Source organism: Wolffia australiana, chromosome 15, assembly GCF_029677425.1.
Source record: "Wolffia australiana isolate 7733 chromosome 15, ASM2967742v1".
Taxonomy (NCBI): domain Eukaryota; kingdom Viridiplantae; phylum Streptophyta; class Magnoliopsida; order Alismatales; family Araceae; genus Wolffia; species Wolffia australiana.
The window spans coordinates 11265113-11337201 of NC_135849.1; the positions used below are offsets into that span (position 1 = coordinate 11265113).

General features: G+C 38.1%; 1 protein-coding gene across 1 annotated transcript; it reads right to left on the minus strand.

Moving 5' to 3' along the window:
• Positions 1-29816: 29816 nt before the first annotated feature.
• LOC144713029 (putative xyloglucan endotransglucosylase/hydrolase protein 25) lies at positions 29817-31078 on the minus strand. The gene is made up of 3 exons (XM_078587511.1): positions 30717-31078; positions 30435-30628; positions 29817-30344 (listed from the first exon to the last, which is right to left on the minus strand). The coding sequence occupies exons 1-3, from the start codon at positions 30993-30995 to the stop codon at positions 29963-29965; spliced, it is 855 nt and encodes a 284-aa protein (XP_078443637.1). The 5' UTR covers positions 30996-31078; the 3' UTR covers positions 29817-29962.
• Between the last annotated feature and the right edge of the window lie 41011 nt (positions 31079-72089).

Consider the following 72089-nt stretch of genomic DNA (forward strand, 5'->3'; position numbering starts at 1 on the left):
TCATCTTGTCAATAAACTCAAATGTCATTAATGGACTAGTCCAAGTTGTATTTCTATCTTCATCCATTGATACTGAAAACATATACAATATTTTTCATTTATTTTATTTGTCGTATTTTATCTTCAGTAATCTACATATTTTATATAACAATAAGAATAATGGATCGGGTGGAGAAAAAAATTTACACACATCTCATTTTGATCACCTAATAGATCACATGATATTAATGGGCACTTAAATAAATAAAACATATGAATGTTTTAATTCAATGAGCATAAGAACGCATTGCATGGACTTAATAAATATATCATCTCTCTGGGTGCATAAGAACACACTTTGAAACATATGCACAGTTTCATTTCTGCGAAGAAATACAACGCTGTCTGAACATTTATTTTCATGGTTGGAGATACATTTTATATTTTAGAGGCTTGGGATATAGAGGTTAAAAGGATGATCTGCCCTTAATGTTACATTCAAATCTCATCCTATATCATCAAATACTAAGCCATGAATTTGAAGAAAGGTGGGCAGTGCATCTTTTCCTCCAAATTTGCATTACTGATGACTGTTACAAACTTGTGTGCATCGTATTTGAAAAGCGTACGTACATTTTTCACACATAAACACTCATCTTGTCTTCTAGTTATGATGCATTTACTCATATCTTGAATTAAATCTGAGCATGATAAAATAAACAACATCTCATACTTTAAAATCATTCTCACTTACATGCCCACATGAATTGTCACACTATTGAGTTTCCTTTATTCTTTCATCCCATTAAATTTATCTAATTTTAATACATGGTCATGAGAATCATATCTCAATTTATGTGATTCTAACTACAACATTTTGTGATGCAGCCATGTGTCCTTGCAGAAAAGGGATAATATTATATTTGGAGGGAATTTATTGCATCTAAAATGCTTAAATTTATGGTGCAACCATATGTTCCCCTGCATTTAAAATTATTTCTAAAAATCTAGAAAATTTTACAATAAGTGAATAAAAATTCAACAAGAAACTGGACTTTATATTAATGGATAATATCATAGAAATTTTACATTAAAATGAAAACAATCAATGTGTTTATGCATGGATAATTTAATTATGTACATAGGAAATGATTATATGGATTACTGAAATACTTGTCACATATAAAATAATCATAAATGACATGTATATATATATATTGCCTTTTAAGAATATCATATATTTTTGATATTTTCTTGAGTAAATTTATGGAAACTTTCCTATTTTCTGTTTAGATTTTGAATGCAGAAAAATTAATTTTTATTTAATTTAAGGTATGTGATGCTGGTTTGACTAAACTGGTTCAGCCCTTTCCACGGTGAACCTGCCTATTCCAAATTTGGCCAAACTTTGGGTGTTAAGAATATTTATTCCCCTCTAATTTCAATCCAATAAATATAAAATTTAATATTAGGAAATATAAAGCTTAAAAACCAGAAATCAAAATTTATTCTCCTTCCCATAAACACACTAGTTGATAAGTCCAAATTTGATGATTTACTATCATCTTGTGAGATGAGACTTGGCCAACAATGTTTATAATATTTTTCTTTCAAATAGTGTACAATAAATATAATTCATGTTGATGATCCACATAGAGGGGGGTATTTAATTTTTATTTCTATGTTAAAAAGTAACAGAAATGAGTTTTCCATTAAGAGGTCTTATATATTGTAGATATTTTCTTCAGTAAGTTTCAATAAGATGAAAAATATTTTATTTTGTGGAATTTTCCTTTTTCTGTTTAGTTTGTGAATGCAGAAAATGTATTGTTTTCTAAGATTAAGCTTTAAGGGCATTTTAGTAAAATGATTTAATGTGTGTTTTGATGAAATTTCAAAGTAATGCATGCTTCAATGAGGGTTGTGATCAAAGAACAATAGGTCCTCAGTCAACTGGTTGACAGATTATAAGTGAAGATAAAATAACAGCCTTAGTTATCTTAAAAGGCTACTTAGTTTGACCATATGGCGAACAAGTCAAATCATGTATTTAGAATTATATTTTCTATGACATTAACATAAACATATTTTCTACTACTGTTCAAATATTTGTCCAAATTTGAATTCATTTTATTTTTATAATAACTTATTTAAATTCCGAATTACTACCTTAGAGTATTTAGGACTGAATTTACTGATGATTTAATTAAAATTAATTACATGAATATATTACTATCCAATGTTGATATCTTGATTAAAATGATGTGGTAAACATACCTAAAAGTTTCAGATTATTTTAAAGCTAAAATCCTTGGCATAACTGCTAGTTTTTGCTCTTCACACTTGAAAGGTATTTTGAGCTTATGGCAAAATAGTGAGTATAAAAATTTAAAATTAAAATAATTATTATTTTATATTGTCTAATCATAATCAATATATGACTGTTGGAATGTTGAAAATTACTATTATGCCCTTTTCAATTTCTAATTCCATGCAAACAGTTTTGAGCTCTAATTCCAAACCCCCTTCTCCTTGCCCTTTGAAATCTCAGTCTAAAAGCCAGATAGATCTTTCAATCCCTGGAGCAATTTTCAAGCAGTCTTTGAAGACAAAATTTGTTTCTAACAACGATCCAAGTCCACAGAACTTAGAATCATGGTTTTTGGTTCTGGGTGTTTCAAGATTCAAAGGTAAGAAGGCTGACCTCTGAAATTCACACATCCTTGACCTTGTGATAAGTTGGACATCTTTTACATAATTTTTATATGTATTTTGTGATTTTATTCAACTTATAAATATTTCTTAACATCCTTAAGAATCCAAAGAACTTAGAATTATATCTTTTGGTTGAGTTTTGAAAGATTCCCAGGGTTTGAAGTTGGACATGTAGGAATCGGGTGGTAAACCAAGAGTGTGGAAAGATTGATCTTTAGAGTTCTATCTGATTCAATTTTGAACATTTTGTGCGACATAACAGTTGTGCAAAATTGTGTTACAAAATTGTTCAAGGTAGAATCACCTCATGTGGTGCAGGAATGAAAAGATATTTGAGTTTTAAGCACCAAAGGTCAAACATAAATGAAGGAATTTCATCCAAAGAGAAACATGGAGGAGAAGAGGATTTGAGGAAAGAACGACAACAAACATAGAGGTATTACTACAGGGAAGTCATAATTACATTTATGAATTTTTATCTCTAAATTAATAAATATCTGATCCTAAAATATTCTTGTTTAAATATGTCTTGAATATCTGATCCTAAAATTAGGCCTTGTCTTGAATACTACTCAAGGAGTTGTCATACTAAGTGTTGTAAAGGGGAAGATATTGTTTAGAAATATATTGCTCTTTCTAGATATTTGTGGTCAGTTAGGTTAAGGTTTTGGTGGCTGTAACATGATAAATACACGTATATTTCCATACATTTTTGATGTTTTTGGTATTATTATTTTTCTATAATTTATCATGTTATTATTTGAATTAACCAAATAATTATGCATTAGCTTTAAATTCCAATTTTTCCACATTATCTTTTCCAAACCCATCAATGGCAACTCCTCTAATTAACTACATATTATAAATGGATGAATTGTTTTCCATAAGTTTTTTTTCTATTTCGTTGTGTCTTTAGGTTACTTTTTTTTTTAAGATAGAAAGACAAAAATTATGGTTATCCTTCCTTCTTCATCTGAATCTTTACTCCGCTCCTAAAGTCACACCTTTTTCACTAACTTCCTTGACTTCTCTAAAGTTAAGTAATTTGATTACTGATGAGTATTTTATATTTCCAAATCTGCAGAAATTTATTGGAATTAGAAGATACAATTTTTAGGGAATTGGATAATTTTTGGGAGCTTAGTGATTATTGAAATGGGCTGAAATGATGAAATGGTGTTGTGGGCTTCTAAAAGAGAAATCAGAGGGGGTTGGGTCACGACCTGACCTACCTATTGAGACTTCAAACACCTTACAAAATAAAGAAGATGTAAATTACAAGGCAAAGCTCTCAACCAAAGGAGAAAAGAGGCAAAATGGCAAGAAAACAGAATAGAAAATCCCCAAAGGGATATTTTAGTAATTCTTCCTATGTATAAATACTCTTTTCTCCCTCAATTCCCCTCATTCTGGATGTAATCTAGCAAGTGGCTGGCCATCAGGACAAGGCATATTTCAGAATCCAGGTTTCTTCAACTTGCTTAATGTAATTTTGTTGACGTTTTCATTCAATTTCGTCTCTTGTTTGCATTAAAAAACACATGATCCTGGTGAAATATAAGTATCCCGACTTGAGAGGAATCATTTAGGGCTCACCAGACTTGCATTGAGGTTTTAGGATCCTATATTTACATTTTCTCCATCATTATCCATACATTTACCCTTAAAATCCATCACTTTCTCACTCTAAACACTCATTTCCCCTACATTATCTCTCTAGAATTGGCTCCTTCTCTCTATATACCTTAATCCATATCCCTAGTTCATCCCCTTAAATTTTCATAAAAAATATCCTTCATTTACATCTTCAAATTCCATCTCAAACTCCCTCTATACCATTTCTTCATTTTATCTCTCTATCTCCTCATTTCAACCTTTTCTCTCTCTAAAACCTTTGATTTATCTCTCTAAAATATCTCCCTATCTCTCTACATTCCCCATCGTTTTATATTTTAAATACCAAAAAAATAGCAGAAAAAAAATCCATTTTTAACTTGCAAAACTTGGTTTTCTCCCTTGTTGTCGCTGCCGTGCGGTGGTGTGCATTGGATGGCAGCGCTAAAGGCGGTGGCAGCGCCCTTTGCCCACTGGTCATGGGCGCCTGAACAGTGGTGTGACTGCTGGGCAGAAGAGGTGCCCCTTCAGGACTTGGCCGATTTTTTGGCTAAGTCACGAACCGCCCTGATCCGATTCGAATCGGGTTGAACTAGGTTGAACCAACATCATTAAAAAAGTTTTTATAACTATTTAAAAAATAGTTAAAAAACCCGCTCCACTGCTCTGCCACCGCCGCCACTGGGAATTGCTGGAGCAGGTATTTTTTGTAATTTTATGCATTTAAAAATCATAAAAATCATAAAAATTCATTAAAATTAGGAAAAATAGGAAAAATCAGGAAAACATATGTTCTGCATTTAAAAATTTGAAAACCCAAAATTCACTGAAATTCATATAATCAATTTCTAGTGATTTTAACATTTAAAAAAATTCTTAAAAAATCTCCAACTGTCGTTTTAATATTTCTGGGGGTTTGGTTAAAATTAAATTCCGAAAAGTCTAAAAATACTTATTTCCGATTTCTGTTGTTAATTTAATTAGGAAAATTAGTGTAAAATATTTTTAGTGTTTTTCCTTGTTTTTCTGCTTCAATGTAAACCATAGAAACTTATAGAAATGAACTACAAATCCATAAAAATCCCAGACATTATATTTCTGACTTTAAAACTCAATTCCTTCATTTTAAGCTCGAGAAAAATTCTGCCTCTTTGTGGATTGACTAGTAACTTGCCCCATATTAATTATAGAGTATTTATGTGGAAAAATTTCATAATTATTTTTGGTTAAGTCTTTATTGAAACAACAACATAAAACCCCAAAATTTGAACTTATTAACTAGAAAATTATCTATACAAGATCTTGTTCTCTAGGGAAAGAGTATGAAATATTCTGATGACCTGTTGATGTTGATGATGTGTTGAGGGCTCCTTAGAGAAAACTTCTTGAGAAAAGAATAACAACAAAAAAGGAGGTATTACTGCCGAGAAGTCATAATTACATTTATGAATTTTTTCTCTGAAGTAATAAATATCGGATCTTAAAATATTATCGTTTAAATATGTGAAATTAAGCCTTGTCTTGAATAATACTTAAGGAGTTGTCATACTAAGTGTTGTAAAGGAGAAGATATTGTTCACAAATATATGTTTCAGTAATATATTGTTCTTTCTAGATATTTGTGGTCAGTTAGGTTGAGGCTTTGGCGACCATAATAAGATGGCATTGGGGGAACATTGAAGTGGATCAAGTGACGGCGCTCCGTGGAAGATTTTGGGGGTTGATGAAAACAAAGCTTCATTGACTTTTTCCTTTTTTTCTATCCTTTTTCAGCCCTATTTCCAAGTGATTTTCTTGGGGGGCATTCATACAAACACGGTTCGGGCACATCATCACTAGGGAGGATACCCCCGAACAACATTAAGGATTAGCATAAGCTGTCTTAGAAAAATAATTGTGTCTCTCATTTTATATACCTCATTTCTTATGTAGAAAAATCATAGGTTAATTAAAAAATAAAAAATAATATAGACAAAGAACCTAATTCACCTCCCTCTTAGATAATTCCTTAGCCACTTAAACTAGCAGTTTTCTGTAATTTAAGTTATGGGTGATCCTAGTTTGACTAACCTGGTTCAGCCCTTTCAGCGATGAACCTGCCTATTCCAAATTTTTCCAAACTTTGGATACCTGGAAAGAGTTTTGTTTATTATTTATGGTGATTCCTCTTTCTATTGTGTGGACTAGTGTGCAAAAAGATAGGGTGCTTCTTGCTGCGCATCCCATACATGTGTAGATGGTTAGTGGAGTTAGGATTTATATGATATTATATGAAAAACTAGATATGTAAAGGAGGTGTAGAGAGTATAGGGATGTGTTATAGAGATAGAACCAAATGAAATAAAGAGATTTAAGAGAAACAAAATAAATAATCAAGGACATCGTGTAGTTAGAAATTGGAGGGCAAATGGTTGTGTATGGGCATCAAAATGAATACTGGAGTGACAAAGATAAAATCATTGAGAGAAAAAGAGGGGAAGCAGATGTTTAGAGAGAAAAATAATGGAATAAAGAGGGAAATGTATAAAAGAGGAGGAAAACATGGATATACTTTCTGAAAACCAATAATCATCTTCTAGGTCCTTAATGTGTCCTCTCGAGTTTGGATTCTTGTATTTTTCCAGGATCTGGATTTTTTCAATGCAAGTGAGATAAGATATGGAAACGAAACATTAGTAAACTCACATAAAGCAGGTTGAAAAACCTAGATCCTAGAGAGACTTGTCTTATTGGCCAGCCTTCACTAGAGCACAACCTTTTTTTTTGTTGATATTTTGCTTCCATTTCTCATTCGTTGATAGCTTCTCCAACCCTGTAATAGTAAGTAATTTTGGGCTGAAATGCTCCTTTAAATGCCGAAATGTTTGACCCCTCGTTATCCATTTTTATAAGAATCTAATTTTAAGACATGATTCAGCTCATTCATACTTGCCCATTTAATCTTTATAAATTTATACACTGATGGAACTGGAAAGTAATCATCCATAATCAAAATGCTTTAATTTAAACAACTCAAGCATATTTAGTTAAAAATGTACATCATGATCATAAACTGAAATTTAAAAGTGATATATAATATTCAGCTTATCCACTTAATGACTTGATAAGGTTAAGTTTAAAGAGTCTAGAAATATAGATAATGTAAGGAAATACTAGTGCATTTATCATGTCATCATGAAAATTCTGGTCTTATGTTTTTTGAAGATATCTGCAAGCTGCTCCAGTTACATGATGTTATAAGTAATGATGTCCCTCGTTAGTTCCTTGTCATAGACAAAGAGACATTCCACCTTGTTGTGCTTCATATGTCCATGAAAGGTAAGATTGTGCACAATGAGGTATGTTTTCTAATTGTTAAAGTAAATTGGCATATGATTGTAGATTTGGATCCCGAGGTTTGAAAAATTGACCTGGTCTACATTATCTCACAAGATGACTGACATAGCCTGATACTTAAGCTTCTGACATTAGTTTATGTACTACATATTATTTCTAACTTCTCGAAGTGACTATGTACCTTCCAACATCTGTTTCGTATCCAGTTTTGTCTTGTGATCTCGCTGTCACCATAGACAAAATCATAGAAGGCTTCAATAGGAAGTTGATCATAGTGATGATAGACAAGAAGTCATCCAAGGGCCTGCTTAACATTAGAAAAAACTCATAGTGACACTTTCCAAAACATTTGTATTACCTCCTCCACAATCTGGATAACAACTCTAACTATATAAAAATATTGATATAAGTGATGGTCTTGTAGATGATATTCAAAAGAACTCAATGACATTGATTGGGTCCTTCAGAAGTATATCAACTTGTCCTCAAATTTGGGATGACCCTTGATTCATCAATAGTCAGACATGGGTTTGGAACATGACTATCTACAAACTAATTGGTAAACTTGATGCCCAAGAAGGAGAGATGTTCCCAGGTACCTGGCGATAAAATCTTGATCCATATTTGCCTATTCAACATTGATCCTAATACTTGCTCAATAAGACCATCCTGTAATTTCTCCATTGGATAACCTTACTCTAGATGATTCGCCATGAATACTTGCTCAATACGACCATCATAGAGAAAGGTCGTAGAAATATCTAGCAAATGAAGTGACTGGAAATGATTTCTAGAAAGATAATCACTTGGATAGACCTTAAATAATTTATCAAGGTGAAGCTGTTTTTGTAATGCACTCTACAAGATTTCATGAAGCCCCATTGCACCATAGAAGTTTTATGATGGTTTATAGTGCCATGAGTGTTGTACTTTAGAGTGAAGACCCATTCACGCGTGAAAACGTTCGCATCCAGAGGCAATGAAATGAGCTCCTAAGAGTTTTCCCCTAGGATGACATGATACTCAGCTTCCATAGTGGTCATTGATCCTGCTATGCCTCTAGAGAGTATTTTGATATAAACTTGGTAATAAGACTAAGACTAAGTCTAAAATTTGGTGTTGATATATTTATGAATTCTATTTTTTTGTAAAGTGAGACAATATCGATAATATATTTTACTCAATCAAATAGTTAGGAGTATAGTGATCTCATGAAACAATGGGCCTTAGGCCTGTATTTAATTAAATGGAAGATGATACTTTGATAGTGATAAGATAACATAATGAAATGATGGGACTAAGATAATTCAATAGCTCTTATGATAATACTATGATTTATGGGATAATATAAAATATAATGGCTGTAAGACAGACGGAAAAAGAAGATAGAGTAAACTTTTATAAGAAGAAGTGTGGAGTATGGAAGTATGCTATGTAAATAATAATATTTTGAAGAAGAATATAGTACCAAGAAAATAATGATACAATGATAAAAGAATCTTAAGAAAGTGAGAGTTATGAGCTCTAAATTTTTTAGTTTTTTTTAGAGTGAGAGTTAAAATTTTATTTATGAGTTTAATTTGTTTTTGATAACTGAATTCATCAATAGAGTTTATCTAAGACATGGAATCTGAAAAAAAATGATTAGATCATAATGTGCAAGGGTTGGCTCCACTGGGAATGGTGGTTAGGGAATTAATAACTTCTTAAATTGTACTTGAAAAATGAGAATGGATATTTTAAAGTATATAAATGGAAAGACATATGATAGTCAGATGTTACGGTAATAATAATATGGATTAGTAGTGAAAAAATGGGGAAATAGAGAAACTAAATGGATGAGCGAGAAAAGTTTCTGAATGTGAAGGGATGAGAAGAATGTTACATAGGGATAAATATGTGAAATAATTGTTGCATAAATTGTTTTTATATAGAATAGGGGGCCAAAGAAAAGGATGGGAAATGGAGATGCTGAAGGTTGAAATAGAAATGGATGAATAATTATGGATGGATTGATATAGATGGATAAATATGGATATGAATGGGTGTTGAGAAGATGACAATGTCAGTGTAAAACTCACCATGGATCCTTAGCTCCTGTCCACTTCTCTCTTGTCTTTCCAAATCCAATGAATAATGTTTTTAAATAATAACTTGCATTTTAGGTAACAAGTTATCTCGTCTAATCTATAGTTCTGGCCAATGATTGTCTGATCATTAGTGATTGCCAATCTATGTTGGCAACGACTGTTTGCCCAACCAAGTCATCATAAAATGTGAAGTTATGGAAGCATATGTGTGACACAAGAGGAAATTGAAATAAACAAAAAAATTCATAAAACTTATTTTAAGTTATTAACTTTACAAATCTATGCATCCAATGTTATAAAATTGGTAAGAGTGCCCAAATCCAAGAAATAGCATATATCATTATAAAAATCAATGAAATAATTATATATATGATAACATTGATTTGTGTTAATTTAAGTGCAAATAAATATTTTAAATAAAATTTAATAATGCATTAATTATTGTATTATCACACCCCCAGCTTAATTCATTTCTCTTAATAGTACAATGATGCCCTTGCATTTCCTGGGATCTTCCATTATCTTTAAGAGTTTGAAGCCTTCAGAATGAAGTATTGTTAGTTTCAATAAAACTTACAAAGTATAGATGTCAGAATGAAATATTAGGATACTCATGAAAATTTCCCTTATGATTTTTGAAAGATCTGGTGGTCATGAGGATTAAATCTTACTTCTTACCTCAAGTGATACAAAGTATGATAAATGTGGCAGCTTCATAAGGCTTAGGGCTCCCCAGTAAGCTTCCTCTTACCTCAAAGTAAATTATGCTCATTCTTATCCTCCAATTTGGAGACCTAACACCTAATATCAAATGCGTCAGTAAAATATATTGGAGAGGATACAATCAGAAAACATATTTATGGATGAAGAGGGAAAATATACTTGGAATGGAAAAAATGTAATAGGTGAATGAAAAGAAACAGACAATGAACAAATGGTGCATGTTAGTTAATCTGATCTACTCCCAAGATAGAGGAACGAGAATAAGTGGTATACAAAGAAGTGAAAATGACTGTGTATTTTCAATGATTTAATTGTATTCACCAAGTGAGAATGAACACATCACATTAGACATGGGAACACAATAAAAATTGGCCTAAGCTTTAATTTTCATGAGTACTAAAATGATCTGAGATATTTTCTGCATGTCTTGAAAATATTTGAAAATTTTGTAATTCATGGAGAAAGATGAATTGGTATTCAACGGTTACACAAAATAAAGTTTTAAATGATATCAAAATGATGGAAAGTCTAGATTTGGCAACATACTTATGCAACATGGAGGTCTAGCTTATTGGAAATTCTCCAAGCAGTCAACCTAGAACTTGAGTATAAGATCTGAGTACATAATTGTTGCTGATGTATTCAAGGAGAAAAGGTGATTGAAATGTTCATAAATAACCTTGAATTAATACTTATGATAATAGATCCCATTCCATTGTTATGTGAAACCAATGGTGTTACTGAAAACACCCTGAATTCTTTGCTTAATTCAATTTATCAGCACAATTCTATCCATTTAAAGAGTTTAAAATAGGGCTGTTACCATATATTTACATGTTAATTAATATTCCAAGTGAATTCTGATTTTAACCCTAATTTTCTGTTAATTTATGAATTTTATAGAATTTATTTAAGCTTGGAATAACTCTATTTAAATGGAAATGGCAGGTTTATAAATTAATTGTAATGCTAATTAATGTGGGGATGAATACTAAATTTTCTATAATTTTCTGAAATTTTATTGAATTTTTTGGGAATTTATTCGAAGAAGAAATGAATTTTTAATTGAAATAATGATATAATTATTAAGAAACTAATAGTTTAAATCAATTTCTAAAGGCGGAGGGACTTCTCTTAAATTTTGTTTGCAAATATGCCGTTAAAGCAGCTCTCGATCGCCCATTCCAGGCATAAAAAGCTAATAAAAATCTAATAAAACATCAAAATGTATCTTGTGTTTTCCTTATTTTTCTCTTATTTTAGCCGGGGGTACGTGACGTCAGGAAAGAACCCGCCAAAATGAGTCTAAAAATTTTCCAGCCAATGAGGGAGCGACATGGCATTGCGTATAGTTCAAAATCTAATTAAAAAATGATATATTGGTCCAACGGCTAAGATTGGTCAATATTCATTTTTTTAAGAACTTTTCATCCCAAGGTCAGATTGAGCTCAAATTTTATGGGTTTGCTCGTCTTGACCTCCTCTTTCTATCTTTATGGTTGGATCACCAGATGAAGCCTAAATTGATGAAAAAAAAATTAATTACTTATTGGGGGTAAAATGGTAATTTTTACCATTTAACCTATGTATTAAATCAGAAATTTAAGTTGTGGAGGTCAGTCTGTAAGAATGAGCAAGACAGAGAGGAGCTACATCCTGGATCAAACCTATTTGGTACTTTTTGCTTCATTGTATTTGAATTTTAGTGTAATCTGGATTATTTGTTAGAGAAATTTGTGATTTTTTCTGTTGATCTTGGTCTGAAATACCAAAAATTCAAAAAATATTTATTTTTTATTTTTGGTGTTAATTAAAATTTCAGAAATTAAAATCCTAAATTGTATGAGCCCTTATTAGGATTGATAGGAGAGGTTATTAAATCAATCTAGCTATTCCACTTACACATTAAGAAAAAAATATAAAAAATTAAATTTGTAGGAAAGATTAGATTGTGTTCATGACATAGTAGCAAGTAAATTTGGATATCCCCCAAAACAAACTAAAACCAAATTTTCTTCTTAATCCCTCTACTTGACTCCCTTGATACTTTTTATTGGATCAAAGAAGTCAATCTAGAACTCCTTAATTCTTCTATTCTTCCCATCTCCTCTACCCTCCTTTTCAAATTCTTAATCTAATTAGGATGATTTGATCTTCATTGAAGATGAAATTTACTCTAATTAGGGCTAAATTATTCAAATGGATCACTAATTGAATTGCCTTGCTTCCCTTGGGGGATACCCATACATATCACTATACATGTTAAGTTAGGGTTTTATAAATTTTATTGTATAATCTAAAATTAACAGCGATAGGGAATTTTAATTAGATCATTCACCCCTATTTTTGGCTTATCAGTTACTCACTAGACGTTAATACAATTTCTAAGACACTTCACTTGAGTAAGGATATTATCTATGAAGGAAGTGCCATAATGATAGAGTTCCATTGATCAAGAATACAGTAGATTCCTTGAAGAATCCACTAGCATTGATTAGCTAAAAGTATTTTGAGCATCTAGATTCCTTGAAGAATCCACTAGCATTGATTAGCTAAAAGTATTTTGAGCATCTAGATTCCTTGAAGAATCCACTAGCATTGATTAGCTAAAAGTATTTTGAGCATCTAGAAAATAAATGTTGAGAGTGATTGGGTTGCGTCCTAGTGGGAGGTTGATGAACATACATGTGGCCGTCAAGCCAATCACATAAATCATATCTCAATGAATGTTCAGCAGTACAATGTATTTATTATAGTGCACATGTTAGACTTATAATGAAGTCAAAGATAAGAAACATCAATAGTATTTAACTGGGTTCTCTTGATATGATCTAGATATAATCTAAATATCCTTATGGAGTAGCACTATTTAGTCCCACTCATGATGAGTATAGTTAATCTTGTAGCCATTAGTGTGGAAACACATGATAGATAGTTGGTGCTCTTAAGAAGCCTTCACTGAATTAATCTGTGCGAACTCAGCATGGTATTACACCAAACTCTTGACAGTTTGAGTTATGTCTCGGTTGCGTATGTGATTCATACACCTGAGACGACAAAGAGATTGTCGATGGACGTTGTCTTTATACTATGACCTAAAAGTTCGTAATTATGGGATTCCAAAATGTCTTAGTTCTAATACAGAAACAATTCCATGATGGTGATTATGTGGTTAAGACATGAGTTTCTTTCCTTGGTGTAAGAGGATACATCAAGATGAGGCATTAAAGTCCTTGGCCAACATAATGTAATGTCAAAGAAGAGTTTGATGATAATGTTTGAACATATCAGTACTTACTCACATGATTGATTAGGGTTTGCTAGTTGACCATACCCTCAGTTCTCCGAGAAACTCAAACAGATCATGGATTATAATCCGATGAAACAAAGGTTCCATTAGTGAGTCAATATACTCCTTTGTATGTAATACAGCAAAAGGTGCAACTTGGCACCCCATGATCTGAAAAGTTGACAGTTAATAGGGTTATCAATCCGTGATCAGGTAACCTATATGATGATATAGCTCATTAATTTGTAAGGCTAGTAACATTACGTAGATAGTGAAAATTATGTCTGATTATGCCTTATTTAGTTAATTATTTTTTTCCTACATACATATTATACCTTATTATAGTTAAAAATGTACAAAAAATAAATTGCCTATTGAGTTTTAATTTATAATAAATTAGATAAATTACTCCACTTGGCTATCTTTAATCAAGTGTATTATTTTTAATTATTTCTTGGAGTTTTATAAAAATGCAGAACTTAAGTAACTAATACATTAACTTTTACATGCAAACGTGAGATATTGAGAAGACTAAACCATGAAATCTATCAGAATGGAGGCTCAATATTCAGGGAGGAGAGGAGGCCCAACTTAATAATCTTTAGAAACCATGTCAAATGACGAATCATCTGTGGAGCTAACTCATTAAATTTGAATTTGGAAACTGATTCATTGTGTGGGGGACTAAAGAAAACAAGGATTAAGTCTGGAATTCAAAATATAACCACCTGAATACGAGGGCTGAGACCATTTGCCTTCAACATTTAATCTATTCTTCCCCATCTTTGTATCCTTTCCATGAATTATCATGAAAATATTCTCTAAAGGCACCCCCAAAATATGGGGCCAGAAATTGCAAATGATCATTTTAGTCAAACCTTTTTAAATACTCTTTATGACATATATGAAATAAAGAGTTCTGTCATAAAGATTTTTGATATTTTTATAAATAATCATTTTCTGCAATTAGTTTCATGAATATGATTTAGAATCATATTTATTGACAAACTATATCGGGATCATTTTTAGACATTGGATTTCCCCACAAAGTCCTGGTCTATTAGTATTTCATAACTTCATTTTATGAAACTTTTTTTGATCAAACAAAAGTTTGAAACATGATAATATGATATCTGTAATCCCAAATAATTTACAGTGTTTTCATTATAAAATATTTTATAGTATTAACCTAAACCAAAATTAGAAATATAATCATTCACATATAAAATCATATTTTTCCATTTTGTATTTTTGGACGGTATTCTTGCCCCTCAGAAGTTTCGTAGATTTTTTCACAAACTGATCCAAGGACAATTCTAGTCTTAGATGGTCAAATTAGTTTTTTTTTCTATTTTTTGTCTTAAAATAAATATTTCATTGAATTAAATCCGTTGTAATTCATCATATTAATTTATGTTGCAAAAAATCAGAGTGTTAATCTGATGATTGTTTCCAGAGTTTTTGTCAATCTATGAAGAGTATTTATTATTTAGACACGAACAAGAAATTACTTATAAAAGAAGAAAAAATAATTTAATCCTTTAATTTTTATCTTAATTGAAATATTTTTTATGAGGTAATACATCCAACATATTTCATGTAGAAGTTAGAATTTGAAGTTATAAATATAATTATGGATCTAGAAAGATTATCATAATGATCTCTTTATGATATATATGCCTTATTATTTCATGCTTATTTGATTTTGAGGTTTCAAACTAATTATCATAAATATAACATACTGGTATTTTTCATACTGTATCAATAAATTTAATTTGGCATCATACTGCCATGTTTGAGAAGATATAGTTTTTTAAGTTTATAAATATTAATTAAATATATTTATATTTAATTCGAAATAGTCCTCATTGAAAAGTGCATTCTTTTCTTTGATTAATACAACGTTAATTAGTTTTGAAAGGCAAATATGCGTTTTCATCTCATCGTGAAAATACTAGTAAAAAAATAAGTTATTTTGTACTCCATTTATTTTTGGGATCTGATACTAAGGAAGATTTGGGAAACAGAATATTGAACCATTGAAATTTTACTGTGATTGAAATTCTCAAATATCTCAGTTATTATTGAATTGAGACAAAACGAGCAAGGTGATTTGATTGCTGAGTTTATTATTCAGAATATTGCATTAGAGAATATGTAGTTTATGGGGAGATTCATTGGATATAGAATTACTATTTCCCATCAAATTTATTTTTCCATTTCTAGAGTATCTTGAAGACCTTACTTTTATAATCATCCGTCATCATTAAGAAGATAGTATGAATCATAAGATGCCATTGTGAGAATTTGTGAAGTGGTTATAGATGTTTTTTTATTGATTGGATTTTATTTTGATACTCAAAATTTTTTTGGCTCACTTTAGAGGAATCTTACATTTTATAGGTGAAGATTGAGGAAGCAGGTCCTTGTTATTGTGGAAGGTACTTAAGTAGAGTGATGTCTTGAGTTCTCCAGAGATTAGGAGTAGAGTTGGTGAAAAGTTATAGACTTTTGTGGGGAATGACACACCAAGGTCAAGAACGTTTAGTCAGAAAAGTTGTGGTGATGATGTAGAGAGATGGATATCATGGATAGATCCCAGCCTGAAAGAAGTAGGGATGGGTAAGGGAATCTCAAGTTCAAGAATTGTGGCTTAGTTCCACAATTTTTGCCTTTAGTTGACCCAGTTCTTAAAGATGTTTGAATGGGTTTCTAGAGTGGTGTTCTTGTGTATTGGGCCTCTTCTTATTATCTAGGAGATGGCTTGGGTTTCTTGTTTCTTCCCATTTGTATCCCCAATTCTCCATTTTATTTACCTAAGTCCTGTTTTTCAAATAAAACTCCAAGAAGATGTGATAAATCCACTTGACTCTAAGGATTCAAGTGGGTTAGTGTAAATAATTAATAAAATATATAAAAAATAGCATAGGAAAATAAACCTTAAATATCTCATTTTATCCTTAAATGGTGAATAATGAAAGTCTAAATCTTAAAAATAAGGGGTAAAAAATAAATATAAAGCATAATTGTACTGATGTAATTTGATGTTATCATCCCCCTACATAGCTAAGTACTAGCGAATGAAACTGTGAACTTCAAATAAAATGTATCCTTTGTACCCATAACGTTCTACTTAAGTGTCTCTATAATAGTCTATTGAAATCATTTTCAGTAAAAAATCCAAAAATACTATAAAATTATATGTTACAAAATCATAACATAATTTTAAGATGTCATAATTCCTCACCTCCTTTTTAAGTATTTGATAAAATCGAATTAACCATGTCTGTTTTTTTCAACTTGCCTTATGATTACAAGTCTATATTAATGTGTGGACCCGCATGTCAATGTCAATTAGCAAACCATAAACTCAATATAATCATTAACACGGTTGATTTACCCTCAATTGTGTAAATGTTAGTGCCTGCAAAACCCTTCACAACATTAAATCGGGGTAAATATTCACAATATGTTGTTCTGTTGTACTGAGTTATGTCATGTTTATGAAACTTAATAGAAGTGGATTGCATATTGATGGATGTACAAACATTCCTATTGATCGATAGTCAAGATAGACATCAAATTATCCCCATGCAATAGCAATAAATGATCCTCAGATACGATAAATTGGGCTGGTCCTATAGCCGTTAGTGTGATGACACTAAGGAAAGATGGTGAGTGGTCTTTAGAGAATGGGTTCAATCAATTGATCTGTATGCATTCACGAGTGGTATTGTGACTAAATGCCATATAGGTTGATTCATGTCACAGTTATATGAGCGATCTGTTGACATGAGAGACCAACAATATCTCTGATATATGACTATACTTTCACAATGGCTTAAAAGTTGCTAATCATGTGATTCAACTAAGTCTTAGCTCTGATATAGTAAGAAGTATAGGTAGGTGATTAATAATTAAGACGGGATCGTCCACCCTTAGCAAAGGAGGAGAATGGCTCCAAGAAGACGATGCAGATAAATGCCTATCTAGTATAGTCAAGATATTGGAGAAGGTGGCCTCCAATAATCATTGTTATACATTAGTAATAACTAAATTATGGATTAGGGTTTTAAGATTAACCACACTTTAAGTCATTCACGATTCTCACGTGGACGAAGGATTATAGATATATGGCAATCCATAAAAGTATAGGTTCCATAAGCCATTTCATGTGATACTCTTTATCTTGAAAACCACCAGGTGTATCTTGGGACCCCATGGGTTGGGTTAAATCAGTCCTTAGTTAATAAATATATAGCCAGAAACTAATATAGTTGGTGGAAGAATTATTTTTAGTGTTCTAATTATAAAAAGATAAATAAACTGAAGAGATAGTTGCTAAGAGACTATTCTTACTAGATAGTGTTTTCTGTCAAATTGTCTATTCTAGGCAGTATTTAGGTTTTATGTAGGGTAATATTGATATAATAGTGGAGGAAGGATGATTACATAGATAGGTATTGAATAAGGAATTTTATTAAGTAATATATGGAATGAAGAAGATAATAGGAAAGGGGATAAGAACTAGGAGACATACGGGGGATATATTGTTTAGTTATGAATATATTAACAAGGTAGTTAATATCATATATTCATATATAATGTTACATGTAATAGAGATAAAGAATGAATATGGACTTTCTGTTTAGTTTTAAAGGGGTTCTGTCAATTAGATAAACAACAAGAGATTAATAGAAGGTAATATGAGGATGCAATATTGATTAAGATATGAATATTTATATTAATTTTTATTTATGGGTGGCTTAGAATAAATATTAATATAAGAAAATATCTTTGATAAGCATTTTTTTTTTTAAAAGTATACAAGAGTGACCCTCTTTTTACCAAAAGTCCCTAAAAGAGGAAGTACTATGAAATCATATAAACTCACTGGTGCCCAATTTGATGTTTCATAGAATGCCTAAAAAGAGGAAATGCTATGAAATCTTGGTGAAATCAAACTCCACTTCAAATTTCATTGAATTCCATTCAATATATTATGGTCACAAATTAAATTTCATCCAAATCAATTCCGGCAAAGTACCAAAGCAGCCCTGATTTGAAGAACAAGGGGTGGGGACGCTGATCGCCAGCCCCTAAACTCAGCATGTGACTTTCCTTTCTCTTCTGCTCTGTGATGGTGCATATCTTTATCTTCTTGAACTTTCTCTGGTGTTGTCCTAAATTTCTCAAGTTCCATGGAGGCTGTGATGAGCTAAGACAAGTTGATAGCCTCAGAAAGGGTCTCCACTATTACTATGATTCTTGCGATGACATATAGTTTAATTAGGCCTACAAAAATTTACTTCAAAATTAAAGATATACCCTCCCTTGATCCTCAATCAAGTGGTCGATTGAATGGCTCTCTTGAGGTGATTGGTTTGGTCTTTGTCTTCCTGTTGCCGACTGTCAACAACAGGCTGATGAGAATGACATGAGGGGAAGGGAATGGACAAGTTTACCTCCTTAGCCATCTGATCCTCCCTTTGATGGATCAAATGGCTTTAATTAAATCGTAGTCTTGGACCTATCTCTTAGGGTGTACCCCCAATTTGCAACATCCTATACCCTGTCAGCGCCTTGTTAGCGGCTGACATTTTGTTAGGTTCATTGGATGGCCTCATCATCCTTATTGGTGATGGGCAATGAATAAAAAACCTACAAACATAAATTAAATTTAAGAATTTTGTTATTTAAATCTCACCATCTCAACCTCTTTAAGAAGATCATACATTTGAGATTAATCTGACAATTTCAAATCCGATCCGTTACAACTTATGCTTCATGCCGGGTTGCATTGAAGCCCATTCAGTGGTTTCTTATTCTTTTATTAAGATTTCAGCCTGCTAGGCTTTAATCTCTCCCTCTTTATGTTGGCCAAGACTAGCGTGGGGCTGAAAATTGGAGATAACTATATAATTCCAAATGAGGATACATAAAGAATAAATTAAACAATTTGCATCTCCACCCGCATGCCCGGGCCATGCTATCTATTGTGGGCTCTACTAGTGGGTTTTGTCGGCTTGTGCCTACACGTTGGAGCTTCCTTAGTGGGAGCGTGTTTGAGCTCTCCTGGACTTGCCCACTTACGGCTGGTTTGAGTGATGCAATCGATGGCGCTTCGCTATTCTAAAAAACATTTATGTTCCTTTTTATATTTAGTGTCAGCCCTATAATGTACACCAACCATTGCAAGAAAATTTAGTCCATTAAAAGTAATAATCTCAAACCATATCTTGAATGAAAATTTATACGCCTCTATGTGACAGTTGAATAAAAAAGGTGGTTTTAACCAAATGGAAAATTAATCCACGAAATGAGAATTCATATCAAAATAAAGGTAATTTCAATAAATCATGCAAACAATGTCTTTAAAATGTGTAAGTTTCTTGCCACATTAGGGTTCATCAATTTATATATATATTGGTATAAATAATTAATATAAATATTGACATAGTTAATTAATATAGATATTGATATAGTTAATTATTAAGGCTGGCTAGTAATTGTTTTTGGGCCATGAAAGTTATTAATTGGAATGAGACATTGGCCTAGAGGGTCACTTGTATAAGATTATGGGGGCATTGGAGGGTATACATTTACTGAAGGGATTCTATTGAAAAACTTAAGTAAAGGATAACTAGAGGAGGGAGCCCAATTTAGAGACTGAGGCCAGCAAGAGCTGGGCGCACCCGAACCCCCCATCTCTTATTTATTATTTCTCCCCCCAACAAAGAAGAGTGTCTTGATGGTTAGAAGATCTATAGGAGCTTCAAGAAGAGTTGGAGAAGAGGAAGTATCTCTAAGAGCTCCTTGACTACAGGGATACTTCTAAAGGCTGGACACGTGAATGGCTTCAGAACAATCTCTATGGGGCCAAGTCAAGGGTGGAACAAGTTCAACACAATGTATACAACTTGTGTTTTGTTTTAGAGATCGATTTGGAATATAATTCAGTTTCCCTTCCATAAAAAAAAGTTTTTTAGCCTTGAATCATAGCACCAGAACCCAACAAAAGATACTTTTGATATGATGAACACTTGATGCTCATGAACTCAAAATGTCATGATGAATTCAAAATTACGATGTTGATAAAGTTTTGCTCATAAAATAATTTGACTAATTAGTGATAAACAGTTTGGCTTTACAGGGATTATAAATTTGGGTTTAAATACTCTTTAAATGATGATGCAAGAGAGATGAGAAGAGATAAGTATAAAATAGGAGATTGTGATTTGATGAATACGAAGTGGTGAGAGAGTGTTAATAATTATTTAATAATGATGATATTAATAATAATAGGAGGAATAGGTAAGAGGACGTCGATAGATAAAATAGAAATGAGAGAGTCAAATAGAAGAAGACGTGAAGTGATTATGGATGTAGAAGATGAATAAGAAGATACGATGATGAGATGGGTGAATGGATGTGAGTGGATGTGGATGGATGATGATGAAACATAATGGAGGAAGAAGAAATGATAATGATCTAACTAATAGATGTGATGGAAGAATTGATGAATGGTTGTGAGATGGGGAAGAAGATGATAGACTACATGATTTAAGGTTTTTATATGAGTTGAAGCTGACAACATCGAGATTGGAGATGGCTGTCGTAGGTAAAAATAATGGAAGGTGGTGATGAGAATGAGATGATGGCAATAAGGATGTGGATCTAACTAAAAAAGATGTGAAGGGGAGAAACCAATAAAAGGCAAGAGACTCACTTAGATCCTATGTTCCATCAGAATCAAGGCATTTTCCTAATGGAGATCAACCTCCCCACTTCCCTATTGATATTTGTCAAGCACGCAAAACACAAAGAACACTCTTGATGGACCTTCAAAACATGGCTTTCTTTCAATCTGCCTCTCTAGGAGGAAGTGAGCTTAAAGGTAGTTTTCAGAAAAATCTACGGCTTTAAAGTTTTATTAGATCTAACTACATGGATGGGAAAAGGGGCAAAAAATAAATCTATGCTCAAACTTTCAGCCCGAAACTCTTTCTAGATCGTGACATATCGTGATTTGAATTTTGATCATTCTGAGCCCTATACCTTTCTCTCTCCTCCAATATAAGAAGATCATAAAAAGTCAAAGAGCCATTACCTAAATACCAAAAAATTTAATTCATAAAATTTTATAAATAAATACTTTAAATTTAAATTTTAAATCTCTTTATATATAACGCCAAAAACTGCAGGAAAATCATATGTTAACTCAAAATATTCTATCAATAACAATATTAAGAACACTTCATAATCATAAAAACTCAAAAAAATCCAAAGACTGAGAAAATTAAAAAAATTAAAAAAATCCAAAAAGTCACCAAATTCAAAATATTCAAAAAATTCAAAGAATTAAAATTCAAAAATAAGAAAAAGCAAAAACTCAGAAAATTCAAAAAATTCAAAAGAATCAAAAAATTCAAAAGATTAAAAAAAGAAAAATTCAAAAATTCATAAAATTTATAACATTAAAAATTTCAAAAATTCAAAAATTCAAAAAATTCAAAAATTCAAAAAATTCAAAAGATTGAAAAAAGAAAAATTTCAAAAATTCATAAAATTTATAACATTAAAAATTTGAAAAATTCAAAAATTCAAAAAATTCAAAAATTAAAAAAATTCAAAAATCCAAAAAAATTAGAAAATCCAAAAAATTCATAAAATTACTAAAATTTATGGAATTCATAAAACTCAAAAATTCAAAAAATTTAAAAAAGTTTGAAAAATTCAAAAAATTGAGAAAAATTCGAAAAATGCATAACATTCAAAAACACAAAAAATTGGAAAATTTGAAAATTCAAATTATTCAAAAGTTCAAAATCAAAAAATTCAAAGTTAAAAAAATTCAAAAAATTTGAAAAATTTATAAATGCATAAAATTCAGAAAATTCATTAAATATAAAAAATTCAAAAAATTCAAAAGAGTTTGAAAATAAAGAAAATTCATAAAATTTTAAAAACTCCACGAAATTCAAAAAATTTAAAAACTTTTTGAAAGTCAAAAATTTACAAAATTGAAAAAATTCATAAAGTGTTAAAACTTCAAAAATTGAAAAAATTCAAAAAACTCTTAAAATTCTAAAGTTGAAAAATTCAGAAAGTTCATCAAATTCAGAAAATTCATAAAATGTATAATATTCATAAAATATAAAAAGTTCAAAAATTGAAAAAATTAAACACATTCAAAACATTCATAAATTTTATAAAGTTCAAAAAATTTGAAAAATTCATTAAACTCTAAAAAGTCATTATTAAATTTATGAATGTGAGATATTTTAATGGTGAAAATATTGAATATGTTGCAAAATGGAAAAAGTGCATAAAATCCAAAAAATTTCGAAAATTCAAAAAATTAACAAAATTCGAAAATTTGAAAATTTCAAAAATTCAATAACTCGAAAATGGAAAAAATTCGAAAAATTTAAAAAAATTGCAAAAAAGTTAAGAAATCAAATATTTTAAAAAGTCAAAGCATTGAAAATTGAAGAAAATTAGATAAATCAGAAAATTGAAAAAATTAAAAAGTTATAAAACTTATAAAATTTTTAAAATTCAGAAAATTTTTAAAATTTACAAATCTCTTAAAATCTAAAAAATGCAAAATATCATTCTTCATAGAAATTCAAAGAAATTCAATAAGACAGATTTAATGAAAATACTTACAAGTGTTGATGGCTAACTGGAATTTAGGTTCCTCACAACTTTCTTCCCACCTGAAAATTAAACATAGTCATTCTTCTCTTCTTAATCATGCACACAAATGTATGTCAATGAAACATGTGTGGTGAGGCTCCTATCTAAATATTTGTATATAAATAAGAGAATGATGGATGGTTAAAAAATACTGGATTAAGGTGTGTAAAAGATAACAGAAGGACACATATCACTGTGATTGCTTACTCCCAATTGTAGATGAATAAGCAGAATATACGAGAAGGATGTAAAGAAGAGAGAGGATAAAACAAATCCCTTTTCCTACCAGTGGTGGACAACATGGCATGCACCGCCTTAGCATGGGATGATAAATGGCTGATAAAAAAATCATAAAAGACATAATGACATACTTCCATGGACATGAAACCCCATAATAATTTTCTTCTTTTCTTTCCAATTGGTCTTGGGTCGTCAGATTTTACTCAATGTTGAGGACTCCCTTTACTTTTATTTTATTCTATTATTTTTTTGTTTTTCCTTTTTCAAAAGAGGTGAAGAAAAATGGAAGCTAATTATGAAAAAAAAGAAGTGTTGATCATATATATACTCGTAATAACATTTATCCCATGGTAGTATGGAAAAGATAAAATGAGATGAGAAGATGTAGATGAAAACAAGAGGGGGATAACAATGAAAAGATGCCATGAAATTATAATATAAAAAATGTGAATAAGAATACAAATTTGGAGTAAGCATATCATAATCATTAAGAACTAACAGGGATAGAGGATGACCTATTGGAATGAACAAAAATAGGTTAAATGGTGAGAGGTAAGCTAAGAAAATGGGTGGAGTGGATACTCACATAGGTTTCAAAAATGGCTCAAGGTGGCTCAAGGAAAGGTTATTATGTTCTTGAGAGTTGAATAAATGACCATTTTTACCTCATGTGAGATTCCACTTAATGGAAATCCAAAACACTATATGAAATAATAAAGTGGAAGGATGGATGATGTGTGCCTCAATTCGTATTCCACCGAAGAATATACTACTTGAACCCTTTATTTTCATGGCTGTTCCTCACCCTACCATATATCCTTGACACTTAGGAGAAAATCACATTAATCTAGACCATGGCTCATACCATGAACAGATATATTTGACCTGCTATACAAGCCTAACTTCAATTGTCATGTTTCTAAAAATGGGGTTAATGGATTATTGAATATGGGCATGAAAAACTTCATGAAAGTTTTTTTTTTAGCAAGGTAAGAACTTCAAAAATAACTTCAATGCTTTGGAATGGCTCATACCCCAAACTTGAAATGATGAAAGGACTAGAAACTTTGAGAACCCTATAATCACACCTCCCAAATTGAAATATGTATGGTGCCTAATAAAATCAAAACAAGCAACAAAAAATATACTCAATTGCAAACCGTGGTTCTTTATGTTCATTTAACTTATGAAATGATAATTCTAACTCCTTGAATACTTGTTCTTTCAGTTTTTTCTTCATTTTTGTAAGCCTGAAATAAAATTCCTAGAGAGATATGAAGAGATCACATTGGCTACAATAGCCATTTGTCAAAACCAAAATAAGGGAGAGCAAAAAAATGGTTGTTAAATAAAGTTTCTAAGCAAGAAAATCATATCTATTCAAAAAGAACAGAAGAACCAGAAGAAACACTGAAAGAAAGCTTAACAAACAACAACCATGGTAATGATGCCTATCATGATGCTTATGATATTATCACTACCCATGTGCACAAATTTATATTTCAAGGTTGACTTTGATACTGATATGGATAACAATTTAATATATGTATGAGGATTAAAAAAAAGATCAAGCATAAATCGAACCTTATGAAATTATTTGTAAAATCCATGAAATTGTAATTCCAATAAGTAAAATATATCTTACCCATTTTCCATTCGACGAGAACTAACTTCAGATTTCATAAATATTTGAATAAAACATTTTTGTATTGAATATTAAACAAATGATCATGCCAATCCATAAAAAAAATCTTCAAGTTTATTCTTTTACTTTTGATTCAAACCCTTGTCCCAAGATGATTTATCTTCACACAATAAATGGTTCAACTCAAGATCCTGTGGTTCATCGAGAAATTCATCAAAAACTTTAAAAACGTTTATGATACTAAGATGCTGACCACATGATTGATCCACTAAAGTATACTTTTGATTATCGATATATTCTCGATGAACATCAAAATTATCATCAGCATGCCATGATTATTTGGTTCCTCATTTTCATTGAATTCTTCTTTTCTTGAGCATCTATCATTTCCATGATGTTCATCCATAGAAATATTATTTTGATCATATAAAAAAAACATCTGAAAATCACAAGCATCAACATTTTCAAAATTATCTTTTTCTTCATGTGAGCTCATATCATTTAGGTTCATCCATTTTAAAAGAAAATTCATCATCAACATGAACATCCAAAATATCATCACAAGGGCATTCACAACATAGGACTTGATTTTCATCCAAATCTTCCTTTTGTGATTCTTCAGTATTTTTTAAAGCTGGTTTATCAGAAAATATTTCTATTTTTGACTTCTTCATTCTCTTCGTAAAATATAACTTTTCAAACATAACTACATTCATACCATATTGGCAATAAGGAATTAAAGTTTACAAAAAGATCTATAATGTTTTTAAATATTATTCCTTTTCACCAATATAAATTATTACAGGAGCTGTGTTTCTAATCATATTTTGAGCAATCCTTATTCTTAAAAAACCTTGATACTTTCAAAAGAAGCATCAACATGTGCAATCCTATTTTGAATGAATTCAAAATTATTTATTTTTATTTTAGGTATTTATGGGTGATCAGATATCAAGATTTAAATTGGATCATTCTCAGCCCTCCAATTCTCTCTCCTCTGATTTAGGAAGGCCAAAAAAGTCAAAGAGCCATTAAGCTATTCCAAAAAAATATGTTAATTAAAAGAAATGTTAGAAATATATATTTTAAATGTAAAACTGATAACTCTTTGAATATAATGCTAAAAAACAGGAAAAATCATAGTCCGACTCAAAAAACTATTTTCATTCAGAACATGATGTCGTAAAAGCCATTAAAAATACCTAAAATTTAAAAAATCATTCTTAAAATAAATTGAATCATTTTAGGCTTCATAACACACATAGAGAATCAGTTAAATGCAAATAAACATGCAAATATTGTCATTTTAGGATACTAAAAATGTGTGTTATCATTCTAAGTAATTTCATGGGCATTGCAAATGAACAAGATGTGAACTAAATTGAGGTAAAATATCATGCTACGATATAACGAAATTAAAGGTTGTATATCATTGTAAATAGCTTTTCTTGCTATTATAGAATATATAAATGTTAAGTTCAAGTCGAGTGAATGGGAAATAGATGTAAAATACATTCACTCGACTTGAACTTAACACTTATATATTCTATAATAGCAAGAAAAGCTATTTAAAATGATGTACAACCTTTAATTTCGTTATATAGTAGCATGATATTATACCTCAATTTAGTTCACATCTAGTTCATTTGCATTGCCCATGAAATTACTTAGATGTAAAATAGATGACCCGCTGCATGATGATGCAAATGGGACGAACTAGATAAATGGTGTTAAAAATGGTATTTTATGTATGAACTAATTACATTTATATCTGATTATATCTTAACTGTCATGTTGGAATTAAATATTGGGAAAAAAGCTTTAGTCCAGTCGAAGTTTCATCAAGTCAGGCTAAAATTCCCTATCTCTGCTTTAGATGAGTCAAACTTTGAAGAGTCTTCAACCAACATACCAAATATCTAATTGAGAATAGGAAAAATGTTAATTCTTCTATAATGTTGTTTCACAAGTTACACTTCTGAGACTCCCGAACTGAAAACACATTGATTCACCAAGTCTATTAAATAATGGGGAAAAACCTGAATGTTGTATAATGCTCTTTTACAATGACATCCCCTGATAGTGAAGAATAAAATATAAAGCATTTTATAGGAGATATGAATGGATAGGGGAAGGGGTAAAGCTTCATTTCAATTAAGTATGTCTTTTGATCTTGGCTCGATTGGAATATAGAAGAGAAATGGAGAGAGATGATTGCTTTGAATCTTAGAATATTTTAAATATTAATAAAATTGAATATCTCAGGGCCTTCCCTTGGGGTCCCATTAATGGATGCTTCATTTGGAAGCTCTTGAAAGCATCCCTTTGAAGCATCATTGGTCTTAACATGTGGGCTTTAATTTATGCCTCCCTCTAGTCTCTTAGTAAGTTTTTTCAGTTTTCCTAGTAGGCATCTCTTAGTTTTATCCACTTAGGCATAGTTCCATTTCTCCCTTAAATCCAATTTTTCAATAATACCGAACTCCTTGCACCCATTAAAAAATAAAATATTAGCCTTTCATTGTTTGAATTAGAGATCTGAATTTCAGTTAGTTTCATAACAGCCTAATATTTGTTTTTATATTATAGAAAGTAGTATACATCTATATCATATTCATAAATATACATCTATACTACTTCTGAAATTATTGTGGAAGTTGTGTTAATTGCCTTATCATACTATCATAATTTTTTGGAAGCTCTGTGAACTACAAAAAAGGTATGTTTTGCATTTTTAAAAAGCTTGGTTCTCATAATATTTTGTTTCATGACCTTGCCTAACATATCAAATAAAGATTCATGTATAAAAATACACAAATATAACCACATGTTTAAAATAAAAGCTAAACCTGTATGTTTTCAATTTCCAATAGTCAAATCAAATCAGAGCTCACTGAATTCCTTTAATGAATCATTCTGAGGTGATCGTTTTTTTTTCTGATTGTAATGAAAAAGAAGCACACCCAGTGAAAAAGGGATGGTGGAGAAACGGATCAAAATTTTCATAAAAAATCCATAACCTAAGTATATCTTACGACCTTCAACAAGCCTTAGGGGTGAGATCCTTGAGACCCATGTACCAGAATAGTTAATGGCTTCATAAGCCCAATGAAAATTTCTTGGATCTCCTAATAATAAATTAATCTACTGATCAATTAATCACAGATCAATTCAACCTAATCAATAGATCAACTTGCCAACACATCAAGTGTCAAGCGACAATGAATTCTCTAGAAGGTAAAAAGGAATTCATCAACTTTTTTATGGAGCTCTTTTATCATTAGCTATGATGTACTTATAATCCCCCATTCTCAAAACACTCCCAGAATTACTGAAGGTATCTTTAATTATGAAATCCTAATGGGTCATCCTAGTTACTTTTGTTGAATTTACGAAATGATCAAAAACTTTTGATGATATATTGAGTGCCTTGGGGAGTATAACAAGCCTTGACTTGTCTCTCCTTATAGGGATGGAAAATGTTCCCATGTTAACTACACAATCCTTCTTGTGGAGTTGTTCCTGCATTAGCCCAGCTAAGGATATTTGGTATCTTGTGACTGGGACTCAAAAATCATAGTCCAAACACAACCATCCATTCACCATTTGTGTTTTGCATTTTTAATTTAAGAACCACATGCCCAATTCTGCTTTAAGGGACTTGGTTAACTGTTAGGTAAAAACCATCTAACGAGTCAATATAGCTCTTCTCATTGACATCTTTATCTAAAGGCACTTACATGCACATATACATAGATATAAATTTACTTTAGGGGCTCATTTTCTATAAACATCTAATTTCTGCGTCGAAGTACAAAACAGAGTTACTTATTTAGCTCTTATACTCAACGGCGTTGCACCGTGCAAATTCTTCAGATTCCGTGTGGAAACAGAAGATGGGTAATTGATGTTAAAACATCAAACAAACAACATTATGAAAAAAAATTCATGTGAAAAAAAAATTCAATAAAATGTGGTGACAATGTTCTCTCAAAGCAGCCAATAAAAAAGGTCGAGATCAATAATGTTGGAGATGTGTCGGCCCCCCCACTGCGGGAATGCGGGAGAGGGGGGGGGGGGCTTGGATTGTTAAATTCCCCTAAAGATAGAGGGCGAGTTGAAGCCGAAGCACGCCCCCCTCTCTCTTATCATTTCGCAAGGAAAGGACCAATTTGGGGCCCATTTCCTTCTCATCTAAAGGAGTTTCACCCCCTGGAAATCCCTAATCTGAATCTGAGCTGCCAAGTGTATTTTCTGTTCATTCGTGTCCCGCTCCCTCGGTTTCCTCTCTTCCTACCTTGGTTATACCCTCTTCATTATTCCTTGATGGTTATTCCCTTGTCTCGAGAGTTCAACGTGGAGCATTTCTACTGCAGGATACGACAAGCTTATGCCCTGCAACAAGAACCATGGATGTTGACGTTATGCTGGTGACATACGGAGGTCCTTATTTTCTATTATGTCCGGGTTGATGTATTGTGCATTTTGCCATCGTATCTTGGGATTTATTTCAACAAATAAATTACAACTTTAATGCACCAAAGAGTATCACACAATAAATTATCCACGAGTAAATTCAATGTTTACAAAATCCTGTCGCCCAATCAAAGTGTAACCGCTAGTCATTATCTACACGAGCCTGCACTCTAAGGGGAATCCCTGGGGGAACCGCCTGGCGTCTGTGCAGTAGTTGTAGATCATGTTCGACTTTTGTACCGATTGGATCTTCCTCAGTGATGCCGCGTCCAACCCCTGGTTGTACCACGGGGCATTCCCCGAAGGACATAGCGATGTTCCACTGGACCAGACGCAAGCGTTGGCATTGAAATTCCTGTAGGAGGCAGTGAAAGGCGCTTTGGACCAGTCAGTTTTCACTAGGCCGCCCCTCGTCGCCCAGCCTTCGCCGTTCCAGATGGTGGAGTACAATCTCATCGGCTGTCTGTTTGCATATGGGATTCCCTTCGCCGCGTTATTCTTGAAGTATCTAATCGGGGTTCCGTCAACGTAGATGCTGCAGATGTCACGGTGAACATGATTAAAGGTTCCGCACTCAGAAAACGTTTAAGCAAAAATACGTCGAACCCAGAACGTGTAGACTTACATAATTATCTGAGGGTTCCATAGAATCGAGTAGGTGTGGAAGTCGGCGGTGGGGTCGAACCAGAGCTTGAACTGTTGTTCCCGATTCCCCTGTCCCTGGGTGAACACGTTCGTGTGGAGCGTGTAGGGGGATCCGCTGAGATTTCCCAGAAACTCCAAGTCGATCTCGTCGTGGCCCGGGCCCTGCGACGATAGCTGCACCGTACATAGAGAAGCCAAGCTCAACGCAGAAACAATGGCCGTGGTTTTAACTCGACGGTGGCCTTAGAAGGAAGACACTCACGTAGAAAGTAGTGACGGTGCCAGCGGAGTTGCCCGGGACGAGCTTGATCTGCATGTCGATCTTTCCAAATAGGTACTCGTTCCGTGATTGGAAGCCAGAGCCTGAGGTCTGATCCATGGAGAGGGTGGCGAGCTGACCCCCGTTGAGGATCTTTGCCCGGCCATCTCCCCAGGTTATATCAACATCCTGAAAGAAATTGCCGGCCGACGCGGCGCAGAACAGGGAGAAGAGGAGAAGAAAGGACACCATGCTTATTCTGGTACCGGACGAACTAGGCATCGTTGATCGTCGAAAGCTTCCCTTCGGAGACCGTTGTGCGTCCAACGAGAGATGTTTGATGTCAGTATGTTTGCCATCTCGGTATTGTCCTTTTTATAGTGCTACTTTTGTAAGCGCGTACACCGCAAATCCGAGACGTCAGAAAGCCAGGAGGTTAAGGGCCATTTTTTAAACAATATGATCTTCCGCGTCGAGAATTCAACATCAGGGGGTGTTTGGCAGTTCATCCGAGTCTAGACGCGGGCTAGCGTCTTGCTGCTGCTCTTTAGCTGTCCGAAAATGACATATATTTGGCGCGTGTAGAGGATGTTTCTAAGTTTAGACAGCTGGCTATTTTTTTATTATCGTCATGGAAGGGCAGTTTCTCATCCTGTAAATAATAGACTTTGTTTTTCGGGTCAAACGCGGCAGTCCCCCGTGATTCTCGCCTCTAAACTAGACTGTCAACGTCGAGGGGCTTTTACTTAATATTATAGTTATACTAATGACTAAACGTTGTCATTTTAAGCTGTGATGTAGTCGTAATGCAGGAATGCGTCGGGCTGAACCGAAAGTTACACCAAGCAGCAAGAATAGCTAAATGTGTGATTATTGATAGCTGCAAGAAACTGATTTCAGGGTTAATACATTACTTTCGATGTATTCGTAGGTGTCTTATTAACTTCGTTGAAAAATTCTACATTGGCGTTGAGAAATCAGTATCAGGGGGGAGTTTGATTTTTCATCTGAGTCTGAACCAGAACCGGGGGGTGTTGCTGTTGTTGAGCTGTCCGGCTTGGACCGATATCGGTGGGTAGAGACCATGCATCATACTCCAGACTCCGAAAGATAGCTATCTCTTTTGTATCCTCCAAGGGTGGGGGCTTCCTCCGCTAAAAACGTTCAGACTCGTCGCCCTCTCTGGTTTTCAAAAGCTTGACCAAACACGATCCCTCGCATTGTCCGAGATTTCCCTGTTTTCAAAGGTAAGAAATTGGTTCTCGGGTCGTTCAGTCGTAAGCGCAGTTCGCCAACATCATCGTCTCTTGAGGGTCAACGTCGTGGGTTTTCTAATAAACTCATGACGTTCCTTCTGCTTTAACATTGGTAACGTGTGATTAAATCAGGGCAAACGCAATATTAAATGGCTTTACTTAAACACAGCCGAAACTAACAGTAGTTTGTAGCGGCGCCTAAATGATATCACGCTCAACAACGATTTGCAGATTTTGTTATGTTCATATAGAAATTTCCACAGAAATTTGCAGCAAATAAGACTTCTATTTGCGATAAACGGACGTCCGGGTAGTTTATAAACCTTAAAAAGATTAGCGTTCATTGTTGGCAAAGGTCACCGTTAACAGAAAAAAACCAGGAGACGGACCTTGTGAAACTGACAGGTAAGACCGCATGAAATTTCCGCCGTTTTTCCGATGAGTAGGACTAGATAACTGGATCTTTAAAGTGACGTTCGAATACTTCTCAGCTGTGTAACATCTGGCTTCCACTAAATACAAAAACCGGAGAACGTTTGGATGAGAGCGGATCCACCGATAATTCTGATTTGTATCCACGAAATAACGTATCAAAATTCAACATACTTTGGTGCTTAAAACTCTAAAAGTTTGTGTTAATATGATGAATATAATCGTACGATAATATATCGTTGTTCTTCCTGTCTCAGTTCGGCGACGTCATTAGATTTTTCTCCGGAAGCTTCAATGTAAGAAGGGAAAATTCTTACTCTGCCGTCGCTGTCCGCAGTCTACAAACCTCTCATGAATCCTGCCGGTTAAACTTATGATTTGAGAAAAGTTGCTGATCTATGTTTACAGTCACTGAATCATAAAAAGATTGCTCCGCCAAAAACACGATAATCAACGAAAAAATAAATTTAATTTAGTATTGATGTGGAGGACAAATAAATAGTTTATTTCTAACCTAATGTCCGTGTACCTTTATGACAATAAATTTGAATGGGTGAATGTTAAAGAAACAGCTATCCAGGACAATTATTTACAAACGTAACAAAAAAAAGATTGCAAGTATCTTCAAGCATCTGCATAAAATCAATTGAAACATTATATTTTTGTTACAGTAGTTAAATTGAGAAATGTGATGCGAGAAGTCTTGCACTAAAATCAAAAGTTTGAAACAAACATAGAAAAGCGACAAATGATGCCATCGGTAATGCACCGTTTCCTCTGATATTGAGTGCTTTTCAGGAACACAAAAGTTAAAATTTCTCATCTCCGAACCTAGGAAGCCACTTTCAAGTTTCCCACGGCCTCTTTTTATCCGTGTCCTAAATACACTGGAAACATTAACTGTATGACTTCATTCTTAACGAAGAATTCCATTCATATGTAACATAATACTGAAATCATCATCATTATGACAAATGTATTTTCCTGGACATGTCTTTAGAGATTAGACAAATCAACAATTTGGTACATAAAGTATTTGTGAAAGCATACATGTTAACAACGGCCTAACTTTACTTCAGCTCCCATAATGAAATGCTTCACACCATTATCTTAATGATGATGCATTTTCAAACTATTAGACTGCAGGAAACGTAAGGCTGAGAACTATTTTCTAACACTTTTATTGTTAGTCTCTTAATGTATATAAAATCCACTTAAAAATATTGAGTGGCGTCTTTAGGATTCATTGGTGGTATTTTCACTTTCCATAAAGGAGTGTGATGGCGAGGACGCCAACACATCACCATCGTACGCGCCGATACGGTCAACCGAAGTCAGCACTCCCGCTACGGACTCAAGGGCGAAGTCAACCGAAGTCAACGCCTCCGCCTCGGACACGCCGCAACCGTCGTCACGCACGTCTCCACCCGCGCACGTCCCTATGCGCGTCATGACACGTCCCGAGAGGCAGATCAACAACTGTCCTTTGGCGTGACATGAAGCACGTCTTTAATTCATCATCTCTAATTTCTCGTCATTTTCTCTTTCCTCCAAGGCCTGTATATATAGGCCATTGTTTTCAAAAAACACTTAGGCAGTCATAATTCAAGAATCGCGTTTTGTTTAACTCTTCTTGGAGGACTGCCCAAGCCTCCCTATCCCTTCTTCAACAGTACCCCGCCGCCTCCGTCGCTGCCACCACCGTCACCGCCTCGCGTCGCCGGTCGTCATCCTTCTCCTCCTCTCCATTCCTCCCATTCCCTCTTCTCTCCCTTTCTCTCCCCTCTTGTCCTTTGCCCTTGACAGCCCTAGGCTGCCGTCCAGCCCGCCCTAGGCTACTGCCCAAGGCAACCCAAGGCCACTGCCCAAGGTCGCCCGAGGCTGCCGCCCTATGCAGCCCAAGGCCGCCGCCCTAGGTTGCCACCCAAGGCAGCCCAAGGCCGCCGCCCCAGGCCGCTGCAGGCTGCCGCCCAAGGCAGCCCAAGGCCGCCGCCCTCGGCAGCCCTAGCCGCCGACCTAGGCCGCCCCAAGCTGCTGCTCAAGGCAGCCCAAGGCAGCCGCCCCAGGCCGCTCCAGGCTGCCGCCCAAGGCAGCCCAAGGCCGCCGCCCCACGCCGCTCGAGGCTGCCGCCCTTGGCAGCCCTAGGCCGCCACCCTAGGCCGCCCCGGCTGCCGCCCCAAGCTGCGCCCAAGGCAGCCCAAGGCCGCCACCCTAGGCTGCCCCACGTTGCCGCCCAAGGCAGCCCCAGGCCACCGCCTAGAGCGCCCAGGCTGCCAGTCAGCGCCGCGCACGCTTGTGCCACCGACGCCGGTCGTCGTCGACGTTGTCCGGCGCCGAGCGCGGCGCCACGCTGGCGCTCCTAGTGCGCTGCGCCCTCGCGCGCGCCGGCGTGCGTGCCGGCGCTCCGCGCGCTCCGTGAGCTCCGCGCACCCTACGCGCGCTTCGCGCGCGCGGGTGTTCGCCTACGCCTGACTCTACGACAACGACATCTACTCTCTACCAGGGCCGTTCAACGGCAGGAACGCCCAGAATCTTCCTTATCCAGTGGGCCGCTCAACGCCTGGATTCGCATAGCCTCGTCACGATTGGAATTTCCCGCATCCTCTTCACGCACTACGTTGCCGAGCTACGCCTGAACTCTTTGGTGTCGAAAGTGTTCTCCGTCCAGTGTTTTCTCGAGAAGTTTCCACCTCCGTCAGAATTAGATTTGGTTTGGATTTCCACTTCTTCTCTCTCTTTCTCGAGTGTTTCTTTGCGACACGAATTTGGATATTGATTTCGGTGCTTAGGCATCGTCGCGGTGTGGGAAGACAGTACTTCCGCCCTCAATAAGGGTCGGGGCTACACCACCAGATTTTCATCAGTTTTAAAGTCCAAATTCGATCGTGTGATTTCTGTGGCTGTTTTATCCCTCTAGTATACGATCCATCCCTAGTCGTCCATCTACTCGTAGTCTGTCCCGTCAACCCAGTCGTCCATTCCGTAGCCATCCTACGTCAGAGTGTGATTAGTATTTTTCCTAAAATTGTTCTCAGTCATAAATGTGCGACCAATGATTTCTCCGAAACAACTTTAATATGCATGTTAGATGCGTAGTGATAGCGGAGGAGTTTTCCATTTTCGCTTTTTGAAGAATAGTTAGTAGATATCTTGATTGTGTTAAGATGAAGCCCTTTGGATGAGGTATTAATTCAATTCCTAAAAAATATCTTGCAGGTCCAAGATCACGGATAGCAAACTGTTTGTGTAAATGATGAACTACGAATTTAATGTTTTCAGAATTTGATGACATAATAAGAATGTCATCAACATAAATCAAAATAAAAATTCTATTTTTATCATTCAATTTGAAAAAAAAGGTGTCAGTTTTGGAACCAGAAAATCCCAATTCTCGCAAAGCAGAAGTTAGTTTAAAAAACCATGCACGAGGTGATTGTTTTAAACCATAGATAGATTTTTTAAGTAAACATACAAAATCAGGATGTTCAGAATTTTTGAAACCTGGTGGCTGCTCCATGTAGATTTTCTCTTCTAATTCACCATGAAAAAAGGCATTTGATACATCAAGTTGATGTATTTTCCAATGGTTGACAACAGCAATTGAGAGTAAAAGTTGAATGGTAGTATGCTTAATAACAGGACTAAATGTTTCATGAAAGTCAAAACCCTCTTGCTGACTAAAACCTCTTGCTACTAAACGACCTTTATACCTTTCTATGTTGCCATCAGATTTGTATTTTAGTTTGTACACCCATTTGCATCCAATGATATGTAGATTTTGATGTCTGGGAACTAACTCCCATGTATTATTTTTGAACTAATGCTTCATATTCTGTTTTCATTGCTTCCATCCAATTTTTATCTTTGGATGCTGCAGTATATGAAGTAGGTTCGGTCATGCTTAACACTGTAGATAAACATGTTGGAATAGGATGTTTTACAGCTGTAAGCAATAAGTGTGTATTATTTTTGCAATACACATCTTTGAGCTTTCTTATTTTGATCCTAAGTCCCAGTTCAGGAGTATGATCCAAGGTACTGGAGATATCCGAAATATCAAGATTATCGTTTTCATCAGTAATTTGTGTCTCATTTACTGGTGAATCGTTACTCTGGTCAATCTCAATGTTCGAAAATGAACCTGAGTTAGACCTTTGATCATCATCATTGTTTAACACATTATTGTGAACTGATGATGATGGCTTTGTTGTATCGGTACTTGGAATATTAACTACCACATTAGGACTCATACCAAGTATTCCCGAGTAATTGTTTGATTCAAATGAAAACAGGAAAATATGCTCATCAAATAAGACATGTCTAGATATGTAAATTTTACCAGTTTTCATTGAATAGCACCTGTATCCTGAGTGCATCGAGCTGTATCCCACTAGCACACTTTTCTCTGACCGTGAGTCGAGTTTATGCTGAGCATAAGGTCTTAAGTATGGATAACACTGACATCCAAACGATCTTAAGAAAGAATAATCAGGCAATTTGTTAAACAAGACTTCAAATGGAGATTTATTCTTTAAAACAGGGGTAGGTAATCTGTTAATCAAGAATACAGCTGTAGCCACTGCTTCATCCCAAAATTTCTTTGGCATAGAAGCTTTATGAAGCAATGCTAATGCAGTTTCTACAATATGCCTATGTTTTCTTTCGGCTGTTCCATTTTGTTCAGGAGTATGTGGGCAAGATACTCTGTGAACGAAATATACTTGAATGAAGAGACTGGTACTCTCCCCCCCAATCTGATTGGAAACTTTTGATTTTAGTGGAAAACTGATTTTCCACTAATTTCTGAAATTCTTCGAATTTATTTATCACTTCATTTTTCTGTTTTAAAAGATACAACCAAGTATACTTACTATAATCATCCACAAATACCACATAATATGAAAAACCAAGGTTTGATAAAACCGGAGAGGGGCCCCAAAAATCAGAATGAATAAGTTCAAGTGGATGATTAGCACGATTTTGAGTAGAATAACATGGTAATCTATGTGACTTCAAAATTGTACAAGCATCACAATCCAATTGTTTTAGACTATTTGAAAAAGGAACCCCAAGTGTTTTGATAATTTGGCTCAAAACTTGAAAATGTGGATGACCAAGTCTTGAGTGCCATATTCCTGGATCTGCCTTTTTCCCAATCAGTGCCATGGGTTGACTCTTTTGTGGCTCCAGACAGTATAATCCTTCCCTAATTGTTCCCCTTAGCAGAATGTTGTTGGATTTCTTGTCCTTCACAAGACAATAAGGATGAAGTTCAACAAAAACATCATTGTCTAAGGTAAGTTTATGAAGGGATAGTAAATTTTTAGTAATTCTACGTACATGTAAAACATCTTTAAGAAATAGTCTTTTATTAAAAGTTGAAATTTTAGACGAACCAATAGATAGAATTTTCAAACCTGATCCATTGCCCATTTGCAGATGCTCACTTCCTTGGTAGCTTGTTGGATTTGAGATTAGGGTCGAGTCAGCTGTCACATGGTGGGTGGCTCCACTATCTGGAAACCACAAATTATTATCAGAGGTACTTACAGTGTATGCTTGAGGAGGATGATGGTGGCTTATTCTGCTCCCCCTTTGTAGCTTTGTGAACTCTTGGCATTCTAAGGCTCTATGTCCATATTGGGAGCAAATTTGACACCTGGGTTGGAATTTGTAATTCTTTCCTCTTCCTCTTCCACGGTTATCATTTGATCCTTTTGCTTGGTAGTTATCCTTTCGTTGACTCTGCTCTGTAGTTTTCCGTACTTGACTATTGTTGACCATTGGAGGGAAGTCACTTGAGCTCGCCTTTTCTTGATAATCAAGGCAGACAATCTGTACTTGACTTTTCATGAGCCTTAAGATTGGTTACAATCTCTTCAAATTCCATATGAGCAAGGTTGGCATTGACGCAGAGAACGAATTGATTGTATTCGATTCCCAACCCTCTCAGGAAGGTGTAATTCTTTGTATCCTCATTGATCTTGGCTCCAGCAGATTCTAAAGATTCAACAATACTCCTGAAATGCTTCACATATTCATTTGTTGTTTTTGTACCTTTTGTGATAGTGTGGAATTGTCGATGCAGATCCATGACTCTTGCCTTAATCTTGCTGGAGAATGTTACTTCTAGCAGATTCCAGGCGCCCTTTGTAGTCTTGGCTTTGCTAATACATGGAATCACTGACTCTGATAAAGTGGAGAGTAAAAAACCAAGCACCCTTTGATCGTTTCTCCACCAGAGTTTGTACTCCGGATTTTCCATTGAATTTCCCTATGGGTCAATTGTGGACAAGGGGGGAGGATCATTTTGAACGTAAGAAATCAAGTCATATCCATTAAGAATTGGGATGACCAAGCTCTTCCACGCTTGATAATTCTCGTCAGTGAGCTTGATGAGAACTGATGCTCCTGGCGGAATATTCACCCGAATTAGTTCTTCTGTGATGGCGGCTCCTGCAGCACTGGGCGAGGGAAAGATGGACCCTCCAGCGGAAGCATTTTCAGCCCTAGTGATCGTTTGCTCTGATACCATGTTGAAATTCATGGTGGTGAGGAAGAAGTTGAGGAGATGGAAGAGAGAGAGAGAGAGAAGGAGAAGAGAGAAGACAAGAACAGATAGATCAAGATCGTTCTTATTCCGCAATCATTCCAACTCTACATTGGTTCTCATTTATAGTACATATAAAATAGTTTAAGTTGCATCCGTTCATATATCCGTTATAACAGATATGTAACGGATATAAGACGGTTTAATCTCTACCGTTGTAACGGATGAGTACACCGATCAAACGGTTAAGATCGGTGTACCCATCTGTTATAACGGTAGAGATTAAACCTTCTTATATCTATTACATATCTGTTATAACGGATATATGAACGGATGCAACTTAAACTATTTTATATGTACTAGAAATAAGAACCGATGTAGAGTTGGAATGATTGCGGAATAAGAACGATCTTGATCTATCTGTTCTTGTCTTCTCTCTTCTCCTTCTCTCTCTCTCTCTCTCATCTCCTCAACTTCTTCTTCACCACCATGAATTTCAACACGTAGCACGAATCATTTGCATACGTTTCGATATCATAACCCAGAGTTTTGCTATATTCCAACCAACTTTTCAGCATACCAAATCAAAATTTGTATAGCTATAAGAAATAAAAATTCATATGATAAAATATTTTTCAAGCCTGCTCCCCAAAGTCTTCCGCCAATCCACATAGCATAACCTACGTGTAGCCTGTCCTCCATGGTCTCAAGGTAAATGTCAAACTCTAGTCATCATTTGTAAAGAGAAAAAAAAACAAAATGATGGATGTAAGATATTTATGTAATTATTACAGAATGTATTTACCTTGATCAAGTGATTACTCCAACAGATTCACCCAATTAAAAAACAACATAAAACCTTCTCATAATTTCATTGAAGTCAAAATATTTCACCATTTCACTTTACAAAATAATTTACAAAATATTAAATATTTCCTCCAAATACCTTTTTCAATTATGATCCCTTGTATATTTTCTTAAATATTTTTCCAAATAATTTTAATCTACTACCTTCACAAAAATCCTCTGCCATGGCGTTTATAATAGAAAACATTCAAATAAATATCACAATCTAGAATAAGATTATACTATAATGCTTCATTTATAAAAGGATTGGGATGTAGACTAGGATTCTCATTGCATGGGTGGTTTTTCCAATTTGAATTATAGAAAGGACCTCTCAGGGTCTTAATAACTATGTCTTGAGAATTATATAATTCCAGCATCCATTAATGATTTTGAATCTTATAAGGTACAAGGTTAGTTCACAAAGACTTCCCCTTATAACCTCGATTTAGAAAGTAAATCTACATCTATGTGGAATATTCTAAATAATTTAATAACCACTTTGTGATAAATGGGTATGTTTTTTTAAGTATCAATACATTTTGTTTGAATTTATTGTTGTGACATGAGTCTAGTATTTCTAATATTATCAATACATCTGTCAATTTTTTCTTCAATAACCACTTACCCTTGATATTCTTTTCTTAGGCTGGAAACTAGTCACAAACGTTTTTTAAATGTGAGATGTGTGTATTAGAGCCTCTTCCACTCGCATGGGTCCTATTTTATACCTGTGTCGCATACACTGAATCCTTATAACCTTATCCTTTTGGGTTTAAAGAATATTTACTTTTGGATGATTATTAATGAATATAAAATGTCTCAAATGATAAGATGCTCTTCTAACTCTTCTCAATTTCATATTTCTTGAATGTGTATCCTGTAAAATAATATCTTGTTAAGCTAATCACAGTGTTCCAAACCCCATTAAAACTTCAGAGCTAGATGTTATATTCATTATTATTGGAATGATGTGGTTATGTTAAAGACTAAGTATTTTAAATGTGTGACTCAATTATGAAGAATCATACTTCAGTAATTAATTGACTTTAACCACATATCCTGGATAACATCAAATTAAGTTCATTACAATGTGTTTTACACTTGACTTTGGCCAGATATTTATGTTTGCATTTACATTATTCATAAATCATAAAGCATTTTTTCTATGAGTTTTTTGATTGATTTCTAAAACTAACCTCACATGACTCCTTATATTCAAGAGGGCTTTCTTACAACTTGTTGGAGTTTTACTTCGAATGCATCTCCTGGGTGAATTATGTGGTGTTTTATGGATAGAAATATGATAAAAATCTGAAGTTCATACCATATATTGGATCACAACATGAATCCCATGTCATGGATCCAAGCATAAAATGAGCCCTGATACCCAAGAAGACCCTTCTAGAGGCCATTTAAGGACTTCTAAGTCCTGGGTCAAAGAAAGGTGGGAATTGTGGAAATAATTCACAAATTCAGTTCTGGAAAGTCAAATATTTTAATTTTAGTCATTGGGTATGTGAATCAAGGCTGGAGAAAAGAAGTTCTACCCCTGAAAACCCAGGGAATGAAGTCCAAGGGATGGAAAAATAAACTTATGTATATTTAAACTCTTCCCCTCTCTCGTCATATCTCAACTTGGACTTCTGCTCATAATTTACTATTATTTGGATAGTAACTCATATTAATTTGATCCGTTCTTGTTCTAAGAAATTTTGGGAGAGATGTTTCTGAAACAAAATACCACTCCAACCTTGGAGGAATGACAACAAGATTTGTGTGATCTTTATTTTTTCATTTTGTAAAATCATATTAAATTAATGGGATTTGAGAAAAATGAACTGAATATGTATTTAATTTTTGAAATTATTGATAATATTTATTTTAATTTTCACTCAAAGTGATTTCCTTATCCATCTAATTCTCTCGGTGGTCTTCCATAATTGAAATTAGAAAGTGAAGGAGAAGTAGAAGGGCTTTGCCATGGTTGAAATTCGAAGTTGAATCCTTCTCAGCCCTAGGGATGGGAAGTTCGTGTTTCGTCGTTGAACGAAAACTGTTCATTGATGAAGGAACAGGCAAAAAAATTGGTTCATGTTCGTGTTTGGTTCGTTCGTGTTAATTTGCGAATGAACACGAATGCTACTGGCTTTTTAAAAATGGTAAAAAATGTATGATGAGAGAGATAGAGAGAGAGAAATGAGAGCGGGAGAAAGGGGGAGGGGAACACGGGAGAGGGATTGGGGAGCGAGAGAGAGAGAGAGAGAAATGAGAGATGGAACAAGGGGGAGGGGAGCATGGGAGAGGGGGGGGGGAGCGAGAGAGAGAGAGAGAGAGAGAGAGAGAGAGAGAGAGAGAGAGAAAAAAAATGAGAGAGGAAGCAAGGGGGAGGGAAGCACGGGAGAGGGGATGGGGAAAGAGAGAGAGAGAGAGAGAGAGAGAGAGAGAGAGAGAAAGGATGCAGGAGAGAGAGAGACAGGAGAGAGAGAGAAAGAGGTATAGAGAGAGAGGTGGACGTTGGAGGGGGGGGCAGGGGAGGGGGGGGGGGCAGCTGCAACATAGAGTGAGGGGGCACTGGAGTGGGAGTGGGGAGAGTGAGTGAGGGGGCACGGGAGGCGGGAGAGGAGGGCGGGGAGAGAGAGAGCGAGATCCCTGTTCTCCTTCTCTCTTTATCTCTCTTTTGGAGTAAAGAATAATAATTTATATTATATTACCTTGGGAATGCCACTTGTTCGCGAATGGTTCATCTGTTCGTGAACCGTTCGCAAACATGTTCGTGTCCGATTTGGACCGTTCATGTTCGTGTTCGTTCGTTCGCATGTTTGTGATTGAACGAAACATTTTTTTCTTAAGCTTGTTAATGATTAATATAATTATTTCAGTGTTAATAAGCATCAAAAAGTTATGGTATTAGTTAATTAATTAGCATGTTACCATTCATGTTGATTCCTGATGTGATCAAGAGATCGAACGAATTAAATGGTCATCAAGATGAAAGTGGATAGTCAACTTGCCATGGATTTTGTGGATGCATCTAGAGGTAAGATGCATGAACATCTCAACCTCAACCCTTCTTGATCATGAAACCAATAAATTTAGATTGGATCCGTACATAAGTGATTTAGTCATCAAATCAAATTATTTTGTGAGTGTCTTTTCAATTCTGTTACTCCACTTTTGCTACATGAATCAATTAACTTTCATCCAAATCAAGGCCATACAACCCAACAGATTCTTCAAGTTAATTTGACTAAAATGGATCAAAGCCATTATGTTGAGGACACTATGAATATGTCTAGAGTCAAGGCCACAACATAGGTGCTACCACAAAGAATGTCTGGAGCAGTAGATCGAAGAGATAGAAAACAAAAAAGGAAAATGTCATTCAACGGGGAGAAAGAAGAGAAATAATGCAAGCAGATGAAGCTGTTGCTCCTCTCCTGGATTGTCAATATTTATAGGTGAAGCAGGGAGGTCCACATTAGGAGGTAACGGCCTAACCGTTCCATCCTTGCCCAGTCTTTACTCATGATAGGATCATGCGTAAGCCTATTCTGCCAGGTCGTGATTTGGAATGAGGGTCCCCATAGGATTGGGTCATCCTGGAGGTTCGGGTTGAACCGCCTTAGTGGTGCAAGGGTGACATTCTCCCCCACCCACTGGAGTTTATGTCCTCGTCGTAGCCCGTTGTCATTCCAATGATTGCACGTGTGTCAAACTGCTATAAATTCCAAACATCCTCCCATGTAGTTTCTTCTACAGCTTGACCATTCCATTGAACCAGGTACTAGAGTTTATCATTATTGTGGAACTTGCCTCCACCCCGCGCCTTTTTGGGGCACATAATTTGGTCAGTCGACCGATTTAGGGATGGGGAGTTTGCTGTTCGACATCGAACAAACACTGTTCGTCGATGAACAAAGAGGGAGAAAATTGTGTTTGTGTTCTTGTTTTTTTCGTTCGTGTTTGTTTGTGAACGAGCTAATATGTATGAGATGTAATTTTGGAGGAAGAGGAAGAGGAAGAGGAAGGTAACAGCTTTTCTCATAGACAGCCTCGAAACATATATTTTATGGGAAAAATGGAAATAACTAGGGGGAGAAGGGAGCTGACGGGAGAGGGAGAAGGGGAGAAGGGACAAGGAGCAGGAGGAGGACTGACAGGAGAGGGAGAAAGGGAGAAGGGAGAGGGAGGAGGGGGGAACGATGGAGGGGGAGAAGGGAGCTGACGGGAGAGGGAGAAGAAGAAACTAGAGAGGGAGACCAAGATGGGAACTGGGGGTAATATGAGCAGATGGGAACTGGGGGGAATAGGGGGGAACACCAAGGATGTGCCTCAGGAAGGTAACATGTCACGAGCGGTTCGTCTGTTCGCAACCCAATCGCGAACATGTTCATTTTCGATTTGGACCACTCATGTTCATGTTCGTGTCCATTCTTTCGCATTTTTGCGAACGTATGAAACATTTTTTTCCCATCCCTAGACCGAGGCAATGTGGTTGTGAATGTTCGTGGTGGTTAGACGACCTAGTTTCAGTTTGGGTCACTAATGTCCTTCTGGTACTTCTTCAGCAGAATGACATGAAAGACGGGGTGGATCGCCAACCTTTGCGGGAGCTAAGAGTTGATAGGCGACCCTTCCCACCCTTTCCAAGATAGAGAATGGTCCATCGTACTTTGCTTTGAGTCCCTGATGTTGAGGTGTCTTACTGGTACTCTCGTGGTAGCTGAAAAAATCTGAAGGAGCGCTTCTTCACCCATGTTGAATTCGACATTGTAACGGTGTTGATCTGCCATTGTTTTCATCCGTTAGCGAGCTCTCTCTAGATTATCGCATGTTGGGTCACCTAACTCTTGATGTTCAATGGTAGTTCATTCTACAGCGAGACACCGATGCTCTGGGTTGGTCATAAGGATCCTGATCGAAGAATCTGTTGGCGACCGATGACCAAATCGAACAGGGACATGTCTGTCTATATAAAGCGATTGAGATTATGCGCAAAATATGCAGTTTCTAGTAGGGTTGGGAAAAAAAATTTCGTTTGTTCGCCAACATGTGAATGAACGAACACGAACACAAATAATTGGATACGAACATGTTTGCGAATGGTTCGCGAACAGATGAACCATTCGTGAACAGGTGGCATTCCCGAGGTAACATAATATTGACTATTATTTTTTTACGGAAGATGACAAAAATATAGAGAAAGTGAGAGGGAGAACGGGGATCTCCCTCTCTCTCTCTCTCCCCCCGTCGGCCCATCCTCCTCTCCCACCTCACTCATTCTCCCCCCTCACTCATTCTTCCCGCTCCCTCTCCCGTGCCCCCTCAGGGCCTCACTCTACCGTGTGGCGGAGCCCCCCTCGACCGTGCGGCCGAGCCCCCCTTCTCTCTCTCCCCTGCCCCCCCCCCCCTTCCCTTGTCTCCCGTCAGAACCCCAGCTCCGTTGTCGCCTCAGGCGGTGAAAACCTGTTTGCTTCAAGATCAAAGGCAATGACAAACGAAGGCAAACGAAGGTTATTTCAGTGCTGGTAAGCTCCAGACCTAGGAACCCTCTTTTTTTCATCGAATAGTGAAACCCATCAATGTTGAAAGCTTACCAATAGGTTTTTACATATTTTGCATGCAAATACAGTTATTTTCTATCACTCTTCTTAACAATGTTTGTCCGTAGAATAGTTTTTCATTCATTTTCTTTGACTATTAAAACTCTTCTTGCAAATCACTTGGGATTCCTGAATCTTTGAAGAATCTGGGAACGATAATCATAGATACCCCATTCAAATCTTATTTTCCATGAATTTTGAATGAGAAATCTCTGTACAGTTATCTGCAGGCAAAAGCCCAAAATCTGATGGGAGGTCATGCTTTTGAGCAAAGTCTGTCACATGATACTATATACACAACTCAACGCTATCTAAACAATAATTTCACCTGTCATTTTATAAGACGTAGCTATTAAACGGGATAGCATAATTAATCAAAGATGCTTACATGGCCTTTTGCTTTAGTTGATCAGCTGACGTGGTCTCAAAGATCTTGTTTGCATTCCCAACCTGAAAGCCATCATGGCTGTGTTTCTCTTCCACTTGTTCATCAACATTCTGAATGTTATCATTTGCTGGGGAAAGACCTTCACTATATGGCGCCTTGATCCCTCTATGAAAATTCAGATGCGGATACGACCCCTCTTGTCAAGCATATCTTAGACCCCCCCATTGATTGTATCTACAATTCTCAGTTGACGATAGCTTCCTTGATGCCATGATAGTTTCATTGGTATGTAATTCAAGAAGGTAGTTTCCATAATCGTAAACCTGGTTTGAAACTGTAGAAAACTTGGAAACCTTCTTACTCTCAGCATGTGTATAATTTTTCTCCACTTCATCAATCTGTATACAATTAAATTCTATCTTCTATACTATCATCGTAAATCATATCTGAATTTTTTCTCCATCATTCCATCTTGGAAGATTTTTTCGTCCTCCCCGTAGCGGAAATTTGATCAACTCATCAGTTGATCTAGCAAGTGATCTTTCATTATTTTAAGATATTGGATTGATTGATCAGTTTTGAGATTCGAAATGGATGGAAATTGTGAATAAAATTGAATCTTATAATATTTTTAAATTTTTTAAAGAAATTTTGATGGACTGATAAGTTTGGAAAAAAACTGAAAATGTCAACAACCGAGTACATAATCACTCTCAATCTCCCCATTTCCAGCTTGAATTTTTGTATTCGGTCACTACTGTTCTTGTGGTTCTGTATAATTTAGACTTTGACCAATGTCATCAAGCAGATTTTTATGATTTTTATCTCCGTTAGTATGATTCATTCTCACCGCAGACAAGAAAGCAAGGACAATGACTCATTATTGTCCTCCCATCACTTTCTCTACTTTTACTCTTTTAGAAGGCAAGGATGATGATCAGGACGATGATGAGTAGTCATGGTTTTTAACCTCCTGTGGCTAGGATGATGATAATAATGACTTTGTCCTCATCATTCTGGCAGTAGACGAGGACGATGACAGCTCATCATCATTCCTCGTAGATCTTCTGATAAATGCTTGTAATCTTTTCTTTTAAAGTTTATGAGAATATCTGATTTATTCTTAGTATTTGCTGTTCTAATGGTAGTGCATGTTCTAAATGATACGCTGATTTGTTGACTGGTCTTAATTCTGAAATACATGAACAATTGTGTTATTCTTTATTCTTAGCAGAGACGTCTTGGAAAAGCATTTCATCTATGAATGTGGACAAAGGTCAGATGGGCAGTAATTCAAATCAGATGAATGTAAATGTTGAAACCGCACAAGAGTGTGGCCGTAAACAAGCGTCAAGCACAACTACTCCGATAACCTTGCAAAGAAAGTGTCGCAGTCGAGAATCAAAGGCTATGCAATATTTTGAAGATATTGACGTAAACCAGTATGAATGTATTTTATGCAAGGAGAACACCCCTCCACGAATTACAACTATTGAGAGAAACAATGAGGGGACAACAATGATGTTTTGGAGGCACTTGCAGAAGAGCCATAAGGAGCTGCACGATCGGCTCAAAGGTAAACAAGTGCCAGTGTCAGAGGAGGAGCCAACTTCTGGAGGTGAACAATCTATTATTGGAATGTTGGGTTTGCCCGGCGGGGAAAATACCTTCTTACTAGGTATCACATTTGAGAGAACAAAGGAGATGCTGACCAGATTATGTCTCACTGACCAAGCATGGTCTATAGTCGACGACAAAAGTTTCAAAGAGGTGTTACTTTTTTGTGTTCAATACAAGAATAGAATACCATGTTCAAAGACCATTCGTGAATACGCAAAGGTCTTCTTTGGGCGAGAGAAGCAAAAGCTGGTCCACTCACTATCAAATGTTAGAAGTGTTTGGGAATTGAATCTTATAATACCATGCTCGAACAGTAGATGCATGGACAATTGAAAATATGATTCCTTTATTCGGAATCATTACGCATTAGAATGGAAACTTGAAGAACGAGTTCTGGCGGTAAAGAAAATTGATGGTCCACATAGCGGGAGTTACCTCCCACAACTTCTTCTAGAGGTGTTGGTCAACTTTGGCCTAGGTGAGAAAGTAAGTGCCATTACGACGGACAACACAAGTAACAGTAGATCGATGATTACATCGTTGACTAATGCAGTACATAAAGTGAATCCCAACTTTGATCGAAACCGGCACATGCCTGGTATTGCGCATGTGATAAACCTTGCAGTGCATGATGGTTTGAAGGCATTGGGAATTCCACCGCCACTTACACCCGATGAGGTAGCGGTTCTAGTGGACAATGAGTCTGAAGAAGCACATAGGCGATGGGTTGGCCGATCTGCCTCTTTGGGAAATTTGGTTAAAGATGACAAATTGTTACAGCCCTTCGTTCTTCGGATGAAAGACAAAGGAGCTATGTCCAATGTTGTACTCAATAAAAGATGACAAATACAAGAAAATTAGTGTTGGATGTAAAGACTAGATGGAACTCCACGCATGAAATAATGCAAGTCACATATCAGAAGAGAAAGGTGTTGTATAAGATGGCAATTTTTGAGCTAGAGAGCACGGCGAAGAAGAAATTTGTGATAGATTAACATGAGTGGCAAATGGTGGCACACTTTGCTCAAATCTTAAATCCGTTCCGTGAAGCGCCAGATATTGTTTGCAGCTCCAAACGTGTGATGACGGCAACAGTTTTATCATTGTTCCAAGTCCTTGATGAACACCTTTGGGAACATATTGATGCCATAGACCAAGGACGCCTTTTCCCAAACGGTGTTGTCCTCACTGTGGAACAATGTGCCTCCATCCAAATCACGTGTAGAGCCATGAGAGCAAAATTGTCCAAGTACGAGGCTCACGTTTGAGGAAATACTGCCTTCTTGGTTGCATCAGTTGTAGACCCGCATATTAAATTAGACTCCATTACTCTAGAATAATGTGACACCTTGGTGGCATATGTGCAACAACTTCTGAACGGTGTTAATGAGGAGGAAGTGACAAATCAGAGGGATGATGACAACAGTGGAGGCAACGGAGTGAGTCGACAACAACACATGAATCATGACGAGGAGACCGAGATGGATGAGAGCTACATGCCGTCCATTAAGAGAAGGCTTGGACAGGTGTTCATGCGACAAGAATATGTCACTCCATCTGTGGAGGACGAGTTACAGAGTTATCTACAAATATCTCATGTCTCGATTGATGCTCTCCTATGGTGGCAAGGCAACTGTTGCAAAAGATTCCCTAAGCTTTCCGTTGTGGTACGAGATTTTCTTCCTGTATGCGCATCTAGTGCACCCGTTTAACTGCTGGACCTGGAATTTACAAGTATAAACATTCACAACTTTTGGTGGAGTACATGTCCATACTGATGAGTCTAAAATATTGGTTGAGACAACAACAACTAGAAAGCAACATAGCAGAGTCATTGCCTGAGATTGAAGAAGTCAAATTAGTGGAAGAGGATCCGAACGAAGAAAATGTAGATGGATGGTAGCACGGGGATTCCAGGTTTATTTCATATTTAATCATGCATATTTTTATTTCTTCATGGTACAAAAAATGAACGCATTGATCGTTTACTTTTCAATTTCTTACCAGGTACCGAATATCATCAAAAGTCGCATTATGAAATTTTGGTATACACAACATTTGGATGTCATTGGGTTTAAATACAATTCTTTCTGAATGTTATTTGACTGATGGCCATGTGGAGGCAATGGAGGGAGCAGGAGCCAAAAACAGGTGCACACCACAGAGGAGTGTGCAACTACTCCGACGAAGACTGGTAAAGCAACCTCAAGAGCCGACTCCTATTGTCGTCAACTCAGACTCCGAACCAGACGATGATGACAACATGAAATACACAAATGATTTAAATTGAGGCAACACAAAGCACTTTTATCCACTTCAAGATATACTATTTGGGGTAAGTACGAAGCACATCCTTACTGAAATACTTTCTCTCAAGCCAACAGACTTCAAGCCTACAACACATGGAGGACAAGTGGTGAGTACTCAATGGAATGACAACACATTTTGGGACCGTCACAACTTCACTCCAGTAATGATTGTTGCTGTCTGAAGTAATGTCAGCCGTGTTGCCTCTCAACTCCTTTGATGTTTATGATTGTTGTAGAACATTATTTTTTGTTTTCAAATTGCACTAGGATTTTTTCATCTAATTAAGATTTACAGAATATTTAATTGTTAGGTATCTATCAGTGATTACGTGTATATTACGTATATATTTGTTCATCCATAGTTTAACTCAAAATAACTTTCCACTGATTGAATTATTAAGTATATATTAATCCTTGTGGTTTGGCATCTACTCGTTAGTTCTGTCAATTAAACATCTAGTGACTAATGCCTAGCTTAAAAAATAAGAACTTTAAGATAAAAAATAAAGCAACGGTCTTACTACTGAAACTGATGAAAGCATATATTAATGCATTCAAATGTGAGATGATGAACATGAAAAATAATTGTGGATATACTTTGACATGCATATAAATAGGAGATGATGAAGATGAATAATAATTGTGGATATAGTTTCAGATTCATCTAAATATGAGATGATGAACATGAATAATACTTGTGTATAAAGTTTTAGATGCATATAAATTCAGATACCAGGCTTGTATGAATAGTACTTTTTCGATAAGCTCTTTTGACTAAATAAACTTTAAGCAGTTAGTGAGTTTTTACAAAAAATATGAATACTAATAATGCTAAAAAATGGGTATAAATGATTCAGAATTAAAGCTCTAAAGCTTTATTTTTTGTTCTAACCGATGTGCTTTTCCAATTAAATTGCACATTGTTTTTCAGCAGAATTGATCGAACATATATTTTCTTGATCCTCGACAAATATATTATTTTATCATCTTTTGCAGGTCAACAATGAAATCTAGATGCATCGCATTATTTTTCTGTGAATTTATTCGAACACAAAATAGAAGGGCATAAAGCTGAACTATGGTGATAACAGATTCAATGAAAGCTATTAGATTTTCATCATTATATAAACTGACCATGTCAATTTTTTTTTTCACCTGTTTAAGATGTATTAATGTCTGATTGGATTTATTTCTAATACATATTTCATCCGTACCATTTTTTCCTTAATTTTGGAAATCACATGTTCAATAATTTGATTACAATTGATTAATTAAATATTTAGCTGATTATTTATGTCATGTGAAGCATAACTATGCACTTGATTAATTAAATCTTAGTGGACCAATTAATCTCCTTATTATTCATTTAAAATTATCATCCTGTTCGTGTTCTTTTGCGAATGAACACGAATGAACCGAACATGAACACGAACATGAACATGAAATTCTGCCTGTTCGTTCGTCAACGAACAGTGTTGACGAAACACGAACTTCACTTCCCTAGTCTCTAGGAGATTGGGATGATAACTTGCAATTTATAATATAAAGTGATGAATATTACATACGTATGTGTACCATTGCCCATATTTGAATGTTATCATAACTTACTAGACATAAATAGCTTGCACTATAGTTTCATGATTCTTTTTAATTTTTTTTAGTATTTTTACATGACATTTTAACCTTAGTGCACTAAAGGTTTTTTTTTCCTAGCATAATGATGGCGCACGCCATCGAGGATCGTCATCGACGTCATCCGTGCCCCACGCCCATGACGTTGAAGACCGGGTGATCTTGCTCCGGTTATCTATCCCGTTTTTTGTCTATCTTTTTCTTGTATTTTTATTTTATCCCGCTTTCATTCGCCCGTTTCGTCGTGTTTCGCCGCGCTCGCAATGTTCATCTTTTGTTGTTTTACCATCGAGGGGGGTGGGTCGCTCTCTACCTCTCCCCCCCCTCTTCCCCTTGTTTCTTCCCCCTTTTCTTCCTCCTTATTTTCCCCTTAATTTCTGTTTCTTGTGTGTTTTTTCTCTTTTGTTTTGTAATGGGGGAGCCCATTTACAAGGGCTTTCCAAGAGGACCTTGTTTGGCCCGTTAGGGGCCCACCTTTCCCCCCCCTTATAAGGGAAGCATTTTATCGAACACCTTACAGGTTTCCACATTTTGAGAAGAACAGAAAGAGAAGGGAGACGAGGAGAAGAGAAGGAGAAGGGAAGAGGGAGGAAGAAGAGGAAGAGGGCAGGAGAACGCGGAACGGGAGAAGAATGCTGCTGGACCGCTGCCGCACCGCCATCTACCAAGGCTGTCGTCGCGCCACCCGCGCTGCCCCCGCCGCGCTAGCCCGTCCCGCCGCGGCCGCGCCTGCAGGTGCTCGCCGCGCGCCTGCAGGTGCTTGCCGTGCCGCCGCTAAGCCCGCGCAGCCGTCGCGCCGCGCGCGCGTCGCGCCACCCTGTCGCGCCCACGCCTCTGCGCTCGCGCTGCCCTGCCGTGCCCACGTCGCCTTGTCGTGCCAGCACCGTGCTTAAGCTACCCACGCCGCCGCGCGGCGCTTGCGCCGCCTGCACTATGTCGCACCTATGCCACCCGCGCCGCGCCGCCGTTGAGCGCGGTGGTCGCCCGCCACGCCCGCGCCGCCACACCACACCCGCGCTGCCGCACCTGCCCCCGCCGTTGCGCCACGCCCGCGCCGCTCGCGTCACACTACGTGCCTCACCGTGCTCCAGCCGCTGCTGATCGCGGCCACCCCACCGCGCTGCCCGCACCCCGGCGTTCGTCTATGCCACGCCGCTCGCTCGCCTGAGTGCCAGCTGCCCGCAGCCGCCACTACCCGCGCAACCACTCTGCCCGCTCCGGCGACACCGACGCGTACGCTCAGAACATCTGAGACGCCCGCCATCGTCTACCGTCGCCTCGAAGAAGAAATTCTCGCCGCATCCCGCGTGCACACCACTGGGCCGCACAGAACACTCCCTACGTCCGAGTCCTCTACGTCCAATCTTTACGAAGTGCTCCAGCACCACCCCTACCCGTCGAGCGGCTGTGATCTCTCCGGCGCCATCGTCAAACCCGCTTTGACAGCCGACCATCGACGAATCACCGCATTATGAGCCACGCCGTCAAGGTACGCCGTACTCCCCGTCGCTTGTTTATTTATTCCTTGTAGTGTATTTTTTTTACGACTCCACCGTGCTCGGGCTAGGTAGGTGAGTGAGGTTAAACGAGAGAAATTACAAATATGAGTGTCTTACCGGTATGGACGAGTACCTCCGTTACGTGCGAGCCCAACGGATTGAGTCCATTTGGCCGTAGACGCCTTCATCACTCCGACGAGGTTCGAGAGGCCTCCGTCGCCATCACCCGGCGACTCGTCCAAGCTAGGAGCTCGGCGCCTCCCTCGAGTTGGAGCCTGCACGTACAACACGTAGGTCCCTCATCGTGCATCGTAGTTACATACCATTAGGCTAACCGTCGGACTATGACATCGCCATTTTCCGATACTTATCATTTATCGGCACTGAACCATCATATTTGGTGTCGACCCGACGACGCCCTAGACGCCGTCCTGCATCACATAAAATACTTGGCTAGAGGTTCTTGTTAAGGTCTTTACTACTTTTTCTGGAATTTTTCCATTTTTTTGTAATCTTTTTACCAGTATTGAGCCAAAAAAATAGTTTTAGAGTTAAAAGAATGCATTTTATGATTTATTTGGCGTAATAATGATTTTTTATACAAATTTCGGTGGCTTCCACGTCATTCCGCCCGAAAATTCTGGCAAATGATTAACTGCGACAATCATTTGCCATAGGCTAATTATGGCATCACAATTTGTGATGCCATAACTATCCAATCACCATCTTGTTATTACCTGGTGCGGATTGCACAAAGAGAAGGGTACCTTTGTTTTTTTACTTGGCCTTTTTTGTACAATAAATGCACGCGTCGAATCGGCAACTGCATGCAAAAATGCACGTGGCGAATCAATAGCCGCGTGCATTTATTCAAATCAATGTAACTTTTTTATTCTTTTATTAAAACATGAAACGCTAACGCGGGCCGAAGTGGCGCTCTCCTAGCCATGCCATTCAAAAGGTACATTTTCTCTCTCTCTCTCTCTCTCTTAACGCCAATGCTTGCAATATTTTTTAGCATGCAAAGACATGACACCGTGTGATCATAGGGGGGAGAAAACAAGGAAAATGACGAGGCAAATCAGAAATCGGGATTTTTTTACCTGTGTGGAGGAGAGGTAAAATGATCTAAGGGCTAGGATTGATCACTAGTAAAATGGCAATATCTTGAGATCTAGACGTCCGATTGAGCCCAAAATTTGAGACTAGGTTTGTCTTTTCACCCTCTATGATCCATACGGTTGGGTTTTAAAATAGAGGTCAGGAAGAAAGGGAAAACTATCGAGGAAGCTCTCCCCCAACTAGGTTGGCCAGGAAGGACACATGATTTGCTTCTGAAGTCGACACATCTTGCTTCAAGGATCAAAATTATAAGTTTCTTCTTCCCTTTTTGGACATCTTCTTGCATGAATTCAAAATGCCAAATCATGGGCGCAATGTACAGGCCTTTGGAGGTGAACTGAATGGTGTTTAGCATTGCATTTTGGTTTTGATTCAAGATCTAAATTTAAATTCTCAGTTGTTAATTGTTTCTCATCTAATCTTGCATCTTAGATCCATAGATCATTGTCGAATTTCACCTACAACTGATTTTCCCCAATTTTCCGCTTTCTCTCTCTAGATAATCTCACCTAATATCTCTCTCTATATCTCTAAATTGATTGTCGGAAAATTCAAATCTAAAACTACGATACCTATATCCAAATTTTGACTCAAAAATTTGTCCATATTCAAGTCCAGTTTCTAAATCAAATTGCTTTGCTTATTGATTCCCAATTTAAATACATAAAATTTCTCTTTGTAAATCATATTGCCTTGCATTTTAGTGTCTCGATTTATTTTGACTTAGGAATAAAGATGGTCATCTTGAAAGTGTTCTGACCGAAAATACAAACATCTATAAAAAGATTCTAAATACTTTTTAGTAATTACAGAACAAAATTAAACATACTAGGGCTCATTAAGTACAAAATTAATTCATTCTTGAATCAATTCAAAAAAAAAGTTATGATAAAAATTCTTGAGAAGAGCCTCCCGGTGGCGACCCCTTTCTCATCCTATATTTAATAATTGTGATTAAGGGAAAATAGTACAATTTTTATTTCATAAGACTAATTCTAAACGACATTATTAACAAAATTTTCTTACCCAAATTTAGGCTTATCGCAGGCCACTCCCGCTGGTTTGTCCCCACAAAATGCTAATGGTAATCTTCTACGAACGAATTAACACATTCAGTCTGAGAATCAGATTCTGGATGGTTAGCCAGAGGAAACATAAGTTTAGTGCCGAACCTGCGGAGGAGAGATGTCCAGAATACACCAATGAAGCAAGTGTTAAAAATGGACTTTAGTAGATCCCATAGCTTGATAATATGATAATATGTGAACTAGATGTCTACACTCTTGATGCTAAGTATCACTAACCTAGGTCGAGTGAGGAGTTCCCATGATCAGGCAATAAATTTATATTCTTCACTAATAGGGGAGTGAGGGTCAATCGACATAGAGCACTAGACCAAATTTGAGTGGATTTAAGCTAAAAACAAGTGTGTAAGAATTTTAGGAATTATATTCAATTTTATTGGGATTAATGGAGTGTAAAAGATAGTGAATTATGATTTTCCCCATTTAAATAGTTTTTAATGAGGTGAAAATTTTTAGGTAAGTTCAGAACACGTTTTATGATTTTTAGATATTTTGTAGATCGTTTATCTGATTTAATTTCTCAGAATTAAATCCGGAAGAAATTCAAAATAAAATAACTACTTCATGAGCAAATCTTAGTAAAAAATGAATTTCAACCAAGATTTACTAGTTGTTGTTTCACCCCACACTTGTGGGATCTGCCAATTGTTAAATACGTAATTTGGTGTGTTTTTGTGCCAATAACACTCGATTCCAACATGGCAGGTGGTCTAGAGAGAGAAAGAACCCCTAATCTTGATTTCTACCCTAAGAAATCAAGATTAGTCAAGAAGTAGGGGTAGAGGTAGAGAAAGAAAGAATTGGCTTACCTGATTGGTAGGCCTCTCCTTCCACCTCCTTCATCCATGGACACTTCTCAATTTTTGGGTCCCTTGGCAGGTCCAACGGAGAGAGAGAGAGAGAGGAGGAAACACATGAGTGAGGGAGTAGAGAGAGAAGGGTTTCTGTCTCCCACCTAGGCCTTGTGAACTCACCTTCCACTTGGCTCTCACTAACTCTCAAACTCTAGAGAGAGAGAGGACAAAAAACAATATTCTCACCATTTCACTAAAATTCCAAATGAAAATTCAAGATGTATTTTACAAAGGACTCTAAATTATTCATAAGCATATCTTAGTTAATGGATCAATTTGATGAGTGAGGTTTGGCCCAAGCCATAGGCCAATTAGTGCCCCTTCTAGAATATCTGAACCCTTTTAAAGGATCTCTCTTGGAGCTCCTGCTTGGGTCTTCTCTCAAGAGAGAGGCCCATTAGCCCAATGAGCTATTCTTTGGTTTTATGAAGAGTCCCTTGGTCCTTTCATAAGGGCAATTTCCCTAGTCCTAAAAAAGGCGCACAATTCTCCCAAAGAAGAGGTTAGATTTAGGAAACTTGGCTGATTGGCCTGGTGGATCACATTAAGTACAAAAAATTATTATATTATAATATTTAAAAGATCAATATATATGGAGAGTTCTAACCTGACATTTAACTAAATGCACATTCTCTAATTTATAATTTAATACAAAATGTGAATAAAATGTGCCTAAATTAACAATTATTTAATACCTTTATAATGAATTATTACAATATTTTGAGACAAAACATCCGCCACCTCTTTTGTCGAGCATGGTGATCCAATGGGAACGAAGGTCAAGTGCGTGGAGAACTTACAGTCTTTCCTAGGCCTTTCCAGCTTCTAAGGATGATTTATTGCCAATTTTCCAAGACAACATCCATGAATCAAAGATGGAAATCATCAGTGATCCTATCTTGAAGTTATTGGATTTTTCCCAGCCCTTTGAGGTGTTTACAGATGCATCAAATGTTCCCCTTGGTGGAGTTCTCTCACAAAATGGACAACCAATTGTTTTTAAATTTTAAAAGCTCAAGGACTCTAAGAAAAACTATGCCATCCGTGACAAGAAACATCAATCATCATCCATTACTTGAAGGTTTGGCGCCATTATCTCTTAAGCAAACCATTTATAGTGCACACACAAAACATTGTCAGCAGACAGATCAAGTCTCAAAAGATGCTCATAGGGCAGCCATTTCTATATGGCTTGAATCTTTGCGGATCCATGTGGATGTGTCCCCTTACAAGGAAATAATTAAGGAACTCCACCCGCCATTCTTCAAATACACATTTCTTTGTGGTGAGAAATAAAGAATTGTCAACCAGGATGTAGAAGACGGTCCACATGTGATCTTCGTGCTTATACATTGATTTGTTGTGGACTCGAATGCCGTTAACATAGATGACGATGAATTTATGCAGGAACTCCCAAATGGGGACATACATAAAGGTTGTGAATGTTGTTGGCGCATTGGTAAGACCAAATGGCATGTCAATAAATTCAAATGACCCACACCTTGTTACAAAACTCGTTAAGTGGAGCTTAGAGAAAATTGTTTTAAGCAGTCTAATAAATCATCTATACGCAGGATAGGAGCATTACTCCAGATAATGAGCTTGTTTAGAGCACAATAATAAACACATAGGCGTAGAGACCCATGTGTCACTCAAGCCACCGTCCAACATCTAAATGAGCTGCTTCTTCAATTCAACAACATGAGGCAGAGGCATTCTATAGGGAGCATAAGAAAGTCATCTTGTTCTGGGGAGTACATCGATGGCATGGTCCACCTCACTCTATGGAGGAAGTCTTTTCGAAAGGGACAGCGGCAAGAGATATGTGAAGTTGTGCAATACTTGGGCCAGTCGCGGCGAGAGTTTTCCTTCGGATTGAGGATTGGGAACGCGTCCTCTTCACGAATGGAGACCCAATAAATTGATTCGCCTTTCTTCAGTTATGTCTTCAATTGAATGGCTGATAATAACCAAAGTTTTGAACCACGATGAAGGTAGGGCCAGAACCAAGTATTGAGTGATGTCTTCGTAAATCATAGCTCATGGAACATGGGAGTAGTGGTTTTATGGAAATCTGCATGAAGTCCATCTTGAGGACAAGGTAAAATCTTTTAGGGGTAAAATCAAAATGTCCAAGATATGGCAATACGTGATGGCTTGCTCCTATACGATGAGCGAAACATTCACAATATCATCTTGGAATCAGACTCACAGTTGTTGGTCAACTAATGGAGGACCATTCAGTCTAGCACATCCAGACTCGTCATCAGCCATGTCGTGGAGCCCTAGTCATCGTGAAGAATCCGAATTTTGGCTACCAGGTTTGAGAAATGGCATTCGCGTTGTTTGTTATGTGTCGTGTCTCCTTTTGTTTTTATGGCAGCCGATTCATCGTGCATGGGCCCCATCCTTGCCTCATTTTGGTATTATCTCTTCGCCTTTTGACTATAGGGAGGCCCCCTCTTGCGGTTCTACGAGCCTCCCTCGTGTGTTTTATTTGTTTGGGGATTTAGTTTGCACCTTTAGGAGGGGGGAGTCCATGCTTCTTCCCCCTTGAAGGACCCTTTTAGTGGAAAGCCCAATTAGCTTCCCCCTTAAAAGGAGCCCACTAGGGCGCCCATAACTTCCCTTATTTTTACTAGAAGAGGAGAGGGGGCGAACGTGGGAAGCAGGTTATTATTTTTTTTGAAGAAAGAAAGGCATTTGTTCTGTTGATTCTATCCTGCTTTCATCCTCCTTCCCGAGAGGCGGATCCCGTTTGACCAATTAGGTTAACTACGGAAAGGATTGCTGGTGTGCTACTGATTGCTCAAGCCCAACGTTCTGTCAAGGTTGTCAATCACTCTTCCCTCCCATAGCCAATAGAGGAAAACCTCAAGCATCTTTTGCCCTTGTCAGTGCGACCACAAATCACACGACCGCTAGTGCCGACTTTCAACTATGAATGTTGTCGTTGGTGTTGCGGGCCACCACACACTAAAGCACGACTGGGCAGGGATACTACGATGTTTCTAGAGCAGTGTCTAGTCACCCTAGTCATTCTGTTGAGATCCGAACCACTCAGACCGGCGATACCATCCAGAAAAATCTAACAAATCGCAGGAGCAGAGGATAGCGATTCTAGAGGTCTTGATCTATGACTTTCTTCTACCGGTCAGGGTTTCCAAGTTGTTAATGATTGAGGGACACCGTCCCCGCACTACCTTGACTCAATGTAAAGGGTGGTTGACATTTACACTCTGCCGGTGCATCGTAGTCCCTGTAGTCATCTCCTACCGCTAACCAACGAGTGCCAATTCTTTACGGCAACCCACGAGAATAGTAACTAGGCAACCGTAGTAGAGGGGAGGGGATTATATGCCTCATTCACTCAGCTCCAAGACCTCGAAGCCTGCCCTCTTCCTTCCCACATAGGACGACGACCATCCCTTGCTCTCATAGTCTCTACCGGACTTGGAACGGATTCTACCACTTTGTCGTGTACGTAGACGAGTTGCCCTGGCACTGATCTTATCACGGCTAACCACTTGCCTCTTCCTCTAAAGCGATCTATCCGGACGTCTACACAATAATTGTGTCGGAGTTCCTCTAAAGCAATTTCAGCTGACTGCTACACAACGGTCGTGCCCCGCCACTGATTTCTGACCCCGGCCAGCAGGTTTCCCTCCTACTCCCCTACCTTCTCATATTAGTTCTTTTTCTAGTGCTGGCCATCGATTGTATCAATATCCCGAGAGTTTTACACGCATTATTGGAATAGCCATCATATTCATGTGAGGGAATTTTCTTTCATCGGTGCCAAATCAGTTTGCTTGCTACAACAGCGTGGACGTCCATGGGCGATGAAAGTCCCTACCTGTCACCCTTCAAATTGAGGACTCAGGTCATTGAGAGCTTGATCATGCTCTGACCCCTCGTGTCATCATCTGGATTATGCCTCAGATCACCAAATACAGATGTACTTTCTCATTGAATTTTCAATTGCATGCATTATTTCACCACATTGCATTGCATTTTGCACTCGTTCCCTTGTGGGGAAGTAGGAGCCACAGCCACTCTATCCTGGCCGTTGTGTTACATCAACTTACTCCATACATGCTCGTGCTCCCTATGGCGTCTCCAAAGAGTTTAGCAAGACATCATGCAATGTCGCCCACGCTTAACCAGCATTTTTCATCAATTGCACAAGGGGAACTAGATAGAGTATGCCCTTTCCAACTATGGAGTATGCTCCCACAACCCCTCCCTTCACATCATTTGGAAGGATTTCAACACGCGGCTCATGGCTGCCATCGCATTGAGAGCTTCAGCTTGCCTGCTGTCCGCATGTATTGCATCATATCGAATGATGGCCCTCACATGTGGCGTATGTTGGGTTCTAGAGACCTTGACATGGATGAATAAATCAAAACATTCTGCAGCAGAAGACTTGAACGGAATCTAACGACATCATTAAAATAATGAAACGAAGTACCTTTACACGGATTGCATCTGTCCTTTCTTAGATCCTGGAGCGAGCCGAGTTGAGCTACATAAATGTGCAGCCTCTTGACGTATCCACACAATGCTCAGCACGCCTGATCTCCCCTTTCTCCTAGACGAGCCCAGTTCTCCCTCCATCGTCGTCATTATGCTATTTCGATCGCACCAGGCATGGAGAGGCGTGTTGGGATAAGGGAGAAGAAGGGGAAGGCCCCTGAACAATTCGGGCCTGGTAGAACTTTGTTCAAGGCCTTTCCCTAATAATACGAACTGGGTGTTTTTCATAAAAGACCATTTCCGTGTGACCCTCTAGGCCCATATAGCAGTCTATTTAATGTCTCTAGCGGCCCAATTACATTTATTAACCTTCCAAATTAATTAACTATATCATCATATAGATTAATTAATGTCTGCTAGGTTTAACCCAATCGATAGGTCGAGTCTCCAGCACGAGGGGTGCAAAGCTATACCTCGTGTTCTAGAAGAAGCAAAGGAGTGTGTATCGACTCACTTCATGGAACATGTTCATCATTGAATACCACGTACGTATAATCCCTCATCCACTTGATGCTCCTTGGACGACTTAGGGTATGGTCAACTGTCAAACCCTAAGTGATCATCCGAGTTAGTACTGATGCATTCAAAAATAATCAGAGAACTCTTGTCTAATATTTCACTACCTTGGCCAAGGACTTCATCGCATCATCTTCCTTGAGGCGTCACCTCTTATATTGAGGGTGGACGATCCCATCTTGATCACTCAATCGTGTTCATGAACTTCTTGATGTACCCGAACTAAGACCGTTTAGAATCCAATGATTAGAAATGCATCGACCATAGTCAAAGTACATCCGTCCATCCACAATACGTCTTTGGTGTCTCAGGTCTAAGGACCAGTTATACAACCGTGACGTGAATCGACCTGATTGACAATTCGGTATAAGGCCATTCAAGGATTCGTACGGATCAATTCAGTAAACTCTTTCTACTAAAAAGCATCCACTTTCTATCCTTAGTGTCTCCACACTAATGGCTACGGGACCGGCCATACTGATCATATGAGTGAGGCTTCATAGTGCTATTCTATTTGGATACTTTGATGTCCTTCTCGCGTATCCTTCTAATATGAATATTTAGAACACATGCTTAAAACTTGTGATCTCCGTATTACGATCTCATCATAATTCACTAAGTCCGATCATGTATTCATGGACTTCATTAGAAGCATCACACATGCACTATAATGAATATATTCTATCAATGAACATGGAATGAGATATGGAATGTGTGATTGGCTTGCCAACCACATATATTTCCATCAGCACATTGCATGGAGAACTAGAGGAGAGAGTATGCGACCTCTCGCCTAACTATTGGACCCTCTACACACCTCCACAATGATATGTGATGATGGCGCAACAATCGCTTATACTCCATGCATCACCATCTCCGTGGGACATGAGCATGCTATGGGCATCCACAACCTTCTCCGGGAGCACCATCGGTATCACCTTTGTCTCTTTTTCTTATTTGTAGCATGGGCATGGGCAAGTAGGGTCCGGGTGTAATTGGGACAGTTATGATCGCTCCACACCTATAAACATGTCTAACACATTACTTAATATATAAAACTTCCATCGGTGGTGTCCAAGGCACAGATGGATCGGTCAATGAAACAACCCTTCACTTGGGTGTATTTGGCACTTTGTCGTTTGCCAATTTTTAAAAAAATCAGAATGTCCACGAACCCCCACCAAGTCCCCAAAATGACCAAAATTTGCCTAGCAATTCCTATTACAGTTTGTATTTCTTTGTCGAAAGCTTTCACCCTTGGGTGCAGGCGTGCACTAAAGACTAAGTTGAGTAGCATCCTTGGTAGACATAAAGCTATTTGTTGCACCGCTATCTAGCATTGCTAAAGTTTCCTTCTCATTAACTTGTACTAGGAGAGACCAGGCTCGGGGTAAAAAGGTAAGGTGTTACCGTGGTTAAGTATACAATATGCAAAAGTTGTAATTGATTAATCATTGTCATCTTGTCATTGTTGTCCTGTAATGTTGCATCTTTTGTTTGGATAACATTCGCTCGATGCATGATAGAATTGGTTTTGGGGCAATCTAACTGCTAGTGCACCTCCTCGCAAATTAAACACCCCACTTCTGGTTCGGAACTTGCGAGGGGAAGTGGTTGCATTGGTCTTCTCTGAGTTGGAGGAGCCCTAGAACAATTGTCCTTGACTACCAGCTCGTTGCCCAATTTTTTTGGTTGAAGAACAGTCCAGGTCTATCAAGGAGTGTCGCATATCCACCAATGCATTTGTGATTGAAATAGTGATTGAGAGATCCTTTGCACCCTGTCATTGAACCTCTAACTTTGCCTAAGGTTATAATCCTCTCAGAAAAAAGAAAATTTGATTCGACGGACTCATATCGTCAATGTTGAGCAGGATCGATGTAAAGGCCTAATGGATATTATGTGGCCTTGAAGCCAATCACACTACCATGTTTATTTAAGTCCATTGAACAAAATATTTATGTTCATTATTATTCCGTGTGATGTTCATAATGAAGTCCATGAATACGTGCAATGACTTAGTAAATTATGATGAGATCATAATACAATGATCACTAGTCTTTAAACATGTATTCTAAATATTCCTATTCGATGGATAGTCGAGATGGACATCGAATTTCCGGATAGAATAGCACTAGCTGATCCTACATATATGATAAATATAGCTGATCATGTGGCTACTAGTGTGGTGACACTAAGGACAAATAGTGGGTGCTCTTTGGAGAAAGAGTCCACTGAATTGATCTGTATGAATCCCTAAATTATACAATACCTAAATGTCAATCAGGTTGATTTAAGTCACGGTTGTATAAGTGATCCACTAACCTGAGACACCAAGGACATCTCGTGAGTGGATGACTACATTATAACTATAACTTACGAGCCTCTAATCATGGGATTCAAATAAGTTATAGATCGGATGTAGTAAGAAGCTTACGGAGATGATTGAGTGGTCAAGATGGAATCACCCACCCTCAGTATAAGAGGAGATTGACTCAAGGAAGACGATGCAGAAAAATCCCTAGCCAGGGTAGTGAGGATTTTGGAGAAGGCATTCTCCAATGATCCCCATTACGCATTAGTACTAATCGAATGACGAATTAGGGTTTGACAATAAACCATACCCTAAGTCGTTAGAGCATCTCGCGTAGATGATGGATTATATGTGTAAGGTGACCGATGATGGTAAAGGTTCCATGAGAGAGTTCGAGACTACTCGGTATCTTCTAGAGCACGAGATGTAGCTTGGCACCCCATGGGCTGGAAACTTAACCTATCGATTGGGTTAAAACGATCCTTATTTAGTTAATCTATATGTTGATATAGTTAATTAACAAGGTTGGTCAATAAATATTATTGGGCCATTAAATTTATTAACTAGAATGATACATGGGCCTAGAGGGTCACACGCACAAGATCATAAGGACATTGGTGGATATATTTTACTTTGGAGGGTTTCTGAGAAATACCTTAAGTGAAATATAAAGAGGGAAATGGGTCTCATTTGAAGCACCCATGCAAGCCTAATTTGAGAGCCTCCCCCCTTCTCCACTCTCTTCTCCACTCATCCAAGAAATATTATCTTCATGGTGAGGAGATCTTCTAGATTTTCTAGAAGTCGTGGAGATCCAAGCGCCGATTGATCACGTGGATACTTCTAGAGGCCGGATGTGTGAACGGCTTTAGAACGATCTTGGAGCGGCAAAGTCAAGGGTGGAATGAGTTCCCCAAAAGGTACTCAGTATTTTGTTTTAAATATCGATTGAGAATCAATCGACCATGCTTCCGCATGCATGGAAACATGATTTCCATGGATGAACCAAAGCATCAAACCCAACAAGGCCTTCATAGAGTCACATGGTGATCCCATTTGTCTCAACTCATACAAATCTTCCCATACCATGTAGTGGTTGTTTGTAGGTTGAAACTGCATTGTTATATCATCCTAGAATTCATTTTAAGATGTGATAACTCTTCATGAGGCATCTCGCATGGGGCGACGTGACTAGAGTTTTGTGTCACCAGCTAGGAACATCAGAGCCATTCGAACTCGTGGAGTCTTAGGCATTTAGGAGTTATTAAAATAAAGGGACAGGTCCAATATGAAATTCTCCAGAATCTGCTTATCGTGCTGACCTCCAACAGGTCTGGATTCTAGTATCCTCATACCACTTGGTCCTACTTCCCTTGGGCTTCTGGCCATTGACAACTTGATTAGACTCACGTCCCCCATGAGCTAGTCAATCTTCTGGAGCCGTTCTGACATGTCCCCTCCAGCATGTTCATATGCTTTGTCTTCGTGAATTTTCTAAGTCATCATCTTGCGCAAATTGTCTGAGCATGACATCACCTCTTGTAATCTTCTCTCTAGTTCATTGAGGCAGCGTTCATTGGCCTCCAACATTGCCTCCATGGCTTGTTTCTCAACTTAAGATGACTCGGTTCTTGCCATAACTTGTCAGCACTTCCTTGCTAGAAACAACTGGCTCTGATACCAAAATTTAACATCAAAGATTGCCATAACTAGAGCAGTAGATTAAAGAGAGAACATGAAAAAAGAGAATGTCATTCAACGAAAAAAAAGAAGACAAATAATGATATCGGAAGGAGCTGCCTCTCCTCTCCTCGATGGTCAATATTTATAGGCAAAGAAGGAAGGTCCACAGGACAAGGTAACAGCCTCACCATTGTTGGGATAGAATCCCTACTGCCACTTCTTGGCAGCACAGGTCCTGGTGGGAGAGAACAAGGGAGAAGAAGAAGGAAGAAAAAACCAGAAGAAAGAAACCCTCGTTCTAAGAATAATGTTCCACATTGTTCCTTTTATCTAAGGAACTTTAAGCAGGAAGAGGAGAAAGTGCTGAACGGGAAATAAAATAAACCATGTGGGACCTAGTCAAGGTCAAACCCCATAATATCCCCCTTGATCTTGATGTTCTTCCCCGTAGACACTTTGAACTCCCAGTTTCACCCACACCTTCCCGAACTTCAGCCGTCTGAGAGCTTTCGTGAATATGTCAGCCAGCTGATCTTCTGAGCTGACATGGTGCACACTAACTTTACCCTTCAATGTACTCCTTGATAAAATGAAACATTGTGTAGATGTTCTTCGTGCGATTATGGTAGATGAGATTCTTGCCAAGGGCAATGGCAGATTTATTATCGACCATCGGTCTCACAGGCTTCAGACTTTCTCCTTTAATCTCTGCAATCAACCTGGCCAACCAGATTCCTTGACACGCATCAGCAGTCATGGATACATACTCAGCTTTACAAGAAGAGAGAGCCTAACTTATCATGTTTGGCCCGAGGAAGATTACCATACCAGTGGTGCTCTTAGGGTCATCAAGGTCTCTACGTGGTCACGATTGCAATAGCTAACCAGCTTTTGTTCTCTAACTGCTTTCTCATAATATAGACCAAGGTCTAATGTTCCCTTGATATACCTTAAGAGCCTCTTCACTGTCATCATGTGCTCAGCCGTCGATGTATCCATATACCTGCTAAGAACTCCAATAGAATAATTTAAGTGAGGCCTAATATGAGTCAAATACCTTAGGCTACCGATCGGACTCTGGTGCTCCATGGAGTCAACGAGAGCGGACGAGCCTTCAACGGTAAATTTCTGTCTTGCTTCAAGTGGCGTATGGACTGGGTTGCAATTCATCATCTCACTCTGATGTAGAACCTTTATTGCATAACCTCTCTGGCTCAGTTTGATATTCCCATCTAACTAAATAACTTCTATGCCCAAGTAAGAGTTGAGCAATCCCAAGTCACTCATCTCGAACATGTCCATCATCTCACCCTTCAATGCCTGAATGTGACAGCTTTCTGACCCCATCACGATCAAGTCATCAACGTACACTCCCACGAGCAAGTGCACATCATCTGTAATCTTCATGTAAACTACGTGCTCCTGGACATTCCTGGTAAAACCAATGGAAATAAGAAAGTTATCCAACTTGGTATACCATGCTCGTGGTGCTTATCTTAGGCCATACAAGGCCTTCTTCAGATTCAAAACCATATGCTCTTTTTTAAAAAAAAATTGGCAAAAAACACGATGTCGGGTATGGCCAATCCTACGGTTGTGCCCGTAGACCGATCCAGCCGTGCCCTGGACGCCACCCAAGGGATTTTATTTATAAAGTGAAGTGTTTATCAATCTTTATAGGCATGGAGCGAGCATAAATATCCCAATTACACTAGAATCCCACTCGTCCATGCCCATGTGCAGGAAAGGAAATGATACATAAGTGATACCTTGCAGGTTCTCAGAGAAGTGCTCACGTCGACGCCTCACACGAGCCCCCCGCATGATGATGGTGGAGAGATAGTGGAGTTGTCCCCGCCTTTAACAAGTGCATCGATGAAGTGCGTGGCGAGGACCTCATCCGAGGGGGGCGCAGTCCACCCAGCTATCGAGATTGTCGGATCAGGCGTGAGCGCTCCCACCTCGAGTGCTCCATGTAATCCGCCACTCCCGCGTGGCCTCCTTCAAAAGTGTGCGGCGCGTGTGGAGGTTCGGCAAGCCAAGACATTTGACGCAATAGCATCCCCTCATAGTCAGAGGGAGCGCCTGCCAAGTAAGGAAAAGGGAGGAAGGAAGTCGTGTGTGTACCGCGTGGTTGGCGAGGGCATCTGCTATCTGGTTGCCTTCTCACAATTGATGACGAACGCTAATTATGTGAGGGCAGCACCGCATGATGTCCTGCCATACACGGTGTAGTCACTATTGGGAGCATGTACCTGCATGAAGCATGTCGATTAACACCTGTGAGTCAGATTCTACAACAATATTATGAAGGTTTTGTTCCTCGCGGAGGAGCAAATCATCACATATCGCCATAGCTTCGGTTGTTGTGTTAGTTTGTACGCCATAGAATTAGGAGAAAGCAAAGAGAAAACTCCTTGTATGATCCCAGAGGATACCACCGCCCCCTGTAGGCCCCAGGTTCCCTTTGGATGCACCTCCACATTCAGTTTGAGGCTGTCAATTGGCGGTGGGTGCTAATGGATGACCTATAGCTGAATGCATATAGGGGCAAGGGTCACCGAAATGCCCCAAGCATGAAGGAGATCGCATCCGAGTGCTAAGCTATAATCACAAGTGGGGATGAGATGGTGTATGCGTTATATCCACAGCTTGACGCGATGCATGATATCCACGACGCGCATGGGAGTCCCTACAAAATGAGAAAAATTTCGCCCCTTTCATATCTCCCATAGTAAATAAGCTATGGTGATGTGTAGGATGGGGCTCCATTTAGAGCATATTGGCAAGAGAAATATCTTGCCAAAACACTCCAACTGGGCTAATGGAATATAGAGGAGTGGGCTCCAAAGGTGCGTGATTCGGCGCCAACACTCTATGGGTGTCTCACTATGGAAAAAAAGATATTCCATAGTCTCAATATGTGGAAATGCCAGACAGTAGTTTCAACGTGAGGTGAGAGAGTGGCCTAGACGGATCACCCGATCATCAGTCGGGTGGCCACAGTATAGGAGTCTCTAGACGAAAAAGGAGACGCGCATAAGGATCGTCGGGTGCCAAATGCGGCGACCCCAATGCTGGATGGGGGATTTCTCACGAAAATACTCTCAAGAAGAACTGCATAAGTATGCGCCGTCGAGTGTGAGCATCCAAATAGCACGGTCAGGAGTGAACCCGATTGAAGTGTTCTGGATCTGGGGGAACATGGCAGAGGGGAGGCCATGTTGCTCCCATAGGTGTGGTATGTTGCCCATAAGCAGCTGCGCCACTGTGAGTCACACTCGATGTGGTACAAAGCGGGGATGGCGAGTGAAAGGCTCGTCAGTGTGCCAAGTATCAAGCCAGCGCTAGTAGTACCTCAGCCTATACGCCAACATGTGACTTGGGCGATCTCAAGCCAATGTCGCTGCCACGTCTACCATCTCCGATGGCCCCGGATATCCATCTCTTGACGGGCCTACTCGTCGTACTTGGCAGAAATAAAACTTCCCAATAGGGAGTGTGTGGTGCGCATGCACCATACGAGTTTCTTTTGAAGCACGTCCTAGACATCTGAGAGGTGTTTGATCCCTAAACCCCCTCGGCCCTCGGCTGACATGCTTTCTCCCAAGAGACCCAATGATGGCGACACTTGCCCTCGAGGTGACCAGACCATAAGAGTCGTGCGCAAAGTCATTCCAGTGAGTAGAGGACTATGAGAGATAGTGAGTGGACCACAAAGGTATGCAGCGAGATACTCATGAGGACATGTCGAATAAGTTGGACGCGTACTCTAGGAGAGAGGAAAAGGAGTTTCCATCCCTCAAGTTTCTTTCTCAATTTGGCCAGAAGGGCATCAAAGTAATGATGCCTAACACGTCCGAGAAAGATAGGACATCCAAGATAGTCGAAAGGGAGGCATCCTCATGAGTAACGAGTAGAATGTTGCATTATCTGAGAGCGCTTTGTAGTAGTGGAAGGACGAACTATAAAGCTACTCTTTGAGGCATTGATGAGCTGGCCCGAGGTTTGCTCGTATGCAGTGAGGACGTTCATAAATTCCTTAATGGATTTTTTGGATCCATTAAGGAAAAGGATGGCATCATCCGCAAAGAGTGAGTGCTAGAGGATCGGGCATCTGCTTTTTGTAAAATATAGTTGGATTAGGCCACGATCGATCGCATGTGTGAGCGATCAACTGAAGACCTCCTCTATCAATAAAAAAAGGGTGGGTGAGATAGGATCACCTTGCCATAGACCTCTCGTGCCCGTGAAGAAGGTAGTGGAATTTCCATCCATCAAGAGAGAGAAATGATTCTCTTGAATGCAAGCATCGACTAGATCGATGAACGCATCGATGAACCCAAAGCGACATAACACTTGAGTAAGAAAATTCCACTTGACTCGATCAAAGGCCTTCTCCATATCTAGTTTGATGATGATGTTTGAGCCCCGAATATGAGCGTATAGTGACTCAGCTAGCTCGTGAACTAGCATGATATTGTCATGGATCTGTTGACCCGTGACAAAACTACACTGTTCAGGAGAGATAACTCTATCGAGAAAGTGCCCTAGACGGTTTGCAATGATCTTGGATGCAACTTTGTAGCATACATTACAAAGACTAATGGGGCGAAAGTCTCGGAAGGAAATTGGAGTCTCCACTTTTGGAATGAGCGGTAGAAAAGTGGATTTCCAACTTCGTGGAAAGACTTTTCATGTGAAAACCTCCTTGATAGCAAGCACCAAGTCAGTGCCTACGATATCCCAGCATGCAGTGTAGAATTCTGGGGAAAATCCATCCAGTCCTGGGGCCTTGTTCCAACCCAAGGAAAACTCAACCTCCTTAATCACTGCTCAGGTAGGAAGGGCTATGAGAAGTGCACTATCTTGGTCAGTCACCAAGTGACGGATAAAGGCAAGGATGCCCTCACTCACAATAGTTGGTTATGAGGAGAGGAGCGAGTGATAATACTCCACTCCTATAGCTGCTAGTTGGGCGGGTCTTGACTATACGTCTCTAATAGTGTCGTATAATTAAGACGCGCTCTATGACGGATCAAAACGTGAAAGAAACGTGTGTTTATCACCTTCTCATAGCCATTGGACACGCGACTTCTAGAGATAGAAAATCTCCAGGCACCGCATAGCGTCCTCAAGCTGCTTTCTAAGGTGAAGTTGGCACTCTTCCACGTCGTCCATCCAACCATCTTGCAACTATCACTCGATAGCAGCTAATTCTCGCTTGAGTGCTTCAACTAGTGCATGTATGACTCCAAAGACATGTCGATTCCAACATTTAAGGTGGAACTTGAGATTCCTCAGTCTGTAACTGAAGTTCTCCTTTTGTGATGTAGAGATCGTTCCATGCCAATGGCTTCTTACATAACGATGGAAGTCAGTGTGCTCTAACCACATGGCTTGGAATCAGAATGGAGGGCGGCGGACTCCGTTGCTGGAGTCTGGGAGAAGGAGGATCGGTGAGTGGTCCGAGTAATATCGCGGTAGGATCTCAATCGCGATGGTGCAATGCATTAGTGCGATACTATTGGTAAAACAACGGTTGAGCCGTTCGTACATACGCTCATCCGCTTGACGTTCATTACACCAGATCCACTGCTCACTTATGGTAGGCAGCTCCACTAGTAACGCCTAATGATAAAGTTGTTAAACGTTTGCATAGATCGTGACCAAGGTGGGTGGCCCCCCTAGCGCTCTCTCATTGCACGTATGCAGTTGAAATCCCCATCTATAAACCAAGGGAGATCAACAAGCCGTGAGTGGGAATGGGCATGTAAGGCGAGTTCCTCCCAGAGGGCCTCCTGCTCTAGTTGTCTATTCAGGGCGTAAATGACAGTAAGCGAGTAAGGCTTTGGGGAGTATGGTATGTCAAAAGTGACGTACCAAGTCCCTTCAGCCAGTAGCACCAACGAATAATCTCGCTTCCAAAGAAGCCAGAGTTTATTCGAGGAATGACAATAAACATGAAAATTTCTGAGTTTCCTTACTATGGAGTGGGAATGATCCGATGTTGTCATCGGTACGATAAGCCCAACTATCCCTAAGTTGTGCTTTTTTATTAGTGAGAGGAGATGTGACTGGGTTAAAGGGTTACCAATCTCGCTACAATTCCAAATAAGACTTGGAATCATAAAACTACCGGCTCATGTGACGCACCCTCGATCGGGTGTTGCATATGCGGCATGTATGGGAGGCATCCAAACGATGTCCCGGAGGGGGAGAGGCAACCACGTTTGAATCCTTAGAGAGAGAGACATCGTCCTCCTTCTCTCCCGTGGAAGCCCCACCACTAGTATCTCCATAAGTGTCCTCCGAACTAGTGAGTGAAGCCTGATGATTAGTCAACCGTTCTGCTTGCTCGAAAGGGATATGTGATGGATGGAGGTCGAGCATGGAGGTAAGTATATCAGGTGGGGGAGGAGTGTGGCTAGGGTGGGGCGTAAGCTAGGGATGGGGATGGGTGGTGAGCGGGGGGGGGGATGAGCAAGGTATATGGGGGAGTGGGTCTGAGGGGGAAGAGCGAGGAGGGCAGTGTGCAGGAGTGGGGGGTGGGATAGTGGAGGGGGGAGGGGATGGAGGTGAAGCCGGTGGAGGGGAGCGAGGGGCTAGGGGGGGAGGCGTAGGGGAAGGATGGGAAGAGGTAGGTGGAGGGGAGCGAGGTGGTGGGGATGATGAAGATGGAGGCTAGTGGACTGATGAGAGGCGAGAGGGTGTAGAACGGGGGGACGGTAAGGAATGGGAGACTAGTGAGGGATGGGTGGGTGTATGGCCGGAAGTGCTGGGGAGACTCGAACGACTCTGTCCAACCTCCATGCAGTCTCCCTCAGGGCATTCTAGATCTAAGAGGGCAAAGGTATTAGAGGTACTAGTGGGTGCTTGTACCTCCTTATCCTTGCCCGGCCAAATGCTGACATCCAGGGGACAGGGTAGGGTTTGTGGGCGCTTGTCAGCCCCCTTCTTCACCCATTGTGACCCTGAAGATGTATGCTTGGCCGAGACAGGCTTGGCCGAAATAGAGTCCCTAGGTAGGAGAGGGGTAATAGTAGGCACACCATGCGGTGCGGGGGTGGGGCATGTACTCAGAGTCGGTCTCTGGGTGGGGCGATGCCCTTGAGAATTAGACTT

Excerpts from the sequence above, each read along its gene's own strand:
- LOC144713029 (XM_078587511.1), bottom strand. The coding sequence starts at position 30,995 with ATGCCTAGTTCGTCCGGTACCAGAATAAGCATGGTGTCCTTTCTTCTC. Across the intron at positions 30,629-30,716 it reads GCACCGTCACTACTTTCTAC|CTATCGTCGCAGGGCCCGGG; the intron begins GTGAGTGTCTTC and ends TGTACGGTGCAG. Across the intron at positions 30,345-30,434 it reads TGGAACCCTCAGATAATTAT|CATCTACGTTGACGGAACCC; the intron begins GTAAGTCTACAC and ends TGACATCTGCAG.